Source organism: Phaseolus vulgaris, chromosome 9, assembly GCF_051622355.1.
Source record: "Phaseolus vulgaris cultivar YP4 chromosome 9, ASM5162235v1, whole genome shotgun sequence".
Taxonomy (NCBI): Eukaryota; Viridiplantae; Streptophyta; class Magnoliopsida; order Fabales; family Fabaceae; genus Phaseolus; species Phaseolus vulgaris.
This window is the reverse complement of record NC_143506.1, coordinates 29406911-29478999: the sequence shown is the minus strand read 5'-3', so window position 1 is coordinate 29478999 and position 72089 is coordinate 29406911. Positions and strand designations below refer to the sequence as shown.

At 30.9% G+C, this 72089-nt stretch overlaps 4 protein-coding genes and 1 non-coding gene across 7 annotated transcripts; 2 read left to right on the top strand and 3 right to left on the bottom strand.

The window, feature by feature from the left end:
- Positions 1–5564: 5564 nt before the first annotated feature.
- Positions 5565–10407, bottom strand: LOC137820038 (aminoaldehyde dehydrogenase 1, peroxisomal). The gene is made up of 15 exons (XM_068623816.1): positions 9907–10407; positions 9618–9760; positions 9110–9190; positions 8867–9015; positions 8602–8694; positions 8399–8522; positions 8205–8270; positions 7953–8019; positions 7693–7769; positions 7355–7468; positions 6834–6911; positions 6596–6747; positions 6424–6484; positions 6225–6331; positions 5565–5902 (listed from the first exon to the last, which is right to left on the bottom strand). The coding sequence occupies exons 1-15, from the start codon at positions 10013–10015 to the stop codon at positions 5812–5814; spliced, it is 1512 nt and encodes a 503-aa protein (XP_068479917.1). The 5' UTR covers positions 10016–10407; the 3' UTR covers positions 5565–5811.
- An 8672-nt stretch (positions 10408–19079) lies between these two features.
- On the bottom strand, positions 19080–19472 carry LOC150025249 (uncharacterized). The gene has a single exon (XM_090294829.1). It carries the CDS (start codon positions 19423–19425, stop codon positions 19213–19215), a length of 213 nt encoding a protein of 70 aa, XP_090150955.1. The 5' UTR covers positions 19426–19472; the 3' UTR covers positions 19080–19212.
- Positions 19473–23450: 3978 nt separating this feature from the next.
- Positions 23451–23522, top strand: TRNAD-GUC (transfer RNA aspartic acid (anticodon GUC)). Its single transcript has one exon. It is a non-coding gene; the product is annotated as a tRNA-Asp (tRNA).
- An 892-nt stretch (positions 23523–24414) lies between these two features.
- On the bottom strand, positions 24415–37932 carry LOC137821162 (alpha-N-acetylglucosaminidase). Of its 3 annotated transcripts, none has more exons than XR_016515377.1 (19): positions 37608–37932; positions 37404–37482; positions 36127–36341; positions 35914–36035; positions 35083–35171; positions 34706–34800; positions 34454–34535; positions 33576–33682; positions 33414–33444; positions 31661–31778; positions 31471–31518; positions 30983–31091; positions 30663–30766; positions 29788–30097; positions 28993–29103; positions 26554–26780; positions 26216–26453; positions 26056–26134; positions 24415–24948 (listed from the first exon to the last, which is right to left on the bottom strand). XR_016515377.1 is itself a non-coding variant. In XM_068625630.2 (19 exons), the coding sequence occupies exons 1-19, from the start codon at positions 37819–37821 to the stop codon at positions 24674–24676; spliced, it is 2442 nt and encodes an 813-aa protein (XP_068481731.1). In that variant the 5' UTR covers positions 37822–37929; the 3' UTR covers positions 24415–24673. The 3 variants fall into 3 exon arrangements, 2 of the variants coding, with proteins under 2 accessions (XP_068481731.1, XP_090150954.1); XM_068625630.2 differs by having other exon boundaries at positions 29999–30097; positions 37608–37929; XM_090294828.1 differs by lacking the exons at positions 34454–34535; positions 37608–37932 and having other exon boundaries at positions 29999–30097; positions 37404–37536.
- Positions 37933–48869: 10937 nt separating this feature from the next.
- On the top strand, positions 48870–50924 carry LOC137822814 (protein JINGUBANG). Its single transcript, XM_090295972.1, has 2 exons — positions 48870–48939; positions 49478–50924. Exon 2 carries the CDS (start codon positions 49488–49490, stop codon positions 50667–50669), a length of 1182 nt encoding a protein of 393 aa, XP_090152098.1. The 5' UTR covers positions 48870–48939; positions 49478–49487; the 3' UTR covers positions 50670–50924.
- Positions 50925–72089: the final 21165 nt, after the last annotated feature.

The following is a 72089-nucleotide window of genomic DNA, read 5'->3' as shown; positions in this document are numbered from 1 at the left end:
TAGTGTTTTTATCGGAGAATGTCTCGGCTCTTTCTTTATCTTCTTGTGCTACTGTTGAACTTGATTAATGATACCATGAGATCGTCGGTCTTCGATTGGTGCGGGTAGAGTACCTGTAAAAGGTATTTCGATATCTAAGTTGGAGCTTGGTATGAGGTACTTGAGAGTAATAAATATTGTTCAATGCATACCTTTCCCTTGATGTGCACATTTATAGGATCGTGATGAACTTTTGACAGTGGACCGAGATTAAGGTAGGTTATCGGGTTAATCTAAAAATTTAGGTAAAATTTTATACCGTGATTACGTTAATCATTTTGTGTTAAAAGACATTTATTGTGTCTACGAAAACTATGTCGACCACATTATCTAAGGATATTCGGTCAATGATCTTAACCAAGAATCTCTAACTCACAACAAGTATATTCTTATAAAGAAGTTTGCTTCTCCGAGAGATGACTATTTAGTGTTTGCAAATTGTGGAAGCCTAATTTGAGTTGTTATTGAGAAGTATCATAAAGAATGTGTAAGAGAAGAGAAGAAATCAATCAATAATACTGAAAAATTAATCAATCTTGTGATAAGTACAACAAGAAATAAAAAAAGGAGCGAAAAACAAAGAGCAAGTGGGCCAAAAGAAAAAAAGCCCTAAAACAGGAAAAACAAAGTTACAAAAAGAAAAAAGCCCAAAACCCAAAAACAAGAGTTTTATCAGACCTCCCTCGAGTTGGGAAGAGATGTTTTTCATTCCCAGCTTGGAATATAGTGTATTGAAGGCAGTAGGAAGGAGATGCTTGGTGAAGAAAACAACTTCTTAAAAGAGAAGAAGATATAGGAAGCTTTTCAGTAAGCCCATTGTTGATTTTTTTTCCTTATACGATGTAACAACTGATTTCAATGTGTTTGATTATCTCATAAAAGACTTGTTTGTTGGCAATCAAAATAGTTGAATAAGTATCATAATGCAAAAGTGCAGTTTGAAGATGATTGACTCGGAGATCTTGTAACATATGTGATCCATTGAATTTCACAGCTGGTGGTATCCAAGACACGATACTTAGCTTCAAATGAGTTTATTGATATAGTTTGTAGGTTTTTTTGACTTCCAACAAATAAGAGCCTCACCCAAGTAAATAGAAAAACTAATGATAGACTTTTTTATTTGAGGACAAATTTTCTAGTATGAATCGCTATATGATTTTATCGTATTGTGTTGCTACTGTGAAAGAAAATGCCAAAACCAGGAGTAGTCTTAAGATATATGTGAACACACATAACAACTTGATGAAGTTCATTGGTAGGACCAACAACAAACCGGTTGAGGTGATTGACAGAGAAATAAATATAAGGTCCAATGTTAGTTAAGTAGATTAGACGACCTATGAGTCTTCTATAGGCAAAGACTTCTTCTTCATTAAGTTTAGTACCCTTGTCAATAGATAGATGAGCAATGTGTAGCAAGATAGTATAGATAAGGGCCATCCTAGCATACATGTTTCTTCAAGCATATCTAGAGTATGTTTTCTCTAGCTTAAGTGAATATCGGTACTATTGCAAGCAACCTTAAGGCCAAAAAAAAAGTGAGATCCCTAAGATTTTTATGCAAAAAGTTTGATGAATGAAGAATAAGAATTATGTTATAGATTTCCTTAGGGTTATTCTCTGTCAAAACAATGTCTTCCACATAAACCAAAACAGAAGTGGCGACTTTTCCATCATGTTTCAAAAATAAAGAATGGTTAGCAAGCAGAGAAATTATAGTGATTTGAAATCAAGAGAGATTATTTTGCATACCACTGGTATTTCGCTTGTTTGAGACCATAAAGGGATCATTGTAGACGACAAACACAATTTTTATCATTAATATGAAGTCTTGAAGGAATCTTTGTATATATTTCTTCATTTAAATTGTCATGCAAAGAAGCGTTGTTAACATCCAGGCCAAGATTGTTAACTTTGAGATAGGAGCAAACACCAATTGTTACGACTCTAAGCGCAAAAAACAAAGTTGATTTATTCCATGACATTGTTTCCCAACCAACAACGATAAACCCTTCTTTCTCGACTCGAACTTGCTGCAATAATATAGTTGTATCTTGGCTGGTGCATTCTGTTTCGGTTCCCGTACGTCAAAGTATCATATGGATGGACAAAATATTGGATATTTGGAATGATTTTAAAGCACAATTCTTCCAAGGGGGTCTTTCCCGTATTTCTTACCTTCTAATGGAAGCTTCTTCCCTAAACCCAGGTGATCTTTCTATTACCGAATATTCCATCAAACTAAGAATTATTTGGGATGAACTTGAGAATTTTAGGCTCGATCCTTTCTGCACTTGTCACAATAAATGTTCTTGTAATGTTTATTTTGTCATCTATCAAAGAAAAAAAAGAATACCAGGCTATACAATTTCTTTGCGGTCTAAATGACCAGTATATCAATGTTAAGGCATATGTTCTCCTTATGGATCTCATTCCCTCTTAACCAAAATGGTTTCCTTTGTTGTTCAGCAAGAACGTTAGTTAACCAATAATTTTTTAGTTCCTAATATCAAAAACATGAATCCCACCATTAGCAAAACTACTATACAATCCTCAATTACTTGTTCTTTTTGTGGAAAAAATGGTCATATTGAGATCACCTGTTACTAGAAACATTATTTTCCCAATCAAGATAAGAAAATGTTTTAGGTTTGGTAACAATAATAAAAAAATTTATACTCATTGTGGAAAAATTGGTCACATTGTAGTAACCTATTATAAGAAGCATGATTATCCCATTCCAAAATGGTAAGTCTTTTCGGTTTAACAATGTGATTACTAAAGAAGAGAATTCTTCCAACAAGGATCAGACCAAATGGGACAATGAAGATGTTCCTCTGATAGAGATAAGAGTAAGATGATACCAAGATTTCGTAGAATAACCCTACAATTACAAAGCAGATCAAGATAAATTGTAACGATGGTAAAAAACCCTAAATGATAAAGAGAAGAAGGAAAAAGAGAAAACTATCTAGAAAAAGGTGCAAGAGAATAGAAGAAATCAACTAATAATACTGAAAAATTAATTAGGCTTGTGACAGATACAACAGAAAATAAAAAAGGAACCAAAAACAAAAAACAAGTGGACCAAAAGAAATAAAGTTATAAAAAGGAATAAAGCCCAAAACCTAAAAACAGGACTTTTACCACTAACTGTTGTTATATATATTTCTTTTAAAATCAAGCAATTAAAAGTTATATATATATATATATATATATATTTCTTTTAAAATCAAGCAATTAAAAAAATTAGTGAAAAAAATAATAATTTTATAATTAATTATAATTTGATTTTTTATTTATACATGTGAAATTAAAATTGTTTTTAACATTATGAAACAATTTATCTAAATTTATGCTTTTAGAAAAAGACTAATTTTATTTATAATAATATTTTTAAAGTGATTTCGTTTGAATTATATTTTAAAATTGATTTTTTATTTGAATTTATATTTTAAAAATGATTTCTAAATTTAAAATTAGTGCCTCCATAGATATTCACGGTACCGATCCTTGGTTTTCAAACACATACTTGATTCTTGGTTGAGAAGTAGCAAAAACAAGTAACTAAAATTCTCCAATCTTGGTGGTGGAAAGATCTCTATAAAGTGTGCAAGGAGGGAGGAGGAAAAGGATGGTTTCAAGAAGAACTAAGCTGGAAACTAGGGTGTGGAGACAAAGTTAAGTTTTGGGAGGAGGTGTGGGTTGGGAGCTCTGATATCAAATCCTTGTTCCCTAGACTGTTCTCCCTATCCTTAAACCAGGGGCAAACAGTGGGTGAAGTTGGCGTGTGGATTAATTCGGATTGGAGATGGAGGCTGACATGGAGGCGTGCCCGATTTGAGTGCGAATCATCACTAGAAGCAGACCTCTTTACACTGCTATCGGGGGCACTATTGAGAAGGAATGATGTGGATGTGCAGGTGTGGGGGAAGGAAGAATCAGGCCTTTTTTCTGTGAATTCTGCTTATGAGTGCCTTACCAAGCAGTCTCGTGGAACCCAATCTGATGCGTTTAATTTCCTTTGGAAGATTAAGGCATTCCCAAATGTGATCGTGACAGCTTGGAGAGTGCTGCTGTATAGAATCCCAACAAGGGTGAGTTTGAGTAGGAAAGGGGTGATGATGGAATCTACGTTATGTGCAATGTGTCAGCTTAAGGAGGAGTCTTGTCAACATATCTTCTTGGAGTGTAAATATGCACATTGGGTATGGTCCTTGTGCTTCAAATGGATAGGTATCTCTTCTGTTCAATAGAATGATTTAAATATGCACTTTATGAGTTTTTATCTGAGCAATGCTAGCAAGAAGCAAAACCTGGTATGGAAAGGTGTTTGGGCATCTGTTATTAGGTGTATATGGGACCAAAGGAACTTGATTGTATTAAAAAAAGGGCTAGTAGATGCGGAGGAGGTGTTTCAGAAGACTCAACTCAAATCCTGGATTTGGATGAAGCACAAGGTGCATTCCTTTACTTATTCTTTCGTAGACTGGATTCTTAATCCAATGTTTTGCATTAGAAGTTATAATTAGGACTCCCAAATGCCAAGAGTTTTAAGACTACGGCCTATACTAGATTTATAGTTGGTTGGAGGTGTTGGTGGGTTTGTCACGGCCTGCAACTGGTGCAAGATGGAAATGACATATGTGCTTGTATGCCAAGGAGTCAAAAGGAATGTTAAGGACATGATAGAGGATTCTGGTTTGATGTGTCTTTTAATAAGAACAATAGAGGCAGGGTGTTTTTGATGGTTTTGTAGCTGCAGTTTGCAGTGCTTATAGTATTCCAATACGAGCACGATGCTAGCTGAAATAGGGTGTCTAGCTTATGCAACAAACATTATCTATCTATTGCTTCTGGGGTGTTCGTTCATCTCTTTTTTCTTGGAGATTCTTAATGTGATTTGGTTTATGTAAAAGGGTTGGGATACCCCTTTTGTATCCCTCGTAATTTAATTTCATTCTTTGCTGATAAAAAAGAAGAAGTAACTAAACAAATTGTTTAATACTCTTTACATTGTGATTTCCAAATCAATCAAGAATGAATATAAACTATAATACATTGATACCTCAATCTGGGTTACATATTCGCAGTTGATATTATCCACATCTGATAGTCTAATATATTTTAGTGACATTAGATGAAATATTTAATCTATAAATCAATAATACTTCTTGTGTAATAATAATTTATATTTATTTTTTATTTTGATAATATCTAATAAATATGATTTTAATTTGGATTTGCACCATTACAATTATATATCTTTCTATTATTTTCAGAATAAGGAGTTTCCGATATAAGACAGACATTGTTTTAGCAAGGCAGCCACTGGGTTGTGGGTAATGGAAAAAGACTTAGTTTTGGAAAATGGCTCACAACAGGTATTGTTTTATCAGATTATGGCCTTCTTTGCAAATTATTTCACTTTTAGGAACATTTAATGTTGTTCTCTATCATAATTAGAACTTCACTTAACTAATGCATATAAAAAGTTTGCATTAAAGATAAATATAGATTACTTGGGTGAAGCTTCAATTTTAATTAAAAAGAAACTCATAAGTAAAAAACAATGTTTATCATGAAGCCATCCGAAAATTCAAACATTGGAGAGCGACCACTCAAACCAAATAGATAATCAACACAACCCATCAGCCATGAAACAATTTTATTGTACACATCATACAATGCTTTCTAAATATGATCATTATCACAACTGTGTGTCGCCCACGCCTTATTTCATGTCAGATTTTAGAACTCCAATTTACATCACAGCTTCGAAGGAGACTGATACCAGCCCCACTGTTCATCAGATATGTACTTGGTCACTTGCTTCACACTTAAATAGTTCTCTAGACCCCTGAAATAATAAAAAAAAAACATAGACTCAGATTCTTAGATGATAAAACAGCCTAAGATATAGCCTAATCAATATTTGTATTTGAGAAATTGCTCATAAGCAGTACACTAAATATACAACTCTCATTCCCCATTGGGCATGTCCTATTCACAAACTAGAGTAATCCAAGCAAATTCCAACTGACAAAGAAAGTGTATTGAAAAGAGTTTCAGAGAATATGCTATGAGCATTCTGTTTTGGTTTTTTCACATTTGAAAAATATAGTTTCGAAGGCACTAAAACTGACTTCCACATTTGCTGATTTAGGAAATAAGGGTCATACCATTCTCCTAATTCACGACCAAAACCACTACGTTTTATGCCTCCCCATGGGGCTTGAATGAAGCTTGGTTGAGCACAATTTATCCACACAATTCCAGCTTTAATAGCCTGCACCAAAGTAATATAAAGTATACAGCATTGAATTACAGAAAATTCATATGTTTTGTCTGTTTTATGATAACAAAGGACCAGTTTCTCACCTGAGATATCCGTTCACATCTTTCTAGATCTTTTGACATTACGGCAGACCCTAAGCCGTAGCTGTGAAATAACAAATTGTATACAACATTGATTAACATGTATGGACAAGTTAAGAAAAAGTAGTTTACAGGTGAAACTAATATAGAGTTTCCAGAAAAATAGTTCACTCACTGGGTGTCATTTGCTAGTTCAATAGCTTCTTCCTCGGTACTGAATGTTTTCACCGAGAGTACAGGTCCAAAAACTTCTTCTCTCCAAATTTCCATCGAGGTAGTCACATCAGTGATGATGGTTGGTTCAACAAAGTATCCCTTTTTCAAATGCTGCCATAAAATTTGACATTTCCATCATTTCTGAAGACAAATGAAGAAACACAAAACCTCACACAAATACAAGAGTATGATCATACCTCTGGACGAGACCCTCCCGTTAAAATTGTTGCACCTTCACTCTTAGCGGTTGAGATAAAATTCAATATCTTTTTGTACTGAATAATATAAACCAAATATTAGATATATCATCATCTTGGTTGGTTATAGACAAGTGCATTAACAATGTCAGGAAAAGCCTATTTTCTTCATATAAATAACCACTTAACTTTTTTTCATATAACCTTGATTACTATATACTACATGCGATGCGACTTTATCACAATCACTGATATTACGCTACGGTACATTTTCATTTTGGATAATAGAGAATGCATCTGAATAAACAATATCAGAAATTCAGAAGTATATGTTAGCAATAGATTTCAGGATTACTTAACTTCAAACACTATCTTAAACCCAAAACTACATTGTATTAGGGGATGAAATGGAACAAGGTGTAATAACCAAAAAATCACATATCTTTCTTAAAAGCATAAAGAGGAGGTCGTAACCGAAATTAAAATATAATAAATGCAGAATTTATAAATATTAAACATACCTGTCCTTCACTAATAATAGGGCCTAGCCTGCAACCTTCTTCCAAGGGATCTGAAATTTTGATGTTTTTGGCCCATTTCACAAGTCTATTCACAAACTCTGTTGCTATACTTTCCTGAAACAGTAAAAACATCTAACTTGACCAGTGTTCAAAACTCAGCTAATGCCATTGCTACAAAGTTTACAGACAAAATGCTATCACTATCAGAGTATATCTGATAGTAATATCTTCCCATTTATGAAGCAAAATAAGAAAAGTAAGCTACAAATACTTGTTTGTGAACAGGGAAATGTGTTACGGATGAAATGGACGAATCAAAATCTACCTATTACACTTACATGCACTATAAGGCGAGATGTTGCACTGCAAATCTGACCATTTGTAAAGAAGCAGCCAAAGACTGTCCATTCAGCAGCTGTTTGAATCAGGAAAAATAGAAAAATAAATGTTAGATGGTGTATGACTCACTTTGATTCTGTAATCGGTTCTAGGTACCCAAAGTTTACTCATCCACAAGTAAACAATCAGTTTCACAGGAAATATAATTCCACAATGCAAGAAACCATAGGCTGTCCATAACAAAATAAAAGGCACGTACTCTTGTCAAGGTCAACATCCTCAAAAACAATGATTGGGCTTTTTCCACCAAGCTCTAGAGAAACAGGCTGCCAACAACAAATTTTATATTTCATTATCTCACAAAGAAAAGAGAATATGAAAGGAACAATAGAGAAAAAAATGATCTTCTACCATTTCTTCTGTATGCATGTTCCTTAGTCTTCTCTAGCTTTTAAAACAGAAGGACAATATGAATTGCACATAATTTGAAGATAAAACTGCTCACAAATACCTTGGTTAGCTGTGCTGCAGCTGTCATAATCTTGCTCCCAGTTAAAGAGCTTCCAGTAAAGGCAACCTGTTGACAAATTAAATATCAGCCACAATTCCACAGTAGCTTTGTCAAAATCATAGACAACACTTAAACAATACTGGCAAGAAATAGAACTAGAATTTGATTCTACTAATAACTAAAAGCGGTTGAACCTTGTCTACATCAGGATGAGATGCCAAAGGAGCACCAGCTTCATTGCCTAATCCAGTAACAACATTCAATACTCCTGGAGGAAGGTTCACTTCTCGGCATATTTCAGCGAGCTCCAAACAGGTGCTAATATTGTAAATGGTATGACAGCATAAGAAACCAACATAACAAAAAATCAAATTTGCAATAGTTAATTTTAACATACATAGATGCCAATTCAGATGGCTTCAGTATTGCAGTACAACCAGCAGCCAGAGCAGGAGCAACTTTCCATGTAGCCATTAAGAGAGGATAGTTCCTAACACATAACATAAATCACATCATTCATTAGCTATTCAAGACATTCAATTAAACAACTGGATAATGTGAATGCATCAATTTCCTGTGCAGGTAAACTAAAAACAATCTAGGCCAATGTTGCATGGCCTCTCATAACTAGTTAAATGAAGAAAAAGAAGGTAATCAGATACCATGGAGTAATTAATGCAACAACCCCAATGGGCTCCTTGAGAATATAACTCTTGAAGGTCTCCATAGGGAGGGATACAGGGGCCTTTTGCTTTGCATCCAACCCTTCCGCGAGCTCAGCATAGTAGTTAAAACAACTAATAACATCATCCTACAAGATATTATCACAGACCCAAATAAGCAAAATAAACTCATGGAAACATCTGTTATTGTTTTTTTCAATGCAAATAAACGTCTCCACTTACCAGGTCTGCCAATGCTTCATCCAGTGGTTTTCCATTATCAATTGCTTCAAGTTTTCCTAGTTCATCCTTTTTCTCCGTTATCTTTGAGAAAGGCACACAGAGTAAGGTGTCAACACATGCACATCTAAGTCAATATCTACGATTTTTATTGATCAATTTACTTTTAAACCCCGAAGTCAGAGACATTTATTTCTCAAAATCTTGATTATATTGTATTAAATTTTGTGAAAATTAAACAAATATAATATATAATTATATGTTTTTTATATTAATATAACATTCTGTGTATATGATTTATCTAATAAAAACTGCAGCAAAAAGTTAATATGATTGTTGATGTAACTTGTAACTTTGATGTTTTCCTGTCGGTGTACATGTCTGACAAATAATGTTGGTTTATTATAGATAAATACATTTTATAGTTTTATAAGGTTAAGGTTAGCCTAAATACACTTCTTAATAAATAAAATACATATTTAATTGATTAAAGCAAAAACAGAATTACAACCTTTGAAGCAATGGCTCGAAGATAACCAGCACGAACAGAACCAGAAGCTGATGACCAATCTCTGCCTTTGTTCCGGGACAAGGCTCTTTTAGCAGCATCCACAGCAAGGTCAACATCTTCCTTGGTACCAGCAGGGATATCCCCTGAACACCAATTAAACACAAGTTCTCATTACTTACTAGTAGTACTATGTAACTATGCACGTGTCATAATCATAAACATTAAAAATTCCCATGATGTTGAAAAAGTTTAGACACAAGTTGTGAAAAGAGAAGAAAGAAGAAGGAACCTATGATGTCTTCAGTTGCGGGATTGATGATCGGAATCCGGTTGTTGAGGACGGGGACTTTCCACTCTCCATCAATGAAAAGTTGCCTACTGGGTACTGAGATCGCCATTTTGCTTTTTCTCTTCTCTCTTCTCACTTCTCACTTCTCACTCACTCTCTGCTATGTATTATGGGGCTGGAACAATGATATAGTGGAGCATTCCTCTATTATATAATATGATTGAAGCTGCATCTGTTCTCGATGATGAGATGAGTCACCAGAGATCCTTTTCATTTTTATTTTTTCTTCTTTGTCGGTACCAATATTGTTGTTGTCTTCCTACTTCCTTATGATGTTGGTTTGGTAGAGAAAATTGTTCTCTTAGGAGATCTCATTTATATTATAAATAAGAACTTTATAAGTAGACATAAATCTTTCAAACCGATTTTCTAAAGTTAGAATTAAAATATACTCTCATGTTTAAAATAATGCATAACCAGATGATTTTATGAGCTTGTAGTGGTTTTGTATATGGTAGTTTCAAGCTATAAATGGTGTTTTGTTAATTCTTTAATTTGGGCATACTTCTTTTTGTTTGATAATTGATAAAAGATGATAATAATAATAATAGTATAACAGCATAGAAATAAATTATAAATTTGATAATTTGTAATTAGTTTTCAATTAAAATAAAATAAAAAAAGAAATATTTAATTAAAAATAGTTAAGAATTAATAAGTGTGAATAGTTGGCATTATGATTGGGTTGAGGTGATAAGAGGGCCAATCATATCTGTGAGGCTGTCACAAAATAAGTGGAAGTTGCGTGTGTATAACATTTTTACTTAATATGCCATAACTTTTGTCCACGCACAGCTTCCAAAATAAAAACGGAACCTAAAATTGCAGTGCAAAAATCTTTATTAAAGTACCTTATTTTTAGTGTGCGTGTTCTATCGCTTTCGTTGCATATTTCTTCTTACATAATGATATTTTTAAGTTATAATAAATAGGTGATTCAGATTATTGAAAGAGATATTTTTTTTCTAGTTACCACAAATATTCCTTATATATTTTTTTAAAGAAAGACGAAACAGAAAGATAAAAAAAATTAAATGATGATGAAAGCGAAAAGACTGAAATCTCCACGTTTTAAATTGAGATAGATATTTAATTTATAGTTTGAAGTTAAAAAGAATGAAAAAGTTTTCCACACAGATAATACTACTATTCAACAACCTTTATAATAATATTATAGTATTTTAAATTAAAAAATAAAATGAAAATAGTTAAAATATTAATTTATTTATTTATTAAGAGTTTGTTTTTACTATGCAGTACCAAGATATCAAGGTAAAAAATAATTATTGTGCCACTGCACATGCATGGCATGTGATTTGATCTTACCACTTACCACGTAACTTTTTCTGTTTTAGTTTTTATAGGAAAAAAAACTTTGGTTTTAATTCTTTAAAAAATATAATTTTCTGTTATAAATTTTTGTTGTATGACTTTACTTCTGCACATGTGACTTTTATGCTGTGATTCTATCCGCATATTTATTTATAGTTGACATGTTCAACTATTGTCTATTATTTAAAAGTTTTCTCATGCTCTTAATATAATTATTTAGAAAAATTGTATTAATGACATGTATCTCGATCTATAATATATGATTTGGTTACCATCAATTAATCTAATAATCAAGAAATAATTAGGTGATATTTAGAAATTAAATTGCAACCTAATTATTATGACTAATTAGGTACTGATATGCATAATAAATGAATTTAAATATTTTAAAGCTAACAAATCTTCACACATAAATTTCACCCACTAATCTACAAATAAATAAAAAATAAAACTAATAAATTTCATGATCATCCATGATTCCTATAATTAACTCATAATAGTAGAAATTCTATTCATGTTATAATAAATTGTAATAAATAATATTTAGATATTGTTTCTGATTTCCAACACTCCTTATTATTATTGACTCATGTTTTTCGGATGCACAAAGATATTTGCCAATTAGTCTCCCATCTTGCAATATTCTAACCAATTGTAACTTCCAACATCCACCTTGTAATGATAATTCAATGTGACAATGTCCAGCAAATTTGTCATGATTAGAGAAAGAATGTGAATAAAAAAGATAAAGTGTGAAAAATTGTTTTTATAACACACTTTTAGTTGAATAACGTCTCGCTGATCCATTGTCGAAAGAGTTATGAACGATTTAAAAATAATAACTTAAAAAAACATAACTTAATTTAGTCTTATTAATTAATATATATATTCCAAAAGAGTTGAGAAAGACTTTGTTTGGGGTTGGTGTAGGGATGACAATGCAAGGTGGGCCAAGTGGGTCAGTCCGCAGCCCGCTACCAAAAAGTGCAGGGCGGGCTTATTAATCTAGCCCGCTGACCCGCTTAGGCCCATCTCACATAACTCGCAGCCCGCACGGGCCAACAGCAGGGTGGGGTGGGTTGGCCTGTTATCCCGCATAAATAAAAAATAATTATTTTATTTTTTGTAAAAAAATGTACTCCATTCATCAATTATTGCAGTGTAACATATATTTTTTTTTATTTTTAAAAATTGAATTTAATGTATTAAAAAAATAATGTTTTATTTTAATAATTTAAAGGAGTTAGTTTTTTTTTATCAGCAATAAAAGAATAAATAAATAAGAACCACTTTAGGGTGATCCAACCCATGTACAAAATCGCACAGAAACGAACAACCCTCTTCCCATAAGTTTGTCGCTAACTTCCTACTAAAACAAATACAGTCTGATCAACCTAAATAAATCACTTTTTTTTAATCGAATACATACAAATAAAGGGGATCTAGACACCCGTCAGAAAAGAAAAAACAAGCAGAACAGACTTTACTTTAGAGGTTACCCAGGACCAGACCTTTAGTTGGGCCATGGAGTAGTATGAAGAGTGACAGGGGATTTAGTTTTAAGTAAAGTTTTATATTTAAAATTTGTTAATAAAACAAATAATATAAAGAAGAGATCTCAATAGGATAGTTAAAAAATTAGTCATCTTCATTAAAATATTTTGTAGCAAAATTTTGATAAGATATTCTTATACATTAATACATATATAGGAAAAATAAATGTAAAGCAAAACTTTAACTATTTTTAATCAAGCCTTCTAACAACCCTCATACTTGAATTTATATTTTTATCTTAATTGAATAAATTGAAACAAGGATAAAATTTTAATTTTTCAATAGTAGAAATACGTATTTTTATAATTAATGAAATTTTAAATTTAAAAAAAAAAATATTTTTCTTATGCGGGCTGGCCCGCGGATTACCTCTTATGCGGGGCGGGTCAATGAAATGAGCCCGCATTCCTTGCGTGGGGCAGGCCAAATGCAGGGTGGGTCAACCCGCATTGCCACCCTTAGGTTGGGGTATGAGAACAACAAAGTCTGTGAAATGAAAAAAAATAGTAAATCATAATAAATGTACCTGACAACATTCAAAATGAAAAATCATTTACCTCTACGTAAACCTAATGTGGGTTCAACTATCAAGAAAGCAATGAATTAATACAACTTATACAATGCATTAAACAATAAAACTAATCAAATATCTATTAAGGTCATCATTACATGATACGAAAAATATTCAAGATATCTTCATGGGATACGAAATAAAGAATTGAAAAGACTTTAGTTGGAGTATAGGAACGACAAAGTCAAAGCAATTGTGAGAAATGACTAATGCAATTAAAAAAGCATTAAACATGGAAAATAAAAAACAATTTAACTCATACACAAATGTATTTTGCCTTCTTTGTTTCTTCTTCATTGTTTTTTCGTTTATTGTATTTTTTGTAGCAGAAAATGAGAGAATAAATGTTCATCAAATAGAAATGGAACAAAAATAAACAAAGAATAAAAGCTTTAATCTTCTACCTTCTTCTTTCACTCATTTCTCTCTTAAAGCCTTTCACTGTCGAAATTTCTTTGCTTAATGTTTTATCTTATGCTTCAGAAATCAATGGCCTAACATTCCCAAAAAGGACGAAGTTTTTCCCTTAAATCTAAGATCTACTATGAGAATTCAATAGAAAACAAATAACAGTGACCATAATACTTCAGATTTCAAATTGAAAATTGAAAATTTCAAAACAGAACAGATTTTTTGCATAAAAAAATACTGCATAGAACAAAAAAACATTTAAATCGCATGAACATCTATATGAAAAAAACATAACATTTAAAATGTATCAGTAAATTCAAAGAGAATCTTACCAAGAACTGTGGATGAGCTTTTGGAGTTTGTTTATTGAAATGGTGCATGCACATAACAAAACAAAACATTTAAATTGAATAAACATCAATATGAAAAAAAAATATTATAGATTGGAAATATGATGAAAAAACAAAATAAAACAAATGCTTGGCATAAAAAATTGCACATAACAAAACAAAAAAATTAAACCGGAATAACATCAGTATGAAATGTGGTAAAACCAAAATATAAGCTTACCAAGAATAGTTGATGACCTTTTAGGGGTTTTGAGAACAATAGGATTGAGGAATGTGTTGCATAATCCAATGATAAGAGGATGTGTAAATAGCCAAAAAAGGCTCCAAAATTTATCAGAAATTAAATTTGAAATTCAAAAACCATTACCTTATTTATGTAATATGTCTTTGTTATGCAAATTTTGTTGTAGGCAGACCACCCAAATGCGTGAGAGAAAAACAGAAACCTAGTTTCCCCGGTTCATAGTAGCTCTAGGGTAGGTTTAACAAAAAACGGAAATCTAACCACTAAGAAAAACCTAGAAAAGATGTAACACGGTTTAGGAAAAAGACCTATGAATACTAACATAAGCTAAACATAGTAGTGTCAGAAAAAAAAACATACAACAAAACCTATTTTGAGTTTTCAAATTTTGAAATACTCAGAAACCCTAACACTGGAATTGATTGTAACAAAACATAAAAGAAGTTTCCTTAATGACTCCGGAAACGATTAAAAACAAACATTAAGCATAAAAAAGAAATCTCTTTAAGAGAAACACATTGAAATACAGTTAAACAACTGATTAATTTACTATAAAACATGTCCATAACCAAAAAAACTCGAAAAATGAACGATCATGAAACTAAAAAGATCTTACCACAAAGAAAAACCTAGAAAAGATGTAACACGGTTTGCGAAGAAGACTGAGCAGACGATGCATTTTTGCTTTCCCAGACGTACAAAAAAAGGAAAAGATCTTTCCTCAGTGTGGTTGAGGATACAGTGGTTGTCGATATGGTGATTGAAGATACAATGCATTCATTTCCACAAAGAAAGAAATGCACAAAGTGAGGTTGTGAGAGAGGGAAACAGGTGGTCGTGACGGAAACGAAAAAAAGAAGGAAATGTAGGTAGTGAGACAGAGCAGGTGAGAGAAGAAATGAGAAACTCGTGACACAATATGAGAGGAAAGAAAAAAGAGACACGTGTCCTCCTCACAATGAACCACGTGGCGTTTCCACTTCTGGTTAAAAAAAATTGTTATTTTTTTGTGTGAATTTACCGTATGTTGGCACGTGTAAAAACTTTCCCTATAATAGTGCTCCATTTGTAGTATAGATAAATTTGTAGTATAGATGATGTATAAGAGTAGTTTCTTTGTATAGATGTAGGATTTTTTCCTACATTATCAAGGCACATTTGGGCCTTAATTGGGCCATCATTTTAGGATATTGACTCTTGTTATAATTATTGTAGTTTTAATGGGCAAGCTAGCTCTAACTAGTACATCTTAGCCCAAACCTTATAAACTTTAGTAGATAAAAAATGATGAAGGGATAATAGTTAGTCAACAAGTAAATATTATAATTTCTATACACAATTATCAAGAAAAAAGTTTTATAGGATATAATACCTATGAAAGCTAGAGATATTTTACTTGGCAAGTCATGACAATTTGACAAACACTCAATCCATGATGGTTCACCAAAAAAATAAGTTTCACTCACAAGAGCAAAAAGATTGTCCTTTGTCCACTCACTTCAACAAGTGAATGAGAACCAACTAATTAAAAAATAAGATAAAAAGAAAGAAAAAAAACTAAGTCAATTTTTTTCTCTTACACCTAAAAAAAAAATAAGGAGGGAAAGAGTTTGGAGGTTTGTGTCCTCTCCAATAAAGTTGTTCAATAAAAAGTTTTGAAAAAAAAATATTTCTTTTAACTTAAGCAAATTTTTTTCTTCTTTACAGCAAAAGAGTCACTTTTTACCACAAGTCATGAATTTGAGTCTTTACCATTTTTGTCAAAAAGTTTGTCAATAAATTTGATGATTGATTTTCCAAAGAAGATCCTCATGAAGTTTCACCTTTGAGGGAATAGAACATAATATAGATCTAGTCCTTATGGTCAGCCTACCCAATACGCTAACCTCTAGGATTAACATCCAAGAAACCAAAGAAATAAAGAATCAAGTGAGTGACTTATCGAAGAAAGGATGGGTACAAAAGATTCTCAATTCTTATGTTATCCCAATGTTGTTGGTCCCTAAGAAAGATGAGACTTGGAGAATGTGTACAAACTATAAGGTAATCAACAACATCATTATAAAACATAGATACCTAATTCCTAGGTTAGATGATATGTTAGATGACTTGCATGGAACCAATATGTTTTTCAAAAATTGATCTTAAACGTAGTTATCACCAAATATAAAATTAAAAAAGAAGATGAATTGAAAACTACTTTTAAGACCAAATTTGGACGGTATGAATGATTAATCATGCCTTTTTTTGGCTTTACTAATGCTTTTAACACTTTCATGAAATTAATGAATCATGTACTTATGGATTGCATAGGTAGGTTTTTTTTACCATACTTTGATGGTATTTTAATCTATAGTAGGCTTCTAGTAATTATTATAAGTAACTACCATCTCTTTGCCAACCTTGAAAAATGTACTTTTTGTTAGAAAATGTGATTTTTCTTGGATTCATTGTTGGGAAAGATGATGTCCATGTAGACCCTGAGAAAATAAAGACTATCAAAAAATGACCCACCCCCAAGAATGTAGGAAAAGTTTGTAGCTTCCATGGGTAACTAGTTTTTATAGAAGATTTGTTAAGGACTTCTCTACAATAGTTGTTCCTCTTAATGAGCTTGTTAAGAATGATGTTTCCTTTGTGTAGAGTGAAAAGTAAGAAAAAGTCATTTTAAAACTTAAAATATAACTTAACCCATGTATCCATTTTGGATCTCCTAGATTTTTCCAAAACTTTTAAACTAGAGTGTGATGTTTCTGGGATTGACATAAATGCAACGTTAGTTCACGATGGTCATCCTATTACATATTTAAGTGAAAAATTTTATGAACCCACCTTGAACTATCTCATCTATGACAAAGAGTTTTATGCTATTGTTTCCCTCAAGGATTCATTGATAAGCTTCTTGTTCAAAACAGTCATTAGAAAGGTCTCCTGGGTCATTTCAAAGTTGATAAAACTCTTATTATTTAAAGAACAAATTTTATTTAACATAAGAAAAAGTAATAATGTACATGATTATCACCTGATTTATTACAAATGTTGTATACAAATTGGGTTCAATATGATTGGTTGATTCAATTGTTCTTCTTTGTTGTCTTTGGGAGCTTCCCTTTAGAAAAAAAATCTTTTGTTTGCTTTATTTCTTCTCATTTTTTTGTTTAAACTCTCAATATAGTTGCTTAGCTTTTTCTTGGGATATCTTTCTTTTTCTTTGCATGAGTTTGGTCTAGTCCCTATGTTTGATTATTTTCTTTTCCCTTTTTTAGTTTTATTTTTTATGTGATGGTACATGTTCCCAACATGAGTTTAATAAAAAAAAAATATTTACCATACATGAGAGTAGAGGTCCAAAGATTTTGTTCTAGATGTATATCCTATCTTCAATATAAGTCTATAATATGTCTCATAGACTTTACACCCTTGAATTGACATAAGTATGGACTTTGTGCTTGATTGATATGCCAAGGACTCAAAAGACTATGACTCTTTCTTTATCATAATAGATTATTTTAACAAATGACTCATTTTATAATTTTATTCAAATTGCAGAGTCTATTCAAAATTATAATATTTGATGAAGATGAGATATGATCTATTCACAAGAAGAAAAAAGGCCACAAAATGATTATTTCTCCTTAGTTTTTAGGAGGTTGGTACTTAATTATCTATGCGAAATTACATGTGATAAAGTTTGTTTCCTTTCGTTGATTAGGTTGTCTTCTAGAAATTACAAAAATAGCGATAGTATTCTCGAAACCAACTTAGGTATTATACCCTATTCAGTCATAAACTAAGACACCTAATTGAAGAATTTGGAAATTGATTTGACATTATCATAAGAAAGTGTCGATTATATCCAATGCAAGACCAACAGATACATCGCTATTGCCATGAGGTTTAGGGTCCACATCCATATCCCATACTAATTCACCAATTAACTCCCAATGATTTGAATAATTTTCAACAAACTTTGTTTCCAAAATTCAACGGAACCATGGTACGATGACTTCGAGATAGAAACTATAAGCCATAATTTTCATTACATATAATAGTAAACCCAACATAAATCACGCCACATTAGTCCTTATCTAAATTATCTTACAACCTTCATTAGATGAACAATACAAAGAGGTAATCTCGTTTTGCACTCAAAATTACACAAGAGGAAATTTCCAGATTTATAATACTTCCTTTACAAGTATTAAGCTATTTAGAGTATTCGCACGTTATCTTCCATGAACAATACCAAATACGAATTTCTAATGAATGTAAAATTGTACTTTTAAAAACAGCAGTACATTTTATTTAAAAGTCAAGCGTAACGTGACACTAAAATGTATAGATGACGTTTTTATTACAATTAACTAAAGAATTAAAAATGCATAATTAGTTGGATTCTATTAGGATAAAATTTCAAACCGATTTGTTTGATTTAGATTATGAATCAATGGAAAACAGTTTTGTGGTAAAATGAAGTACGAGAGGATTGGGAAAAGAGGATGTTTGATCTCAAGTCCCAAACCTCGAACTCAATCAAAACAAGAAAAGGCAGGAATTTGAAGATTGGAAACAATCGCAGAGTGTAGTTTTTCTGACCATGTATGATTTTTGAGCTGTTAGGAGTGGAATTGAAGAGAAAGGAGAAACAGTATTAACATAAAAAAGAATAAAAGATTGATTATTTAAAAGAGTATACAATCCAACTAATCCACCAAACCCAAAACAGAAGAAAGACTATATCCATGAATGGTAGAAAGTAAAGAAACATGTAGAAGGCATGAAAGCTAATGTTTCTGAGTGGTTTTCTGATACTTTGTCTTTATCCATTGGAGGCCAACGGAGGTGCCCTCCTTCAACTTCTTAACGCCATTCGATGCCACATGCTTCGTCTTCTCGAGAGCCTTGTTGTTGCTTTTCTTCTTGGATTCGTCGGAGCCACTGACTGGATCAGGCCCGTTATCCCACTGGTCAGCCCAAGATGTTCCATTGGATGCCATTTATGAGGTGTATGGTTGAGTTTTGGAAATGATGGAGAATTTGTGAAGCCTTGAATGCGTTTTTATAGGAGCAGCTGTAGTTGTAGAAGTTGGAAAGAAGAATCGACCAAATCCTTAAGGTGGATTATGCTTACGTTCTGACGTGGACTTTGGCACGCGTAACCGCTTCCGCAAGGAAACTCGTATTCCCATTGCTTCTCCGTTGGAACCTTCTACACCACCGTGAATTTGTCTAATTGTTTGCATTACGACGCGTGCGCTTACGTACGTTCACTTTTCTTAATCTCTTTAAAGTTTAAACAGAACCATTAAGATTTATAATTTTTTTAATAAGTTTGAATTGATAACGATGGTGACGTGATATTAGAAGGATCCAGGACCCCATCCTAGTGATGTCTTCCTTCAAATATTCCACTTCGTTATGAAAAGGAGAATGGAAAAAAATGTCCAAATAAAGGAGCCAGACATATTGTAGAATATAAAATAAAAAAAAGTTGAGATTTCTTGGCGTGTGGTTGAGTTGGTTTTTCACTTGGATTGATTCCGCGGTTTATGAATAGGAGCTGATGAGAAGGATTTATAAGAAAAAGTTAGGTGCTTCTTACACTTTATGCTTTTCAGCTTTTCTTTTTTATTCCTCCACTTCTACCTCAATATTCTATTATACACATGTTATGTTATGTTCTTAAAAAAAGAGTGTTTCAACTATGGTTTACTAATCTAGTTTTTACTTTCTAAATTTCGTTATCTGAAATTTGACAGTTCAATTCGAAATATGTTTTGTTGTTTAAAATTATATGTTCTTTTATGAAAGGAAAATATGCATTTGGGATAGTAAAATATGTAGTATCAAGTTTGAAATTTTCAAAGAACTTATTTGATAATAGCTTCATTGCTATGATTCTAGATTACATCGAAAGATTTTTTATCCCAATTTTAGATTAGATTATTCGTAAGCTACGTCTAGATCACCTAATTTCAAAAGTTAATTGGTCTATTTTGGACTATTTAACCAATCTAAATGGTGGCATGTTAATTTTAATTGAGCCTATTTGGGTAGATGTTTCTTATTTGGGATGACTACTTTAATGGATATATAAAGGATTGTTTTTAAGTTTGAATTTATCATTGTGTTATATTGTGGTAGATATAACAAACAAATAATAAAAAAAAAACATCTATTGTTAGATTGTCAAAGAGAACTGACAAATAGTACATGTATTACAAAAATAATTTTTAACTTGTTATTGGAATAAGGAAATATAATTATTTCTTTAAACAACTTGGAAGATTTGTGACCAATGATGGATGATGGATTGTGAAGTTGCTTTCTGAATATCATAATCAGAAATAGAAGTTCATTCATATATTAGAATATAATTAATATATCATTAGTATGTTTAATTATTTACCCTAAATCAACCTATCATAAATTATTTATCATGAAATCATATCTTAATTATAAATAATTCATGATAAATATTTAATTGAATCTAAAATAAATAATATTGTGTGATTGTGTCTAAATGTTTCTTTAACTTTTTTTTTCCTATTGACCTAATAATAAGTTCAAACATTGTAAGAGAAATCCTCTCCGTACCATAAATTTTTGATATTTTTATCTTTAAAAATTTGAAGCTAAAGGATTCTCATATCCTCTCGATGGTGAAGATCTTAATACCTTTTCAATAATATATTTTTAACAAACATATTTAAAAAAAAAGAAAATTCTTAAACAACACATCATGTCTTTGCATCTTCTTCATCCATATTCTCTTCATTTTCATTAATAACTGTACCGTCCCGATAAATGGGTAGGAATTAAGTCGACCAACCTAACTATCAGATATGACGTTAGCCTTTGTGTCTAGCAGGCTTGGCTCAAGGTTGGGGGACTGTGTACCGTTCCGATAAATGACTAGGAATTAAGCTGAGCTACCCAGGTCTTCATATCGACTGAGAGGCTCATCAGAGTCCGTCCAGATCACGCTATAAATGCTAAACGCAGTATTCCTGATTACACTATAAATGCTGACGCAATATTCATGATTACACTATAATATTTCCTGATTATATCACATAAATACCCTAATTTATTTGCCTAATATCCCTTATTATATTACATAAATACTCTGATTATATTACATAAATGCTCCGATTATATTACATGATATTCAGATTTGATGTAAAGTTATCATAATATGACACATTGATGCCTCGAGGAGGAACCAGAGTCAAAAAGCCCATGAAGCTTATAAATAGACAACCACCCATAGGGAGTATCTAAACTTGCATCTTTGCAATATATTTCACCATATACACTATATTTCGCAGGTGAAGCCTTCCTCGTTCCCAGAAGATCGGTTTGCTAAATCTTGTAGGCAATTACTAGCATCTCATCCAGTTGGTCGGTCAAGCACAAGAAGAAAATCCGAAAAGAGCACATCCATAATCCGACCGATTTCGAGCTGACAAGAACAATAACATTATTGGGTCCTCCTCTGCTACCTATTGAGATAATAAGTATTTGACATTCATAAGTTGATAACCACTGCCCCTTTCGTAACCATAACAATCTACACAAATGAATAACTCTTATGAACAAAAGAATACACAAGAATGCATTTTTGAATTAAACAAGCTAATAATACATTTCAAAAATAAATTGAAACTTACTCCATGGAATTGTTTAATCCAAAAATAAATTCTAACTTACTCAATTTAGATAATTATAACATTGAAAATTAAATACTTATGAAATGTTCCTAATCGAAACATGTTTCGGGAGTACTTAATTCTGAACATGTCTCCATAACCTTAAATCTACTAAAATTTGTTTATATACTTCACAATCTGAATCATATATAGAACACCCCATCCAAAATGTTTTTTTTTTTTTCTAAATTCGAAAATGCAGTGCCACGTAAAAGTGCAAAAACTTACCTCTTCCGCGATAGAGGAGAAAGCAGGGCGACAACAGTGACACTATCAAAATAAAACACAATGACAATGGCAATGAGAGAAACATTATATATTCATAATTGATTATGGATGTTTTCTTTTATTTATTTTTATTACAACAATATTAAATAATTAAAATATTAAAAATAGTAAATAAAATTATTAATAACAAATATCTTTTTTATTACGAAGTGGACACAGGAAGGATCACACCTTATACAAAAGGATTATAGTAGTTCCTTATTCCACTCGCGACTTACAAGAATACAATCACTGACCATTTTGGTATTTAACCGACCTCAACTATACCCTCTTGACCAGAACACAAGTTAATTGAGAAATTTACAAATTATTTACGAAGTCAGTAGTTATATTAAGCATAATTTTTTAAAAAGATTATTTTTAAAATAAAATAGTGTATTATACAACTAGATGAGTGGGACTGATTACACAACATTCACTAGGATAGGCTCAAAATAACTCTGATATCATATTATGAGGTGAGGTTTGCACCCACTTATATACTATGGAAGACTCTAATCTCTAGTCGTGGCCAAGACGATTACAAAAAGTGCAGACTTGTCTAGTAGAAGAAAACTTTTAGAATTTCCAAAACATACCATTATTCATCTACTAATCATATAAATGTCTAATTAAATAGATTTTCAATTAAATATACATGAAATAAAAGTCTATATAATTCATAACTATACAGAAAGAAATAAACCAACCTTTTAAAAACAAATATATATATATATATAGAAAACAAAATTCAGATTTTTTTTAGAGAGTCTAGCTTAAGCTAGAATTTGCTAGCTTGAGTTACTAACGTCTCTCGGCCTTTCTTGGACTTGTGGGAAGACCTGGCCGGTCCCTTGGACTTCTCGGTCCTGTCATCCCTCGGCAGCAACACCTCTAGGCTGCGGTGGCCCTTGCGCTCGGTCGCCTTCTGCCGATGCTTGTCAAGGACACTGACGATGATCGGTCATTCGTTAACCATGATTTCTGCAAAACAACAAAAATATGTTTATATTAAAAACACAGAATTTTGTAAACAAAAAGTTGTCGTTGTAGTATAGTGGTAAGTATTCCCGCCTGTCACGCGGGTGACCCGGGTTCGATCCCCGGCAACGGCGTCCTTTTATTTTTACTTTTTGTCTCCATTAGTCCCGCAAGGAGCCAGAGTGAGCAATCAAGAAATACTCTGCTTTTTGCTGGTTGCGCAAAACAGGTGACCACTAATGCTCGGGTCAATCAAGTGATGTCAGACAAGGTTTTCGTAAAACAGCTGGAAAAGGAACTGGCTAGATTGGATATTGAATTAAGGAACTCCACCCCAAATACCATCTTACTCAGGGAGAGAGAACTCCAGATTCAAAAGGTATATCTCAATTAATTAAAAGATAGTTTTGGAAAAACATTATTAAGTAATACAAAAATGGTTAAAATGTCCTTATAAGAAATAGCAACTCAATTAATTATAAAATATCTTAGTAAGTTAAATAATATAAAATAGTTAAAATTTGTTTACAATTAATTCATCAAACATTACTTTTCTCATAATTTAGTTATGAAAAAATATATACTTTAACACCTTTGAAAATAATACACCCACTTTATAACCCATTACAATAATATATTTCAAAATTTGAAGTTAAAAATAAATAAATAAATAAAATTAAAATATTATCATTTTGAGTTGTTAAGTGATTACATCTTATTTGATGAATGCCAAAATATCACCACCCGTCATGAAAGACTATTAAAAATATTACCACCCGTTATAATACAAAAATTGATTAGCACTATGATGGTAAAAAAATCATGCAATAACTTTTGTTAAGGATAAACGTGCAATTGATATGCTGATGTGCTTAATTAGATCTTCTAAAATTTAATTTATATAAAATAGAAGTACCTGAAAAGTATTTCAAATGTTAATTTAGAATCTAAAACTTGATTCAATAACATGACATCAACCTAATTATCAGGTTCAGAGTTTAAACAAATCCATCAATAAGACATGGCTGTCTTCAAAACTTCAAATCCATTGGTTATTCTCGAGACAATACAGCAATAACTGCCACACTTGCCTTATGTTTTGCAATTTGCACGAACTGGAAAACTATAGTTTCCTTAACACATTGACAAAGTAAATTCTAAAGAAATTTGGCAACGGATTATGGGAATTGAAAATGTGGAGATAAGGGAACCAGATGAACCAAATAGTCTTGGTTTCTTATAGGTGTATGTAAGAATAGTTTATTGAAATTTCAGTGATTTGTGTTCATCTCTGTACTTCTATAAGCTTTGTTTCAGTATTTGTGAGGTTCAGGTATTTGTTAAAGAGCCACCGAGAAGTGTTTAGAGCATCTCCCTTACTTTCCACTGGAAAAGTATTCCTACTCTTTTGCCATTCATTAGTAAGCTTTATCCACTCCCTTCTCCATTCAATTAGCTTGAAATCTTCACCTCTCTCTAAGCTTTCTCTTAAATATTTAAAATAAATAGCAGCTCTGGGGCCATAGTAATCATGCAGAAGCCCGCTCCAGTACTTGTTTCCTGAGTGAACAAGTTAAGTAACATTACTAAACATCACAGAGCTGTTAACTCATTCCTTTTCTCTGTTGGTTACCAAAGCAAAAGATAAACAAACCTGAACTTTATAAATCCTATCTGTAAGTGTAATCCTTTGTAGAAGTAATTATATGAAGACAAAAAAAATTATAAGTTCAAATAGTTCATGTATAAGTTAAAAATCAACTTTTGAATAAATAAATGACAATTCTATAAAATAAACTCACTTTAATTTAAGAAAGAGATTGTTCATGTTCTTTTTCTCTTACCTTGTACAATTTCTCAATTTCTAGGACATTTAAATACATTAAATTTGAATTGATAAAATTTTAAAATTGTTTTACTTTTTAAATGCTTTGTTTGATAAGCCAATTCAAATTTATTGAATTTTAATTTCCTTTAAAATTATTTAAATGTCAAACAATCTTAGTTAATGTTGGCTGAAAATTTTCTGTCAACATTTAAAAAAATTCAAACAAATTATTGGGTAAGAATAACATTCATTGATAATAATTATAAATATTGCCAGAAAAAATAATTATGTCAGATTTCAATCGAAAAATATTTAGTTCAAATATGTAAAAAGATATCCTCCCTATAAAATCTTAGTTAATATGGAACAAGAGATAATAATGATTTACAATAACAAAAATATTTCTAATAGCTTAAATAAAAAAAATCATTGTTATTAACATCAATAAAAAAATCCCTTGTTATGCTAACAATATGTCCATTTTAGTCACCTTCTCAAGCAAAATCAATTTGAGGAGAGAAAAAGAACACATAAATTTGAAAATATGAAAAATTTCAAATTTATAGGTGGAATTTGAAATTCTTTATTTTTAAGTAATTCAATTACTCAAATAATTCTAGAATTACAATTTTTGTTTTGAAATTTCTTACTCAAAACATATTTTGTTGTAAAGCATTTCAAATTCTCCATATAAATGAACTATCCTTTTAAAAATTTCCATCCAAACACATTGTTAAGTTTATTCAAAGATGGCATAATGTTGCTGCAGAAAAGGCTAACACATCCTCCCTAGTGAAACCAAGTTAAATATATAGCAAGTAATTAACTGTTATTCATACCATAGTCACGAAGCAGACTGGCTTCCTCCTTTGTGTTGTCAAACCACATGGTGATTTGCGTTCTAGCATTCCACTCAAACTATAAACATTTAGGTCACATCAATAGAAGAATAGAACAAGTGGATTTTCAATTTTTTGTGCCATTTAGACTAAATCAAACCTGTCTCTCCTGTTCTTCGTTCTGAGCTAGTTGTTTTGCACTTTCCAACCAAGGTCCCAGAAGAAACCCATCATGGCAAGCCAAGAGTGTGTCCAAATCTTCAACTAGGTCCAGAAATCTCTGGCTGAGAAGGGTCATTCCATGGACATCATGTGATTTATATGCCTCTATGACCTTAAAGAACAATTCATTTGCATATTTTGCCAAGACTTGTCTTGTCAGATCAACTAGGTCATACCTGGGTAAAGAATAAACATCATGGATCTGGATAATAAACCTCAGCTAAGGGCTGAAACAAGAGAAAGAATCCTAATACAACCCACTACTCTCTGTCTCACCTGTAAGTTTTACTTCTTGAAAGTTCATCTCCAATAGTTATAAATAACTCCAATGCATAAATTACTTCAGAAGTTGAATACCATAAATGTGGTCGATCAAATGGATCGGTTATTTCCTTGATAACTGTTCCTGAGGGCCTGTAATAGTGGTGAGACTGATCATACTGTACTGAAATTAAGGAAGGATCAACATCTGGGAATGCTACGATGACATCTCTGTTTTTGTCCTGTTCCCGTACACAAGAATATCTGGTCAAACTTTAATATGATCTATGCATGACTGTGTAGGACTAGAACTTATCATAAGTTGTACAATTAAGGTTGTCATTTATGAGCCAGTTGTTGGAATTATAAAAGAGCAAATAAACAAGCGAAAAATGTGACGTAGCATTTGTTTTCCTTCCTTATGAAGTGAACAAAAGACATTGTTCGGACACAATGACACTTATAATCAACAAAATGTGGGACACGGATGGATATATATATATATATATATATATATATATAATATAATATAATATAATATAATATAAATAAAAGATTTAAATTATTCATACAAAAATAGATCTAATTCATTAATTTAAAATTCAAAAAGTAAAAAGAGGAATAATTTAGTAAAAACATTCCGCCCACTTGTTGATCATTATCATTGAAGAGGACACCCTCTAACTCAAGTTCCTCTAAAGATAAATTTAAATAGAGAAGGAACAGCTCAAGAGTCGCGATGAAGAGAAAATGTAAACGAAAAATAGACGGATTGTTTGTGTAAAGGGAAAAATAGAAACTTACACAATAAGTTTCTGATTTTATAACTTCTAAAATGAAATAATCACTGTGTCTAACCTCATAACATTGTGTCAGAGAATGTTAGAGGAGAGGAGTGTTGAAGCCGAAAAAAAATTGTTAGAGAAAAATCCATCAGACCCTATCTATTTTGATTAAGTTCTATTAAATAATAAAGTATAAGACATGACTATGTTTTGTCTGTAAGATGCAAGTTTTACAATAGATCATGCAAGACACAGGTCCTTTGTCAGACAGAAGATACAACACATTTTCTCTTTGCTTTGTTTGATGAGCAAGTCTCATACGTCGATATGCATGCACACAGTGTTTCAAGCTAGCATTGTGCCTAATGAAAGTTTTATGAGCTTATTATGAGTTGCAGAGATGTTCTCATCTTCATGTCTACCAAGATCTCACAAACCCGAGTTAATATCAAAGATTTCTTGAAAGATGTGTGATAACACTTGATTTGTTCATGTTTTTATGGGGCTATTATATTTCCTCAGCATTTTTATCTTTCTTATTTTTTATATTTAGTGTAGATTTGTATTTTCTGTAGTAAATAAGAGATGTAACAAATCTTGTATAAAAACTGTATTTTCAGCTTGTATAGATTGTCTGATCAATCGATTCAATGATGATAACTATTTGAGTTGATATTTGTTGCAGTAGATTCCTGAACTTTGGAGCTTTAATGAAGATAATTGGACCATGAAGATTGGAAGTGTTGAACTAAAAGGAACAAATCTGCCGAAGCTGCTAAACAGAGGAAGCATTAGACGGTCTAAGAGGTGGAAGACAGTCTAGTGTAAGATTTCTATGTAATACAGATTTTCTTGGGCCCACTTTGGTGTAGTTGCTTAGGCCAATCCATTCAGGTTTTAGACAGGATTGTGTTCAAATAATACTTGGGTTGTTTTAGCTGAGTGGTTGAGGTCCAAATAATACTTGTTTTTTCACAGCATTAGTTTGCTTAGTGAAACTCAATTAGATGATTGGGAACCGGATGTAATATGTTGTTTACAGACGAACCAGTATAAAAATACCTTGCCTAAATCTTTCTCATCTCTTGTCTTCTTAAATTGCTTGTTATTAATCTTTATCAAAATTAAGAAGGAGAGTCTTGCCAAAGGACAAGTTTTGAAAAGAATTTTTGACAATGTCTGTCACACTTAAAGGTGCGTCAGATGATCTTCATCAAGTGATATCCTTAAGAAAGCTATACTATAAAGTCTGTTACTTATCAAACGAAGCTTTACGAAAAAGTTTCAAAATGTTTTGAAACACAATTGAACCCTCTCTTATTGTGTTTTGACCTATTTCACAAAAATGATATTAAATTTGATACTTTAGTCAAGTGTCTGAAACGTATTACACAAGTGTCATACATGTATCAATGTCTAACACGTATTAGACACGGGGACACCTCATTTAAGAGCCGTGCTTCATATAATGACAAACTGAAATGCAACACCATTGTTTTTGGTTAACCTATGTACATCATAAAAGGAAGAATGCATAAAGGGGAAGACAATATATGAAGATCGGTAGAAGTTGGAACAATCACTTAGAATGTCTTCTATTCCAAGATTAACTGGAAGAAAATATTAATCCAAGGGAGGTTATAATTATAAGTTTTGATCAAGTACTTACATAGGCTCCATCTGTGCAATTGTAAATGGTGTGATACAACACATTCCATCCCTCTTGTATTAAAGGAAGTGACTTCCCATATCGTCTAGTTGAATACATGTCAACCCATGCCTGAAAAAGAAACGATCATCACGTATTTCAATCTAAAAGCATTACCAAGTTCGTGAACACTGAAGATAGATATGAAATAAAAGAAGCTTTTTTCTATGTACCAGATGCATGGTTATAGGGAACAAAAGTAGATAGTTAATAATGGAAAAGAAAACATTTATAATATTGTAAACACAGAAGTCATATAATGCTTGTTTATTAGTATTTATTTATTGTCCCTCAACATCTTATAAAACAAATAGAAGAAAGTATGGCTTCAGTGGAAGGTGTGCAGTGTTTACAACTTCAGATATTAACAGAAGAGACCAAACACACTAGTAAAGGAGAAATGACAGAAATATGGTAAGCTAAATGGGTTCCTACCATTGTTGTATCAGAGCTCTAATGAACAACACATACATATAAGCATACTATACTGCTAGAACCAAATACCCCTATCACGTATGTCAAATAAAATTACCAAAAGGAATTGGACAAATATTGCCAAAGGAATATACTACATTTCTATATTGTTTCCTTGGTTACGCAGATTTTACTCATGGTTAAGGAAAAGATATAGCTATAGATCAAAATTATCTGCAACATGGGGTTCATAAATATTATGTTGTTCTGTAAACATGGAATTGCAGCATGGGAGGGGAGATAGAAGACAAGTTGGAATTACATATGAAGTCCAAAAATTACCTAGTAGAGGTGGATAATGAAATTGGTTTGGGAAAAAGTGTCTCCAGAATGAAACTTGGCAAACAATAAAAGTACATTTCACATTCAACAGAACTGGTCACCCACATTATGGGGAGTTCCTCAGGTTACATGGGATACTCCTAGCAGAATATAGGAAAACCATGAGTAAAATAAAGGCAACCTCTTTGCACCAAAGATTCTCTCATTTTACCTTAACATCAATTTTCTTTTGCTGAAATGCCATTTCAGACATCAAATCATAGACAATGGGATTCTGTTCAATACCTTCCATAGACATTCCAACTCCAACCTTCATTAAATCAAATAGGTAATGATAAGTATAAAAAGTTATCAGCAGAGTGACTTGTGAAAATAATTATAACATGTAATGCCTTGTTCAAATTCTGATGGGAGTTGGAAAGATAAGAGATGGAGAAGATATTTCTCATGCAGACTAAATTGAACGAGAAATGATTCAAATGACACTTTTCAACTCAAACCAAGTCTGAACAGTAAATTACACAGTAGATAGTAGATCTCAAAGAGATTATATTTGTGCATAGATACACCAACTTCAAAGTTCGAAAACGTAACACTAATTTTAAATGAAAAAGCTTAATTTTTTTTTCAAAATATGCTAAGAGTTTAGTGTTTATTACTTAGACTAAATTGAAAGATAAATAGAAATTGGTTTTTTTATTTTATATAAAATCGTAATCATATATACTACACCAAATTAATTTAACATTTTATTGTTGAGAAATATTCATATTAGTTATTGTTTTCTTTATCAATTTATCATCACTTCATTCATATAATTCACTAGTGAGAAACTAAATATAAAATTGAGTTGCCAATAAAAATGAATAACTTGCCATTGTTGAGTTAATACTTGTGCGTGCATCAATTGGCCCAGATGCTATCGCGTCTAATATCCCATACATCTCAATGTTTCCTGCAAAATTGTGCAGCATACACCTGTCATGCATAACACACCAAGTCAGTAATAAGAACATTACATAAATTTATTTATATATCAAATCAATAAGCAAATAAATATATCTATCTATCAAATAAATGGATTTCAAAGTTTTAATATCCTCATGCATAGTTATAGACAAAAGTTAGAACATGCCACAGTCAGAAATGACATTATTATTTTTATTTATAAATATAAAATGGAAAATGACTTTCCAGATGTAGGGAACTCCATAAAACTGTTCTGAGGTAACCCAAATGGGTTTTACTTCAGCAAATAGGTCAAGAACCACCAGCTTTCCAAGAGGAACAGAATGTAAAAGGGCCTGAAAACAAGAATCATATATGAATCCTAATTAAGTTAGAAGAATCAACCAGCGTGAACACGTAAATTCTAGAAAGCATTTATACTGACCAACAAATACATTTGTCCACATATATCTATGGATTATTCAGGCCGTTGTCTTATACAGGCACAGATGGAATGGAAGAAAAAGGAAAGTAGTTATAGTCTCTATGCATAATGGGGATTCAAGCAAATTTTAGTTGAGAAAACGAAGATAATTAAAATTCTTGCAAACGAAAAAAATAAACTAAGTCGGAAAAAATAGTTTGCATAGACAGATCTAGGACAGCTTTGTTTGTTTTAAGACTTGCAGTGAACACAAGCAATACAGTTCAGAGGTCAAATATTATGAATATAACCTTCATTTGAGGAGGTCTCCAAAAGGGATCATATGAAAACAGCCACCCCTGTATAAAAGAAGTAGGATCCATTAAAGAGTGTGATGGATGCATAAGTCTACTTGCATGAAAATCTAAGCTTATAAAAGTTAGCACTTAGCTGCATCAAATCAAGGCTAAACAATAACAAAAAAAAACTAATTTCTATTACCTGCATCAGCCAAACAGCGTCATCATCACCACTCTGCATTCCTTTAAAAGTTGCTGCACCTAATGATGAAATGTACTCTGGATCATCAATTGGTGGGGTGTTCTCGTCAAAAGTATCACTGTGATTAGTCCAAAATACTTTGTTAATGAATGAGGGTTTTCTTTATGAACAGCTTATAGTAAGATGGTGCATATGCATATAAATCACAATTCAAATACACTGGTAATTTTTAACTGACTAAATAGATATTTTAATGATAAAATCATGTCTTTAGAATTCTGTGTATTGAATCTGATTGTCTTCAACAAAAATATAAAAATAAACTTTTCCTGTAAAAAGTGTAAATAAGTTCCAAAAGTTGTTAATTGTGAGGGTTATAGTAATCGCATGGCCTCCTAGTAAAACTCAACCATTTAATGGTAAGAGTTTACATATTTCAAAATGTCATGTAAAAACCAACTAGCTATTCAAACATAACTTGATAGCATATTTATAATTATATTACACATTCTAACATTTATCAATGACAACTTCAGTTTGACATTTATCACAAACCCTCTTTTTCGAGATCTAAGTGTCTCCCAATTCCTTTGCAAATTCCCACACAAAGAATGACCCTCCTCTCAATCCCTTTGTCTATTTAGACACATCTTCAACTACTTGACCACTAACTGGACAATACCCAAACTGATTGATATGATCCTAAAAAGGAGACGAAATGTATTTTTGACTGTTACAATTTGAGTTTTAAAAATAATTGTTCGAAAATAGGAATAACTTGTTTTAGCTTGTTTTTCATATGGCCTTAGTGTTTATATAAGGAGCTAAGGGCCCTCATGTAATTCAACTTAGTTCATAATGTGAATTCATTGGAGAATTCTTCTCTTAGGTGGGCATATCCTAAGTGGTTTTCTTTTTCCTTCATTTAACTTATCCTTGGTGATACTCATTAGCTTATTCTTGGTGGTGCTTGAAGGTTGTCATCATTGCTTATCCTTTGTGGTGCTCTTTAGCTTATCATTGGTGGTGCTTTGGAGTGATTCAAAGTTCGAGAAGTATAGAGTGTTTTCTTTTCTCTACTTGTCTTGGGTTGAAACTCCTTATTTTGTGAGTTAGGTGACAAGTGGCTATTTTCCATAATGGAGTTGAATGACACAAGTTTTTTCCTAAATTTTAGCATTCTTGAGCTAGGTCACAAGTGACGAATCATTTCTTGTTTATATCATGGAGTTTGAGTGACGCAAGGAGTTCTACAATTCCTAGCATGTTCTTGAAGGTATTTTCTTGTAGTACTTTAATTTCATAGCTTCTGCAACACAAATCAAGATCACATTATTCAAGATTTTCTTCTAAGATTTATTCAAGAGACAAGGCTTGAGTTAGTTGGTCCGCAATCAACATAAACCCCTCAACTAACAGACCTGTCATATATCAATGCAAGAACTTGAGAATCAAGAACAGGGAAGTTCTGATAGCCATATGGTAGGATATAAGCTTGAAACTTCATGATATGCATAATTATCTAATAAGGATGCTACATAGACCTATGTTAGATCACTTAACTAATACCATTGCATGCCAGGAAGGACACATGCACAATATGTCAAGCTAAAAGAATGATGTTTCATAAATATTCCTTGTACCAAAATAAGCAATTGGAGCAAACATTTCAGCAATAAAAAGTTAATATACATATATATATATATATATATATATATATATATATTAAAATGTCAAGTAAAGAAAAAATTACCAGTTATATATGTGGCCGGTTCTTCCATACTCTGGGTGAAAAGAGAATCAAATATCACAAACAATTAAATTTGTATCTGGATATTTATTACAAAACAATTTTCCTTAACATTTTACTGTGCCAACAACTCTGCCCACAGTAAAAAATAAGCATTTAGACCACCTTGTAGTTGTTTCTCGATGAATGCTTTCCCAATCTCAATGAACAAAGGATCAGTTGCGTCAAGAAGATAGGTGCAGCACCATTTTAGGTCATTCTTTACAGAAAACCTATGGCACAACGAAAAAAGGTCAATAAATCTGAATGATTGATGCTTATGGATGTAGATATGATAGAAAATTAGATACAGTTGCAGGCTAAGATGACATTTTGTTATGCTTTATCATTAGCTCTAGGCCATGACATCTTTGTTATCACTTCAGGGTTCAGGCTTCATAAAAGTTCTTGAGTTTAATGTTCTAGATTAAGTTGCACGTATATATGTGATTGTGTGCCTCATTCTACAAAGCTCGGTTCCCTGTTTTTCTTCAGTTTGTTTACTGAGATTGGGGGTTGTTCAACATCACATTTGTGCTGCACTTTGCATCAACTATGGTTGCTGTACAAGACCGGGTATCAACAATATTGGGTAAAGAAAAATCATAGTCTGCTAGGATTTTAATACATTCATGATTCGTCTAAGCGATGGACAGTGAGTGTTAAAGCAATAGATATCTTTAATATTAGGCATTACCATTACCAACCTAGGAAAGTTGTCTATTATTTAGGGTGAAAGATGATATTTTTACATTTTGTAGGTTGGTTAATGTGCACAGGTGATAAACATACATTTTATCTGATTTTCATATTTTTTTGCAAAAGGACCTTTCCAGGGCCTTTTCCATGACACTTATCAACTTCCCAATATTCTTACAGAAATATCCTAATTCTATACTGAGAATTGAAAACATTGTCACTTAAATTCTTAGACCAGTGTGATTATTTCATAAATAGACTAATTACATTCAAGTTTAACTCAACACATACATAGTTGTACTCACCAATTTCCTAAGCGTGTTATTTTTGCTGATGGAAATATATATTTCAGCGCAGCAGGGACATTTCCAGAAAAAGCTGGCAGCACTGAAAATTAATTTTTCAGTATTTATAAATTTTACTTCCAGAGAAGAACTTAAACCAAAAGAACAATATTAATTTTCAATCCAGGGACATTCTGTGGTATGCATAAAGATCGACAATAATTTATTTCTGTTAGGTGGAGGAGTCAATAATAATAATGAGCTAATGGGTACCTGGTGTCATTCCAAGTTCATACATTCTGGCGAGAATTTTCTTCTGTAAGATTAATTGTTTATCAAACCAGCTCTGTGGCAGTGGTCCACCCCATCTGGAATTGCAATATCACTCAAAATAGTTACACATTTCAGTAAAACTATGACATCCTGATCCAGGAAAAATGACAATGAAAGTCAAGGCATAGAGAAAGGTTTTGCCAAAACCCTCAAACTTGAGAATTTTGCAATGAAACTGAAAGGTTTAAGCAATTACATATGCTTTATTCTAGTTTAACCTAAATTATTCCAATATTGAAAATTCACTTATCAACATTAAGCTACAAACATGTGAATTATTAAAGTGGAACAATAGGCTCGTGAATCCTTCTACTCACCCATGTAAATTCCCCATGCGTGACCATGCAAGAAATGCCGGACCTCCAAAGAAATCATCCAAATCAGACATGCTCATGTTAAATTTCTCCTGGAGGTTAAATATAAAGTCAGTTAGCTATCTAAGCAATACTTCAGGGATGATATGATAATTTCAATAAACAAATTACATAATTAAGGCCTAAATCAAGGTGTTCGTCTATATTTCATCATTAGCATCAAATGGTCAAAGAAGCTGACATCAATTTAGATGAAAAAGGTGATTATTTAGTCTTTTTTATGAGTTATGGCATCATTTTTAGTCCCTAAAAGTGTGTGCTTCAGTACAACGCCAATCCATCAAGCCCCTTCCTTCTAAGTTTCATGCATTGGAAAGTGGGATTCTCCTTCTAAAAGGCAGTGAACGAATTTACAAACACGATCTAAGCGTTTGGATTAAAGTTTGCAAACTAAGATTTGAATGAACTTTATATTGCAAACTGAATTTTCAAAAACAACCTTGACTGACATTATGTTGTTTTCACTAGAAACTTGGTTTCAAGTCAAATATAGGAGAAAACAAACTTTTGAGGGAAACCAAACACATTACTAAACTAAGTTTACTGGACAAAAACATAAGTTGAACAAGGCCAAACGGCAAACCAACCACAGCATATTGATCAACATTTTTAAAAATGGTAATTTCCATTTTTCAAAAACTAATGAAAGCAACCTCAAATCCTTAATGGCATATAACTCTGGTTTTTTCAAACTATAAACAATCCTTACAAAGACGCTAGAATGCGAAACCCATACAACGAACTGGTTTTAATGCAAATTGGTAAGAAAGCGACCTGGAACACTTTCTGCCAGATAGCCTCTTGTCCCGTAAACGCAAGCGGCAAGTTGACACCTTGCAGAGCCATCCAGTCAATTTCCTTTTCCCATCTTTCCCAGTCCCACCAAGCGAAGGAATCTTCCACACCCAGATAAAGAAATAACATGAGACCACATGAAAACGAAACAAAATCCTGTGACATCAAATTCCACACAAAGAAGTAGCTTACAGCTAGAAGTAACTGCATTTTGGTAATAGCTCCACGGAATAGGCCTCTGAACAGAGATCCCTGCGGAGTGGGGAATGCGCGGGAGAAAGCCCACATTGGGTAGGGAAAATAGCTGCGAGCCACCGGTTTTGTCCCATGATATGTGTGAACCGCACCAATGCTTCAGATACCAGTGCAGACCCGACACTATGTCCACTCCAGTTGTGCCTTCAATCCTATTTGGGGATTCAAAATCATCACAACAAGTTCCACTCCATCACTGTTAGCAGAAAAGCATTGCTGTTTTCAACGTTCTCTCGGAAAAATTCACGTTCACCACTCTTGAGAGAATAAATATTTTCAATCTAAATAAAAATCAATTGAAATTGAAATTATCTCTAATTTTCCAATTTTTTTCTCTGACAACAATTTTAATAATTTCATTTTTTGAGAAGACTATTTTATTAAGTATTAAGACTCGACCTTTTTAGTATAAAGACTTAGTTAAAAATTCGGTTGAAATTAAAAATTCTTCCCTTTAGTTATATTTTTATTTCAGTTTATTTTTTAAATTTTAAAGATTTTATTTTAATCTTTCACAGTGTACCTATTAAATCAACTTCATTTTTCTATTTGTTTTTCATTAACAGTGTCAAATCATAGTCATGATATGCGTCTTTGTGATGGACACCACTCACAATTTATCACACATTTTCACATTTGATAAATTTAATACAATAAATTGATAAAATTATTAATTTAATTTAATAAAATTATTTTGAATGATCAAAATTAAACTTTTTAAAGTGTGGGAACTAAACTAAAACAAACAAAATAAAAATAATTAGCCACATTTCTTTATTTCTCTAATTATCGAATACCTTTAGACACCAAGTATATTAGTCTATATTAATAAAATCTATATATGGATCTAAAGAAAGCATTTTCATATACATATTTTCTAACTTCAAAATAAAATCTATATATATAGTTTCTTAACTATATTTTTTCCATCTATATAATGCATAAGAAATTTTCATATTTTACTAATTTTTTGAAAAGTTAAAAAAAAAATAAAAAATAGTACTTTAAAAGAGAAAAGAGAATTAAGTTATGATTGTCCAGTGAGTAAGTTAGGCTATCTAACTACATGACCCATGTTTGCTCACAAGACATGGCGCCACCGATGATTTCAGACAACATAATAATTTGAAGTGTTCAAAAGAACAATGTAACACACAAAATTGTTCCAACCGACACCCTTGCTCACTTTGTTAAGAAAAACACAATAAACATACAGAATTTGAGGATCCCCTGGTGTCGCGAAAGAAGGATGGTTTTTGATAACGAAGCAATATTCACCACCGCATTGCTTCTGTTAATAACAAAACAGTAGAAAAAATAAATCAATAACTACTTCGGTTCGGTTAAGAATCAACGATAAGCTACAGCAGCAAGAAAATAATAGATATATATATATATATAATATAATATATTTTCCTTGGAGACGATCCGAAATTGGAAGCTAGAGGACTGAGAAGGCAACAAACGGAGGAGGACGCCGCGTGCGGCGGCTTCCTGGACGGAAGGAGGAGCCCTTTCGCGGTCTTGGATCTCAATAAGGCGGGAAATGGCGTTGACGCCGGTGGCTGCTGTGGATGAAGAAGGGATGGAGAAAATGAAGATGAGAAAAATGGCGGGAAATGGAAGGTTCATGATGGACTTGTGGGATTGAGAAGTGGTAACAGAGAAAGAAGAAAAGAAGAGACTCTGTACGGTGGAAGGAACTTCTTCCGTAACAGACAAGTTTTTAGTGTTTTTTTTTTTTTTAAGGCCGGCCTACACAGAAGTAGCTCATGTTTTGCCATGAAACGACAAGTTTTACGGTGGCAATTTTGTTTAGATAAGGATGCTTTTTTATTTTTATTGATTAAAATATTTAAATTTGAGTGAAGCAATGATAGAGCCCAAAAGATAATTAGGCTTGCATTTTCATTGATTGACATTTATTGAAAACATAACAAAATTTTAAACAATGATAAACAAATATTGAAAAAGTTAGAAAAGTGTTTAATAATTTTGACTACAAATAAAAATGTTAAAAAATTGTCATTAGTGCTCTTCTTCTTTGTGTCTTTTCCTTTTATCCCATTTTGGAGGTATGTAATAAAATAGTAATGTACATAAATTTGTGAGTTTAAATTTGGAATTGAAGGAGAGTGGTTGATTAGTCCAAGTCAGGGTTTTATCCCAACAACCTTAATGCAATAACGACTAATATAAAAAAAATCACAGGTGCTAAAAACTGAGTTTAGTCTATGACACGAAGTATCTTTTTAATTTAATATCCAAATACCAACATCCAATCATTATCAAGCTTAAGCGACAAAACATTAATTTCTAATTTTAAATAGGGTTTTATATTTAATTCCATCGGAAAAAAAAATAAAGGAGTTGGTTCACTCGGTTCTCTTTGTTGGTTTGTGCAGTGGTAGCGTTGGTGAATGAGGCCAGTGCTGGACTGTTTCTTCCTGCATAACAAATGTCCTTTTGCACCCTATCATTTTTGAAGAATATTGTTTTACTCTTTTTAAAACTGATTTTCGAATTTTTTTTCTATAATATTTTTTGAACATATTTTCCGAAACACATTTTATTAATTCAAAATATTATGAAAAAGATATTTTGAAATGATTTTTTATATTCTTTATTCTGAAAACACTTTTTCCTTATAGAACTTCTATTTCATAAATAATTTTTTTCTTACAGAACCCCTATTTCAGAATCACCCAAAACTGTGAAAGGATAATTTTAGTATTTCAAAAAAAATGTAAAGGTGCAGAAAGAAAAATGTAGAGGTGCTGGGAGAAACTCCCTTAATTCTACTACTACTTTTACCGTGAGCTTTGTAACGCGCTTTGCGAGGGATTCCTTTTTGCACCCCTTTAGTTTCTTCATCATGTAGTCTAAAAAAAAATAAAAGTGAATTTAAAACCTAATTGTATTTCATTTTCTCAGTTTTTTTCTTTCAATCGAGACTTTATATTACCTGCACTCTCTTTTGTTGTGTCTATGTTACCTCTATTACTGTTATCATTATTAATGTTGTTGTCATCGATTATCGTCATTAACTATATTGTCATTTCTGATGTGAAAGGTGTAAGATTTTCATTGATGATTTTGTTTTCAAGTTTTGCACACACTATGAATGACTTGATTTAGGATTTTTTTGAATTGTAGAATCCAAAAGTACTTCTAGATTTTGTAATCCAAAAATGTTTTTCGTTTAGTTAGCTTTCTATCATAATCCAAAACTTTTTTTTCATAACAAATTATACTCTTCATCAATATGCATCAATGAATATTTATTAATCATAAATAACAAAGTCATACAAAAATATTTATTACTTATTGTATTTCTTAAATGCATAACCTTATTTATCCAAGTCTTTCTAAACTTTTTCTTATATGGAATCAGTTATATGCATTGAAATATTCAATCAATAATGGTCATGACAAATAAACAACTTCAAAATGTTTGACACACATCACAAATGCATCACAATCCATTACACATCTCCATGCATCCATAATCACTTTCCAACTTTGCATAGAATTCATTAACATTTTACATTTACCTTAACATTTATACTGATGTAAAATCAACATAGAAGGTTTGAAGTTTTAGGAAAAACTATTAATTGCATTTATGTAAGGGAAGACATCTGCACTAAAAAATAACCTTATAAGTATTTCTAGAGCCTAAATAAAGTTGTTTTCTCGTTCACTTGGTAACATCACAAAAGTCACAAAGAAAACCAACCTTGTATACATATATGAACAATCTCAAGTAAAGACAACCTATATTTTATTGGTTTTGTATAAGTTCTCCATCAACAATAAAATTCTTAATGCATTCATTAATTTCATTGAATTAAGGTGTATTAAAAAAAACATTTGTAACAATTTGTGAGGGCTTATAAAACTTATTCTAGTGAATATATATGTCACACCTTAACAACATCATTAACCAATGCATTTCAGTTCTCCATCCTTTTTATAATTCATATATGCATACCTGACATTGTACACTTGCTTTAAAGTAGTTGTCCCATTGTCCCCATTGTTCTCCTCCAAAGTAAGTAAAATTTTGGTCTACTTCACTAAAATTTTAGTCATATCAACCACCATGGCATGCTCATTAGATTTTAATATTTCAGCATAAGAATAACCTACTAATATATTAGTCATCTCATGATTATGATTCTCAGATGTTACCTTCACAATCGACCATCCTCCATTGTGTACTAATTTACCCTACAATTTAAATGGATAGTCACATTTCCTTTTTCTAGTTGTAGTGAGTTCTAACTTTTTTGGTGTCTCCTATATTTATCACATTTTTCACATCCTAATAACACATATGTCTTTATTCCTTATTATCCATTTGTTGTATCAAACCTCAATAACACAATTACAAATTCACGTTTAAATGTTACTCCACATATCCATTCAAGTAAGTCAACTCGTGTTCCAAATACCTGCAAAAATATATTATAACATAATTATATGTCCCTTGTCACATTTTTTACACAAATATTAGCATATTTTACTTATTTAGTCCATTATAAAAGTTTCAACTCAATCCTCTTCAACCAATTTATCTTTTGATGGTTCAAGTTTCATAATATTAGACATTTCATTCATGTTGAAGTAAAATATCTACTTCATTTGATATTTTGCTCAAAAAATTGGATTACATCTCTGTACAAAACAATCAACCATGAAATAGTGAAAATGATTATCACAAAGGAATTAACACTTTAATATTGTGTTGCAACTAAACGTATTTAAGTATGAAAAAAGAGACAAATACAACACAAATTTGACTTTTGGATTATGTGTAATTTGAAAGTCAAATTTGTGTTTTGGATTACCAAATTTGGAGTGCAAATTTGAATTTTGGGTTTTGTGATCCAAAAGTCAATGTTGACTTCCAGAATGCAACTTTGACTTTCAAACTATACGATTTGGAAGTTCAAATTGTAGTTAAGATTACACAATCTAGATCATTAATTTGGTGTTAATAATTGACTTCCAGATTGTGTAATTTGAAATACATTTTTTGACTCTTGTATTCAAAATTGTTAATCCAAAGTACTTTTTTACAAGTTATGGATTACACAATCCAAAAACAATCACTTCTCGCTTACATAATACATAATCCAGATAACTTATGGATTGCACAATCTGAGGAGTTTTTGGATTACATAATCCAGAAAGAACTCCAAACTAGAAACCAAAAACCAAAGATGTAAAACTCAAACAACTATCCACCTTTAAGCTTAACAATCTTCACTTCAAGCTTCATTAGTTAAATCAAATGACATATTTGCTAGCATAATAAATTTAAGATAATAATATGAAAATGTACCAAATTGTTATAATGTAAACAACTCAGTCATTGGGTAGTCAAAAGGAAAGGGACCAAGTTGAGATTCCAAAAGCGCTTTGTCAAATATGTATAGGGTCGAATTGTAGAAAGACGTTGAAGCATTTGAAATCAAAACATGACATCTTTTTCAAAATTAATTGCAGTGAATTCACTCTCTCAACATCAGGCATATTGTGAGAGTTAAAGATTTTTTCTACTTAAATATCCACTCTTGCACCAATTATTATCTATCAAAATGTGAAAATCCTAGCGATATGTCCTTAACATGTAAAGCAACACATAATTGATTCACCCTCAAAGAGTCACCATGGAAATAAGATTGTAATTGCACTAGTAAAGTTAGGGATTGTTGGAACTGATTCATTCGAGTGTTGCTTAATATGAACACATCACAATCACGGAGTTCCAGTATATCCATTAATTTGCAGAGTTCATTGGAATGACCATGTACTTCAACCTGTAATTCCTTCAAATGTGCTCTCAGTCATGATATCAATGAAAGCACCAATAATACAAATATCATTGAAAACAAAATAAACTAGAAATATATTTGATAAAATTGGTATGAAAAGTAAAATATGACTGTTTACAAGTATGCTATAAACATAAATGAATACCAATATACTAGAGTCTCAATCCAGTACAAGAAAAAAGAAAATAATAATATTACCAACCATGACACAATCAAGATGACCTTCATGATAAAAAAAACTTGATTCAATAACATATAAGATTCAAAATAAAAAGATACATGAGGAAAATAAAAAAAGAATAATGAAAAGATACATGGGGAAAAGAAAAGATGAATAGAGAAATTTTTAAATAGAAACATATCATACCAGTAAAAAAAATTAGAGTACATATTGTCCTTGAGAATACATTTTCCTCTTATGACACATGTTTTTCCTTCGCTCCTTTCTTTACTGATCACATGTCATGTGGTTAGGGTGGGCAAAAAATCTAGTTTTGTCAAATTGCTCTATTTTTGCACTGCTCTAATCCATTAAAAATCTATTTATTTAAATCCAGTTTTTAGTTTGATCCACGTTTTATTATATTATTAGATCATATCTCCATTTTGTTTATAAAGATCTTAAAAATTGGAAAATCAAGATTTCCATTCTAAAATATTGGAAGTAGTTATCTTTAATTTTTTTTAGTTTTATTAAATAATAATTTTATTATATTTTCTTAATATTTATATAAAATTCAATTTTTTTTACATATTATTATATTAATATTATGTTAATTTTTTTAAGAAAACATAAATTTTGATTTAAAATACAATTTATTTATTTTTATAAAAATATGAATTTAGATTTAAAATTCAGTCCAAATATTTGAATTTAAATATCTAAATTATTTTTATAAAAAATATGAATTAGATTATAAATTTAGATTTGGATTTGGATTGAAGTTGAATTGGATTACCAAAATTCAATGAATGACCACCTTACATGTGGTCTTGTGGTATAACTAATTTTCCCTCGATATTGAGCTTAACATTTCTTATGCTCTCATTTTTCTTGCAAGTTACATAATTAATAAAAAATAATAATATAAATGTTGTATGGGGGTGTTTGGGGAATCCACAACCACCCTCTTTTTTGGGAGTAAAAATATTCCGTAGATGGATGATGCACTGAAAAAACAGAAATTGTGTATGCTCTCAATGATTAATCCACTAAGAAGTTAGAATGCACCATGTGACTTTCGAAAGTAAAATGACAGTGATAAAACTAGCAAGTGAAACCACAACCTACATGTTCAACTATTATACCAGAAAACACACGGACCATCTTTCTCGTGACCAACATAATGGTTAAGCATTCCCTAAAGATGAAGTCCAGCTACATGCAATTCACAAGATCACATGACAAAAGAATTGAATGTTTCTTTGTTTGTTCACCAAGACAAAAACCATAAAAGATGACACTAAATTCAGGCACTTCAACTGATATTGCTAGTTAAATTCCAAGAATAACATTAAGATCAACCTCAATATTATTACAGGCCTGTGCTGATCCTATCTTCCAAGTGCCATAAATTGTAACCTACTTAGACAGATGTGTCTAATGGTTGTTGTTTGATAGTATGGAAAAGTAGGGAATCACTTTTTTGACAGTGAAATCTACTATATCTCTATTTGGTTTATATATGCATATAATATATGAATATAGGTAAAGGTTTTCTTTGGGTATCACTGTATTGTGGAAGGTAAGATTGGCTTTGTCCATGGTTGCCAAAGAAATGGGCTATCTAGAATCTACACGCATGAGGACAAAATTGTTCTGAGATTGCTGCTATTTAATATAGTGATGTCAGAAAAATTTATAGTGATTCAACCATTGATGGGAAGTATTTAATGATATTTAGGCACCCAATACTTTAATAATCTATATTAGTAACGCTTATTCTAATATCAAGTTTTTCGTGTCTAAATATGTTAGGTCATGCTTTAGTACTATGGATATGGACCATGAATACACTTAAAAGTTTAAATGTACCAAACAAACAATGATTCGAATCTTTAAAAAATTCTGAATTAGAGACAAGCCTGTTAGGAAGATCTGCAAGTATATAGCAACACATGAACATTTACAAATATCCCACACTTTGAATCCTTCAATTTCCTTTGACTACCAAAGTGCATGTCAGTGTCCATGTCTGTTCTCCAACTTATAAATCTAATTAAAGATAATAAGATTCAATACCAAAAAGTCAGTAGCGCAATATTTTTGACCAAAAGCACAAGAATTAGTTTGAACAAAAATGTAATATAAGAAATGAAAGCTTAAATATACCTAAATATATGTATGAAGATGACTCATTCATTACCAACTATACCTACATTTATTTAACCAATAACAAAAGAAAAAAATGTTACATATCCCTTATTCATATTGTTGGAAATGATTTTATAAAACTCAACAAATATTTCTTTACATTAATGAAATTTAGAGTAATGTGACAAGTATATAACCAAAAATAAGGAGTTTGAAATACTTGAAATTGAAAGATTGAAATATTTGAGGGACCTATGACATAGAATAAAGATATAAGGAAAGCAGAAGACGTTTTATAACAGGTGTTGTTGGCAACTCTTACTAAAATAAAACAAGTCTTGAAAAATCACAGTTCTCATTGATCAATTGTATTATAATCAAAGCGGAGGTTGATAACATCTTTTATTTATTTGGTTGAGTTTCAAATTTAATTTGAATTATTACGAATATTAAAAATGTAACCAATTTGGGAAAGAATTGTAGGCTCAACATTAATGATTGTGGGATAGTTACATTTTACCAATTATTGGATTAATTTTGGGACAGTTACACTTCTTCTAATCATTGACTTTTACGTTGTTATATATTTACTTGTAATTTTTTAAAATACAAAAAGGCTATATGTAGTATCCAACCAAGGCAAATAAATGGGCAAATTTTGATGATAAGAAAACAGACTCAGTTTTTATAGCTAATTCTTTATGGGTTTTTTTCATCCAAAAAAAATTGAGATTTATCAAGGTTTTTCATCTGTCTTTGTGTGTGCAATCTTCAATACATATCTTCCATCGTTAGAAGTGTGATGTCATATTATTTCGTTTTCTTATATTCAATAATTCTGACTCCTTAATTCTCATATAATTTTCTGATTTTTATTTAATTTTCAACAATTCTGACTCTTTGTGTATGAAATTAAATGTTTAGGTTTTATTTATTTTTATTTCATTTATGAGAAGTTGCAACGTTATTTTCTAGATGTCTTAATCCTAACAAACAAGATGAATATTATCATTTGGTATGCATGAGCTTCATTTCCTCAATGAAATTATCAAACATTTTGTTGCCCACCTCCCCCCTACTAATATCTGCTATTTCACGTGACCACCTTATCTTATTAAATCACCATACACATCATACATTACTAGATATTATTAAATAAAAATTATTTTTTTTAAAAAAATAATTAATTACTATATTAATTAAATTAAATATTATTTAAAAAATAAAAAAAATTATTACGATTTAAATTAATTTTCATTAATAATAAATAATTTTAAAATTGATATTTAATTGGTTGTCAAGATTTTAGCTACCAACCTGAAAAAATTTAATTAATTGATAGCAAAAATATTGATAGTTGATTATATATCAATTTAAAAATAATTTAAAAATTATTTATGAATAACATAAATTAATTTAAATATTAATAATTTTACAATATTACCTAATTTAGAAATATAATAATTAATGTTTTTTAAATTTTTATTTAATTATTATTTTATGTTGTATCTCACTATAAGAAAATCATGAAATAGAAACTAATTTTAGAGACAAAAAATAATTAGTTTCTATATTGACTAAATTAGAAACCATTTTAGGGATTAAATAATGTTTTGGTTTCTAAATTAGTTTCTATTATTGCTAAATGGTTTCTAAATTGGTATTTAATTAGCAATAAAGATTTTTGCTACCAAATTTATAAACTAAATAATTGGTAGTTAAAACCTTGGTAGCTAATTAGATACCATTTTAGAAACTATTTAACAATAATAGAAACTAATTTAGAAACTTTTTTTTTTGAAACTAATTTAGAAACTTTTTTTTTTAGTTTTTAAAATGATTTCTAATTTAGTTTATTTTGATCACTTGATGATTTTCTTGTGATAATTTTCTTGTAGTGTCTATTTTAAATGACTCTACCAACAACTCTTGATTTTCTTCTAGTGTCTATTTCAAATTGCTCTCCCAACAACTCTTTCATTGGAGCTTTCCCCAACATACTATGTAGAGCTTGCCACTTAAACAAATTGACTTCCTCCTCAACATGCACCCACTTCTCATTACATTCTTCCTTATGCAATTAAGAGACACATCCATTCATGATATCATTTTAAGATATCATGTTTCAAAAATATTTTTTGTAAATTTTAATACAAAATAACCAATTTCAATGCCCCCATATGAAAAGAAAAAATGTTATTTTTTTAAAAAAAAACTTTTTACTTCTTCCAACCTTAATTCAAACATTCATAGATACTTTATTTAAAATAGTTTATTTATTTTCTGAAAATAAAACCTTTGCTTCTTGAACTCTTCCCCTCTACAGTTCATTAAAACCTCTGTGAGCCTTATCTTCTTATAGAGAAAAAAAATCATATCATCACATCCAACACTTACTTTAGAATCTATTGGCATGACTAGCACTATATAGTGAATGATCAAATGTTTGGCAAAAATGAGTTCATATAGAGTGAGGTTCAACTATATCATCATTTTCATTCTTGTATGGTCCATCTCCCCTCCGCATTGTCGTTTGTAATCAAGCACGCTGCCACAAGTATGACCCTACATCAGTAATTCATGTCTGTAATAAGTTATGCTAAATCACTCTTACAGTTTCCTCAGTTAGAAGAAACGTAACATGTCAGATGCAAAATCGATCATAATGTGTAAATGGCATGGTAGAACATATTGAAGTGTATAAATGATTTGGACATGTCAACTGATATTGAGATTTCGATTTGGAACTATTCTGATATATAGGACTATAGGGGCATGAAGAAGATGTAAATTGAAAATTCTTTGGATGGTCCAAATTGAATATGAAATGGGTAAGAAACAAACTAGTGTTCAGGTAGATATGAGTCCAGAAAACTCAATAAAAGCAAATATTGGAACAGCTGGGGTCCACTCAGTCATATCACTTAGAAGTACGTTTTAGTTATTAGGACATGATAGTACGTTAGTGAAGCACATTTGTAAAGCATGAAGGCTTTTAGATGAACACAAGCAGAGTGGATGCTTCTTTTACTTTTTGATTCTGCTCTTTGCATAGTATGAGTGCTTAATTGGTTAATCCAACTACTACAAATGGTGAATGCAAGAGTCACTTTCTTCGACTCCTAGGTTATCTAAATAATTTGTCTCAACCATTCCTAAGAAAATAAAATAAGATGATTTAACATATCAAAGAATAAATTCAATCTTTCATTTATTATTTATTTAATTTCCTTAATTTGTTTAACCTTAAAATATGCGTTGAGAAGAAGCTAGTATCTTCATGGTGCTATTTGTGGTAGTTGAATATAAAAAGAATAGAGCAAGTTACCGAGGCAACTACACCTAGTAGAAACTCAATCATAAAAATAACTAGGAACAAGCTCATTAAAAAAAATGTAGCATTCATCTTTTAAGTGAAAGTTTTATGTATGAAGATATGACTCTCTACCGAAATGTAGCCTTAGGCATCCAAAAAAGAGAGGGATTTGAATTGTCCACCACCACTGGTGCAGCCACTAGACCCTAATGCCTATGTTGTATTTTTGCACTTTATGCGACAACCATACTTCATTCCCTAATAAGCTACATCACTAAGTCAAGTCCTCTGGATAATGCTAGGTAATGTCCTCTTCCAACTGTGAAAAGCCATCTAAGATATTGCTACAGTAGTAAAATTAGCATATCCATGAAATCAACTCTTCATTGTAAAAAGTAATAACAACTTGCACACTGCTTTTAAATGTGAGATATTTGTATTCTTTTATGGCCCTTAGATAACTTGCATTCAAAAACAATTGATGACAAGTCTCTATCAATGACCTAAACCTTCAATTATTTATCTATTTACTTTGTATACATCACTTAATTACAAATTCTGTGTCCCTCATTTGTCTTTCTTTTATTCAAAGTGACTGATCCTAGTAATTATTTACCAGATTGTTCTCACCAGCATCAGCTGCTCCTAAAACACTGACATGACACTCAGTTAGTGGGTAACAGCCATCTGATGCTGCTGCATCATACTTTGTTTACTAGGTTTTAGGAAGAATTGATTAAAAACCGTGACCTTTGAATTGAATCACTTCATAATACTTTTGTCATTTATGTATACTTGCTTCTGAAATCTAATTATTCTAAGAAGAATCCTTAGATTAGTTAATTCTTTCATGGTGCGTTTTCTTGCAAGTGGCATGAACCAAATTTGTGAGATAATGGAAGTAGACGAGGATATAAGTTGCGCTCAACTTGGTACGGATTTCTGTCAAACTCAACTTTAGAAAGGTCGAATGGGAAATAGATCCCAGCTTAATTTGATTAAGAATTAATTAATTGCCATGATTACCCTTTCAATTAGGATGCGTAAATCAGTTCAAATCACACCTCAATTTAATTCAGGTCTAATCTTGCTCCTTACATGTCCCCTGCAGACCCCACAGGAGCAGCATAACTATAAATAACTAGCTACTAATTATTCTCTGCCCTCCACGTCTATATATATATATGTGTGTGTTTTTTTTATCAGCATATATGTGTGTTTGGTTTCATACTGGGACGTCTACAATGGTGATGGAATACGAGTTAACTTAATTTTAGGTAAAACTTTATAATTCTATTGCTGTTGTGTTGAATCATAAAGTGAGTTTAGAATTCATTTTGAACTGAAATAATTTTAACTAGTTTATATTACAAAAGCTTATATTTAATGTATGTAGATACGAAGTATTAGGTTACATGAGACAGAAAGATACAGAAGAAAGAATCATAAAAGTGTCAAATAGGTATTTACATAATTGATGTATTCGTGTATCATTATTAAAATAACAATTGAAATCCACCTTTTTTTTCTATTAGTTTTACTTTACAATTTTTTTAATAATTTTTTTCTTCCTTTTTTCTTCTTTATTAATTGTCATATAAAAGTATTAATAACATTTATTCCGCACTAGTTTTATAAAAATAAATTATTAAAACCTATTATATTTGTTCTATTAAAGGTATCACTTTCACTCTTAACCTTTTTTGTTCTTATTTTCTCTCGTCTTCTATGGTGTAGATTTATGATGACTATATATAATAATATATGATTTCGCTTTCTGCCACACCATTTTCACACTCACTCATCTTACCTTAGCATGTGAATCATGGAATACCCTCCATCATATAGCGTCTCTTCCTCTTCAAACTCCTCCCACCATCAACAAGGCTCAACATCTCTCTCTTCACAACGCAGCCTTATCTCAGTTCCATCCCTCAACTCTTCCACCACCGCCACTACCACCTTCCACCACTGCCTCACAACGCTCAAGGGCCACACCTCCTACATCTCCTCCCTCACCCTCTCCGGCAAATTCCTTTACACAGGCTCCTCCGACAGAGAAATCAGGTCCTGGAATCGTACCCCTCTCATCTCTCACCCTCAAAGCACCGTTCTCGCCGGAAACGGCGCCGTTAAGTCCTTAATAATCCAATCCAACAAACTCTTCAGCGCCCACCAAGACCACAAAATCCGCGTCTGGAAAATCAGCAGCAGCAACAAAAGTAACCAGGAACATGATGAGGACCATGAAAAATGCACGCACGTGGCCACACTCCCCACCCTCGGAGACCGCGCCTCGAAGGTTCTGATCCCGAAGAACCATGTCCAAATCCGAAGGCACAAGAAGTGCACGTGGGTTCATCACGTGGACACTGTGTCCGCGCTCGCACTGTCGAAAGACGGGACCTTGCTGTACTCCGTTTCGTGGGACAGAAGCATAAAAATCTGGAGAACCAAGGACTTTGCATGTCTGGAGTCTGTCACCAACGCACACGACGACGCCATAAACGCCATCGCAGTTTCTTACGATGGACTTGTGATCACGGGATCAGCAGACAAGAGAATCAAGGTGTGGAGGAAGGAAGAAGGGGAAAAAAGACACAGGCTGGTGGAGACTTTGGAGAAGCACAACTCTGGGGTGAATGCGTTGGCTCTGAGCAATGACGAGAGCCATTTGTATTCGGGTGCATGCGATAGATCTGTTTTAGTTTGGGAGAAAAAGGGAGGGAGAATGGGGTTGGTGGGTGCGTTGAGGGGCCACACGAAATCCATTTTGTGTTTGGCTGTTGTTGCTGATTTGGTTTGTAGCGGCTCTGCTGATAAAACGATTAGAATTTGGCGACGCCTTCATGCACAATATTCTTGTTTAGCTGTTTTAGAAGGACACGGTGGTTCAATCAAGTGCTTAACTGCAGTGCTTGACCACTGTAACCCATCTTTTCTACTCTACAGTGCCGCTTTGGACTGCGACATTAAGGTTTGGCAGATTTCAGTTCCTTCTATCTGAATCATAGGACCCATGATCATGTTCCTTCTGGTTTTGCCAAGGGCAATTTAGCCTTTTTCTTCACCCTAATATTTTTTTCTTCTTCATTATATCATATTTTATTGAGGTGGCCATTGTTCGGCCAACAATACTTTTATATCTGTCTCAGTTTTGACTTCGTAGTAAACTATCACTATGATTGTGAAATGATGTAATTAAGTTGTCTAATGTGTTAAGCAAATATTACTATATATCAATTTCGGTTATACCCTAAAACACCACAAATTATCAACTGCCATCACATTTTTATTATCTCTACTAACTTACATAGTTTTTTGTTTACACATATCTTACACTCTTTATATTTTTATTCTTAATATATTTTCATTTTTTTCTTTATCTCAAACTTTAAATAAGTAACTAATTTATATATTAATTTTATCATTTAATCTCGTGCTTTTCACTTCCCTTTTTAGTCAACTATTTTGATACTTCTCATTATTTGACTCTTCAAATCTTCCCTTATTGTTTTCCACTCATACTACACTTCTTCCCTGTCTTTTGTTTTTCTCTCCTTTACATCCAATAATTCCTTACTAATTTTATTAATATTAAATATTATAAATATATATATGCTAATATTTTTCTCATATAATATTAATTATTACAATAATACATTTACTGAATTTGAGAGATGTAATGATAATATATATATATATATTAATTAGATGTATAGTCAATTGAATTTATAAATACTAAGAAATTATTATTAAATAAAAAACTTATAATATTTTTAATAATTAATAGAAAAATAGTACCAAAATCTTGGATTTCACTGCTAAGCATAGAGTTTTTAAAGTCACTTGGATTAAATGAGTTGGGTTCATTTAGCTGGGAATAGTTAAATAATCAGTTTAGAGAACTTAGATCTTGGATTTGGCTACTATAATTATTGTGAAAAATTACACTTGGTACCAAATACAACCATTAATAAAATATTATATTCATCAAGCTAAAAATTTTAAATAAGTTCACCTGAAAAAATTAATGAAACTGAAGTGATGAATTGTTTTATAGTGTATAGCCCAAAATTGAAGAACATAAGCCTAAGGTTTGAAAGTTTTTGGTTTTAACATACTCGGGGTGGGTGCAATAGGCACCTGACCCAATTCCCGCAAGATCTCAGCTTACATAAAATAAGAAACAAAAGTTTAGATGAATCTTGAAAATTTTGATAACATAATATTTTTTTCCTTTTTACTGCACGAATAAGACAAACTGTATATAACAAAAGAATAATATATATTGAGTTGATCTTTGATCTCTACTAACAAGTGACAAGCAAGCACGTACACAATTACTAAATTACTTATACACTATCCTACACACAAGTCAATACCTAATCAACAGTTAAAGACATGTTTAATTTATAAATTACAAAATCAAAATCCAATATCTCACGTCTAAGAACAGAATTACACCTGTTAAATTCATATATAATCAACAAAACAAATTCATGTATACAATCACTAAATTATATATATATATATATATATATATATATATATATATATATAATCTAACTCATTCAGAATCTATAGTGGCAGTTTGACTGCAACATTAAGATTTGGAAGATTTTAGTTCCCTGGATCTAATATAGCTATAGGACCAAATTTTTTTATTCTTTTAAATATTTTTGTCTTCTTTTCATCATATCATCAGTGGTCACATCATACCAATGAAGATCTTACGGTGGACTCTCATGTCATGGAAGATAGAGGATGTAGAGGCTATGGGAAAATTCATAAGAAAAATGATTATTAGAGAACCACTTTTGGATTGGGCCAAATTACATTTTATGAGAAAATTTATAAGAAAAATAATTATTTGACAACTACCTTTTGATTATGGCAAATTACACAATGAGGTGCAGAGAGATACTTATATGTAACAGAGAGTTTTGTCAAGTGATTGAGAAAGAGAGAAACGAGAGAAATAAAATTCAGTAATATGACAGAAAATTAATGTAATCAAAGATAAAATTAAAAATTTATTATTTATTATTTCACGTTTTAAAAAAATAATTTCAACAATTTATTTCACGTTTTAAAAAAAATCTCATATTTGCATAACATTTTCAAAAAACTAACGTTTTCAAACAAAATTATATGATTAAAAAAATCATTTATATAAAGTATATGAAAATCTATTTTCTAAAGCACAATTTTAGTTAAAAAAAATATTAAAAAATCAGAAATTGTGCACGACTTTAGTTATAAAAATAAATAAAAAATTGAAAATCTTGTTTTAAAGCACGACTTTCGTCGAAATGGAAGTCATGCATCGACTTCTTTAAATTAAATGACTTATTTAAACTCAATCATTCTGTCTGACTTAATTACTTTTGTAATTTTTGAAAAACTTACCAGTCTTTGTAAAAGGGAAAAAAAATTATATTACATTTTTAAATTAAGGATGGTTGAAGGGGAAAGATAATGTGAATGATGTATTAATCAAATTTGATGAAAGGTAAGGGTGAGGAAGATGGAGTTGGAAGGAATTTAGTGTGGTGAAGGGTACATAGAAAAAAGTTTGGAAGACCTTCCTAAAGACACTGGAAGTAACCATTTCAGTGGTTTCAACTTCCAACACATGATCTCAATAGAATAAAAAAGAAAACATGTTCTTCTCTCAAGTAATGGAGGACAAATTCTTTTCTTCGTAGATATGAAGACTCAATCTTCATAATGGCCATGTGAGTTTGGGTTAAATTTCAAAGGACAAATTATTAATCTAATAGTTTCATTTTATAGGTCTATATATTTTTTTAGCTTCATTTAATTTTAAAAAATTCTATTTTAATATAGAAATCATTAACTACTTAATAATATATTACTTAAATACTTTTATTTATAAAAATATACAATTTTTTTGTAATTCTTTTAGTAAAACTAATTTTATTTGAAAAAATATCATTATAACTTATATGATTAATAGTAAAATATGTAAACTATTTAAAATATAATATAAAATATAAATTAATTATGTTTTAAGAAAAGGAACTACATTTGAAACCAAAATGTAGTTTGACAGATATCTTTAGACATGTAGAAAGTGAATTTTGCTTGTATATGTTACAAGTGGAAGAAAAAGGTTACGCTAGATTTAATTATAGTACTACTCTTTTGTTTATGCTAAATTTCAAATTGTGATTTATAGATTATAAGGTCCCTTTTCTTGCAATAGACTATTTGAATTATATGCTACTTTCAATTTATGATTAAGATAGCAATTAGTTTGTTTTTTAAAGAAGATTCTGTGACTTTCTACAGATTTTGTTTGGAAAACAACTTTAGGATACTATAAAGCAAAACATCTTATTTCCTACAAATTTTCTAATGTTGTCATCTTTTAACCTAACATAACTTATTTTCTGTTAAGTGATAAACATGAATCAGAATTTTGACTTGTAATGTAAATGAGGCACAAAGCTAGTAAAGTTGTAAGTGTGAGATCACCAACTAACCTCATTAAATTAAACTCAGGACTTTTAGTGTAAGTTAGCAAATGAATTTATTTACGCGTGTCTTACTAGGCGACAAGGTAAACTAAAAGCATTTGACATTTGTATCTACCAACTTACATTAATTACAGACGTATACGTGTCAACACTCACCCTAATTTTATATACAATCATAAGTAATCAATGTATCTATAGCAGATTGGCTCAAAATAAATAAATTTAGTTTTTATCATTTTTAAGGAATAAGATACTATCATAAAAGAGTAATCACTAAAAAGAAATTTGTGTTAATAGCCGATGGTTGTAATATGAGGATCTAAAAACCTGTTATAGTTATTTTATAATACAATATATTTATAGTTCTCATATATTTGAAAAAAATATTTATAAGTTTATTTGATAAATAGATTTTTTTTTTCATGTTTTTCATTCCTTACATCTCAGTTTTCTCTTCTAATTAAAAGAGAAACATGTTAAGGAATATTTAAAAAAAAATATATTTTACTCAAAGACTTATTTTCAAATCCTCAATATCTTCCCATCGCTATACCATTTTCTGTAGTAACATTTTCATAATTATATTTATTTTAAAAAAATGTTACAATATATATCAACTTTAATTACTAAAAAGTAACATTTTTTTACATAAATCTCACTATAAATAAAATAAAAATAATTTTTAATTATTATATATAGACAAAATAAAACAAAATAAACCGTAACATTTTATAAATAAATATTATAATTAGTCAATTTAAACTGTTATTATTTTTAAAAAATTAATTTAATAAAAATTTTAAATATTATAGATAACTTTAAATTCATACAAATTATTCTCTCAATTTCAACTCACTCTCTCAAACTCGTTTTTCTTTCTCAATCTCTATCGTGCTTTTTCTAAGTTACAAACTCTCGTCTTGTTTTGTCTAAGTCTTTGATTCTGGCTGTTTTGCTCTTATTGCTTACTCTCTCAATCTCATTCTCTCATGATCTTCTTTCTCACTTTCACAGTTTCGTTCCTCTTCCTCACGTTTCACTCTCTTCTTCATGCTTCGTCTCTGTCTTGCTCGTTACTTGGTCAAACGACTACTGCTACGTGCACGTGTGACTGTCATTGCCATTGCTACTGCTACGTGCATCTCACTGTCTCGTTCTCTCGTCCAAACGGAAGTAAGATTTTCTCGCTCTCTCATACACTATTGTTCAAACACACGCTTCAATTTTTTCTTGTTTCCATTTTCACTTTGTTTTTATTTCTCACAAACCCTTGGATTAGTGCTTTTTAGTAGGTGATTATTGTTCTTTAATTTTTAAGAGAAAATTGTATATAAGAAGATGGTAAGAAAAATGAAGATTTTTTTATTCTATTGTATGTATTTACATCACTCCATATATAGGAAATATAAGTGTATGAAGACTTTATCTCTCCAAATTACAAGTTAATTATGTAGGGATTCACTAATCATGAATTCTATCATATCATTTTTTTATGATTAATCTACGTTTGATTCTAGTATTAAAATGCCAATAATTTTGTTCAGAGTAACTCTCTCCTTGATTTGGTATAGACATGTTGATTTTGATTTGGTAGTGTGTTAAATTATTTTTATTTGATAGATCTACTCGTTCAACTTCACATCCTGCTCCATGACCAAGTGTAAATAAATATGATAGTATACTTGGTTAAGTTTCGATGCCTTCATAATATAGAATGTATTTTTTGAAAGCATATGTAGTTATTTAATTTTTATCTTTTAAGTTTCTTTTCATCCAGTAATAATTGGACATTTCAATTATTTTGTTAATTTGCGTTTTATGTAGTTAACCCTGCTCCACCTCCAGCTCTTGCTCAAGTGATAATCGTAGATATCTATTTGGAGCTATAACGGAAGGTATATTTTTTTTTATCAACAATAAAAAATAAATAAATGGGAACCACTTCAGGGATGGTTCAACCCTTATGCAAAATACACAAAACCAACTTCTAACAAATACCACCAACTTACTACCAAAAGCCCTACCCCTATTAAAGAAGCAAGAAAAAAATTTCAAGAAACCATCCTCATACACACCAAAGGTTCCAAACACCAATTTGAATAGGAAAACCAAGTAGAGCGAGATTTTACCGAAATCCAAGACCAAACATTTACTTGCACCAAAGCAAACACTTCTGACGCGTCCGCGCCACCCCTATTGAATATGATCGAATTCTTATGAATCCAGAAGGCATACATCAGAAGGCATATATCGAAACTATAACTGTTCCAACTGCTATGTATAACCTTTCTCCATGTTTTCCCTACTTTTTCAATGATTTTCAATATTAGGATATCTTTGTGGAAAACTAAAAATAATGTTTTGTTCATAGTTTATTCTTTCTTTAAAATTCTCTCTTTTGGAATATCGATTTATGCAAACTTTTTATTTTATTTTTCTTTGAACCTTCATTATTAGTGATCACTACAAACTCTCACAATTAACCCTCACCGTTAGCCCTCAACACAAATCCTCACCTTAAACCCTCGCACCGAATCCTCATCATAAATTCTCTCAGCTCACAATATCGATCACACATTAATTCATAAAGGTCGTTGATAGAAAGAAGAAAATAGTAACTTTTACTCTCTTTTTTTCAAACAATTTATGTGTAAATATCATTTTAGAAATTGATTGGAATTGACTCATTCCTAAAAATTATAATTTGTGAATTGTGTTTTCAATTCTGCTAACCTCATGTTGTTGGATTGTGATCTTGATCCTCTGTTACACAATAAGAAGCCGACACCTCTTCTTTTGCACTAGCTTAGTCGGTCACGTCTCGTGTGTTTTGCTTCCTTTGGATTTTCGAAATAAGTTAGTTAGCTTTCTTTTAGTTGTTCCTAGGCCATTGTCTTCTGTAGGAATTTTTGTCTTTTTAAGTGCTGATTGTGATTTCAAAATTCGTGTAAGTTATAACATTTCAAAATTCATGTATTTTATTGCTCCTTTTTTTCTTTAATAACCAGGTCCATATCGCAGGTTACTTGTAACATGTATCATTGTATGTCGTGATTTTCCAAACTGAATTTAAAACCTAAGTGAAAGTAAAACCAATAATGATTCCATCAATAAAATCAAGTTTGTTTTTAAAAATGAGACTTATACAGAATGATCGATCCATCAAAACATAAAAAACAAAAACAGATGAGAAGTTTTCTCATAAATGAAGATAGTATTATAAAATAAGATCTAATACCATATAAAACAAGAGCATAACGAACGCAATATGAAAAACATATGACGATATTTTTGTGTTAGAGAAATACACGACACCCATAATATATACAGACATTGATTCCTTTGTACGGATCTGGTATGTTCAATCAAAATGTTGATGTCAAGTTTTGACTTACACATACACTTTAAGATGCGTAGGATAAACGAAAGAGAAAAAGGATTTTTTTGAATGCATTAAGGAACTTTTTTCAAAAGCTTCAAGCGTAAGGGTCATCAAATTCAGTGGAGAACAGCTCATAATTTCAGTATCATTACCCACACTCAAGCAGATTGCATGAATGCTGTACAAATTGCAGAACCAATAAAGAAATCTACCAAAAAAGGAAATCTAGCAAAGTTATATAGGTAAACAAATTATGACACTTTATCCAAAGATGAAAAATCTGATTATGGCCACACAAAAAGTCACTCACTTTCGATATAAAGGAGGAGGGAATGAATTTAATGCAAAAAATTACATCTTATTTGGTTTATAATGGAAGGGGAGAGAAGAAGGAGAATTAAATATATTCTAATCATATAATTAAAAAAATATTAAATATCCGTGTAAAAGCTTATGTTCCTTTCAAGTTTTCTTATTTTGGGAGCTAAAATTAAGTGAGAAAGAATCTTATTCCTTTTCTCTACAAAAATTGAACAAATATATAAAGTTTATGGAATATTCTTTACTAATTATATTTACATTTGCGCTTTATTTTAAAGCTTGATTAATAGATTTTAAGTTTAGAGAATTAATCACTAAAATAATTAGAAAATAAATTAAAATTAAAATTTAAAATAATTAAAATTTTGATAGCTAATATTAATTTAGTAATCAATTTAAAACTCTATTCAATAATCATAAATATAATTTAAAGATTAAAAAAATTCAATTTCTAGATTAGTCTTCAATAAAATTGAGAATTACTGTTAACTAAATGTGGACGCAAAAAAAAAATCAACACTAAGTAACAAATAGTTACATCAGTAATGATGTTAGAAATATAAAAGTTAACGAATATAACGTTGACTTTTGAAAATAATATATTAATATTATCAAGTCAACACTACAAATGACATTAATGTTAAATAAATAAATAAATTTAATATTAATTTATGGTAACATGCTTAATACACAATCGTCTTTAAAATTATTTGTTTATTTAAGTGTAGTGTTGCTAAGGCAACAACATAGCATAAATATAGCTTATTTCTAAACCAAAGAATTCAATACTACATATAGTTCTTGTCTCATGAATGCCAGTTTTCCCACCTTTGTGTTGAACATACACAACTAAAAAAATATACACATCGATGCACTGTTAACTCTATATGTATGTTGCATTTAATGTCTAATTAGTCAATACTAATAGAATTTATAATAATAAAAAAAAAGAATGGCAGTTTGTATATATTTCTTGCAGTTATGACTACTAGAAGGAATTTTTGGACTTATTTGAAGAAATGTTCTTTACTTTATATTTTTTAATTGAAAATTAATTGAAACCCCATAATAGAACGCATGTAATATAAACATCAAGTAAAATCTAGATAGTAAAATTGAAAAAAATTTAACATGGTCAACTGCCTAAACCATATAATAGCGAGTATTTAGTACCTATTGTTACATGTATAAGAAAAAAATGCAATTTAATTGTTCAAGTAATCCCAACTGCACCAACCCTAAATCTTTGATTCTGAAACTTGTGAATTATGCACACAAGTTTCACTCATAAAAGTACATTTCAGCATTATATAACAAACACCCATTTATTCATCCTTGCAATCTACACCTCCAAAATTGAAATTAAGCATTTTCCAAATTGTTTACACAAACATTTTTTTTATTAAAAAACTCTTATCACTATAAATTTGACATCTCAGTTAGGCTAACACATCAAGTAACAACAATCATCTACCACCACATGAAAAAAATATTATTAAAGAAAAGGAAAAAAAGAAAGAAAGAAAGGAAAGAAATAAAAGCAAATATGGGGAGACTGGATCAAATCCATATATAAAAAACCTAAGAAAAGTGATACTTAGATAATCTATACCTATTAATAAAGAATTCTAAGAAAAGACTTGATGGAAGCCTATTAAACCAATTAAATTGTTCCAGATGAATAATCCTAAGTTAGCAAGCTTATCAACACATGCATTTCATTCATGAAAAATGTGAGAAATCCTAAACTTAATTTTTCCACAGTAATCAAGGCAAGTGTTCTACCTATTACAAAGAATCCAATGAACCTTAGTCCTAGCGGTAAATGCAAAAAAAAAAAATCACATTTAAGCCATAAACTAATAAGATCCATCTTTTTTTATAACATGTTTATTAAACCTTAAATCAGTGTAACTATCCAACATTCCAAAACATAATACATTAAAGTTTGGACAAGATTCAAATAACCCTAATATATTGAATATAAAAACATTTTCACATTAGAAACACATTATGTGTTTGGATAACTTGAACACCAAATCAGAGCAATAACCATTATGAATGACATTATGTCAAAACAATAAATAAAATTATATAGCAATTTATTTACCTAACAATGATGGTTAAGTTCAATAGGGTTGGTAGTCAAAATCCTGATCATAATGTGGGTGCACCTCACTACTACATGTGGAATTGTCTATAGTTTGTCATTCCAAGTTGACAACTAATTGTTCCTTCATCAACCTCATCCTCTTCACCAACTATCCATACCTTTAATTTTCTTCTGTAAGCCTATAATTTATTGTTCAACTTTTTCACAAAGTCTTTCAGTTTGAGCTAATTGTTGTTGTGTTTTATCAGTAGTAGGAGCTAAAATTGGTGTTGAGTCAAGGATGTCACATCATGCTGGATGTTCGAAACCAAATCTCTAGTTCTATAACATCTACCATTACTCTTTCCTTTAACAACATCCTTCCAACATTGAATCTTTATTGTACCATGTAACTATTTAAGGTTTCCATTGTATGAATATGGACTATTTGATTGGATTTCACTTAAAAGCTCATGATAGGTTTCCTAGTCAATTAAAAATGCTATAGATAGTAATAAATGTATGCTAAAATATAAATAAATTGAAAAGTATCATATTGGGCCCTTACCTCGGTGTCATAATCTACCCAAGAACCATCATTCTTAATGTGAGTGAAGAGAAATAACTCATCTAATTGCACAAGATGACCATATTTTCGCTCCTTATACAATTACAACCATTATATTTACCATTACACAATTTTAGAACATGTAAAGAAATTTACAGAATTCATAATGTGAATGTTAGGATCTTGATCAACTTAAGAGGTGTTGAAGAAGGGAACTCCATGGAAATACAAAAAAAATGGCGCAAGCAAGAAGCAACCCAAGGAGAAACCCATGCAATTTTGATTAATATTCAAAGGAAAAACAAGAACAAGTAAAGAAATAAAAGTAAAAATGGATTGAGACAAGAAAATGGAGAAGAACATACCATGTTTAATCTAAGAACTAAAGGATATGAGTGAGGAGATTCACCACTTGAGAAAATATTTCAAGATAAAAACAAAAACAAGAGAAAATAATAACTCAAACTATCACAAAGAGGAAGTGAACACATTTGGACCGAAATTAATAAGGGTACCATACTCTATTGTATAATCTATTTTGAAGGTGCACTTGAAATCCAAAAGTTGTAGTACTTAGACAATGCTTGTTCAAGCATATGATTGGAGATGTTGAAAAATTTGTGAATACGGAAGATAAAAGGTTATGTCACCTATGATGACGATAACAAAGGAAGAATCCTTAGATGTGGTGATATAGGAAATGGTTCCTCCATTACCATATAAAATGTGATTTTAGTTGATGGTCTCAAACACAATATGCCTAGTATTAGTTAGTTGCATGACAAATGTCATAAGATGATATTTGAACCTAATTACTGCTTGATTTGTGAGTAAAAAAAATGATAAAATAATGTTGGTTTTATGCTATATATTCATCATGCATCATCTTTTAAGAAGCTTGCCAATCTTTTATAAAATGAAAAATGTTGTATAATATTAGGGGTGGGGGATTTTTAGAATGATAAATTCAATTTTTTTGTATGATATTAGGCACAATTTCTCTACACCTAGGACTCCATAGCAGAATGTAGTTGTAGAAAGGAAAAATAGGTCTTTGGAGGAATTAGCTAGAAGCATGTTAAATGAAACTTTTGTTTCTAGGTTACTCATCAAATAGTCATGCACATATAATATATAAAAGAGGCTTATGATTGTTGAGGAATTTGTTGATGTTGTGCTTATTGAATCTAATAAAGAACTGCAAATGCTACCTAAGAATGATGCAAATGATGATGAACTATTGGAAATCTTCCCCTAAATTAAACCTAAACACATCAAGCAATCAAAATGGTTTAGGTGAAACTACTGATGAACAAGAGCTTCATAAAAATATTTCCAAAGAATGGCGAATTCCTAAAGATCTCTCACTTGACAACGTAATTGGTTAGATTGAAAATAGAGTATTTACCAGACATTCTTTAAATAATTTCGACAATACAATGACTTTTGTTTCACGAGTTGTACCTAATAATATATATGACATGTTACAGGATGAACATTGGATTTATGCATGCATGAGAAGCTTAATTAGTTTTTTAGAAATGATGTTTTGATGCTTGTACCTAGGATAAAAAATATGAATGGAATAGGTACAAAATGAGTTTTTAGAAATAAAAAGGATGAGCTAACTATTATAATTAAAAGTAAAGCTAGACTTGTAGCTAAAGCATACAATCAAGAAGAATGATTCACTTTGATGAAATTTATACATATATATCTAGATTAGAGGTTCTAAGGTTAGTACTTGTATATGCTTGTATGAGTGGTTTAAAACTTTTTTAGATGGATGTCAGTAATGCCTTTCTAAACAGATTCATAATGAGAAAGTTTATGTATCTCAACCACTTTCCTTTGAGATTCATCAAAATCCACACCATGTATACAAATTGAAGAAAGCTATATACCCAAGACAGTGGTATGAGAGGCTTAAAAAATTTCTTATATCTCAAAATTATGAGAGAGGAAAAGTTGACAAGACTCTTTTCGTCGGAACATTTTATAATGACATTATCCTTGCACAAATCTATAGGGATAAAATAATTTTTGGTGCCACTAATGGTTGCTTTTGTGAAGAGTTTGTATTAGTTATGTAGGATGAATTTGAGATGTGTCTAATGGGTGAGCTAAATTACTTCTTGGGACTTCAACTAAAGCAAATAAAGCATATAACTTTCTTAAGTTAGTCAAAATACTCCATATACTTGTTGAAGAGGTTTGAAATCGAAAATTGCAAAGAAGTTGCAACACCCATGCCTACAAACTGCTACTTGGTTTCAAAGGAAAAGGAATTGCAGTTGACACATGTCTCATTGGATCACTGTTGTATTTGATAGCTAGCAGGCCCAACATCATGTTCAGTGTTTGTATGTGTGCTAGATACCAATCAAATCCCAAGGAATCACACTACAATGATGTAAAGAGAATTCTGAAATATCTGAAAGGAACTATCAATATTAGAATGTTGTATCCAAGTGATGCTTCTCTAAATTTGGCTGGATTCTCTAACTTCTTCTTTGTAGGTTTCAATCTATATTGGAAAAAGTACAAGTGGTACGTGTCATCTTCTTGGATCCTCAGTGTCTTGACATATTAAAAAAAAATCCTATGTTGCTATTTCAACAACTGAGGTTGAATATATTGTTGTTGAAAGTTATGGTGTACAAACTTTATGGTTAAAACATAAGTTGTTGGATTTCAAACTTTAATTGGATAACTTACCTCTTATGTTTGAAAATACAAGTGCTATAAACTTAACTAAAAACCCAATTTGGCACTCATGAGTTGAACATAAAGTGATATAGACTTTCTTGCCATTATTAACTATAAGTATCAATTATCCTGGTGTCATGACAGAAGTTTTCTTACTTGGATTAAGCACATCTACAAGGAGAATTATTTTTGTTTTGGGTACGCATACTTGTTTGGGTCCTTTTCTGTTTGGTTTCTTCCACAATTCCCTTTTTAGAACACTAGTGGATAATGTACCTACAAACAGTTTAGAGGATGAAACAATAGATTATGTTTTAATTTTATGATTTTTGTTCTCATACCACAATCATGATTTATCATGAAAGCTCCTTGAGTTCTTTATCAAAATATCTAGAGATTTTTCAATGATATTGGAATTTGATAGTCTTAAAGCAACATTTCTTTTTATGAAATCGTCTATTGTTTGGTAAGTTTCCATGTGTCTCTTCCTATACTTTATCTAACTAAAATCAATTTCCTTTCACCCTTTTGTAGATTTGAGTTTTGGATTTCAAGGTACTTTTACATATGATACCCTGGTTTCTTGGTGAGAAAGAACACCTCATTATCCTTTGTGTTTGAATTGTTTGAAGTATCTTATACAAATTCATAGACTTTAACAGATGTTGTCTTCTTCTCTTTATGTGAAGTATTGAAGGCAATATCTCTCCCTTTAACCATCTTGACATCACCTTGCAAAACTTGTTCATGACTAAGAAAAATACCTATAAGTTCTTCCATGGGCATGGCTCCAAGGTCCTTAGACTCCCTTAGAGCAATTTCTTGGGTTTTCCATTTAGGGGGAAGGGTCCTTGATACTTATAATTAATGTATACTGACTGATAATGTTTCCAAGAAATCTAAGACTATGAAAAATATTTTGCGACTTAACAATTCTTACAAATTGTTGAATCTTTTTTGTTTTCGCTCAATTCATCTAGTTTTTTGGGTTTTAATTGAATAAACAAATCACAGATTGAGCACTCTCATTATCGTCCATGGTGAACATCTCGTATTGGTGTCTAAGTAGTGTCAACTTGTTTCTCTTGACCTCTTTGGATCCTTCATGTTGTGAAGCTAGAGTCTCTCACATCTCCTTTGCAGTTGGCATGGCATAGACTCTTGCAATCTTCTCTTCAGGTAAACCACATATTAGAATGTTCCTAGCTTTGACATTCAAATATTTATACTTTTATTCTTCAAACCAAGTATTTATTGGTAGTAGTTTAACAACGACATCAATTTCAATGATCTCTAGCACATCAACATTGCATTACTTAAGAAATTCATTCATCTTGAGTTTCCACAATTCAAACTTTCCTTCCTTAAAAAGGGGTGGATTAATAGCTTAACCTTTAAAGTCGATAGAGACTATTAGGATTGTTTCCTCCTGTCCTTTTAAAAACTAACCCCACAAGTAAGCTCTGAAACCAACTGAAGGTGTAGTTTGCTCCATAAGGGGGCGGGGTAAATGGACCCTTAAACTCTTTTTCACAATGCACGAAGATATATTCTCTAATAAACCATCTAATAAGAATAAATGATAGCGCCTGGTATAATCATCTAAGCAGACCGTCTAATTGATCGTCTAATAAATTGTCTACTAAAAATAATACAATAAATAAGAAAACACGAGCAACAACAAGAGTAACGAGAGATCAACATAATAAAATTTATATAGTTCACCCAAATTACAACTACATTCAGTCCCTTTAAGCAATTGCTTAAGAGTTTCTACTAACCAACTGATTGTAATAAGTTTGCTCACATTTACAGGTTATAACGAGTATTCACACCTTTCCAGGTTACATTTCTTAACCTTATGAGATTAATAACTCTTTAGAAAACAAAGAAACACTATTAAAGAGAGCACAAAGAAATCTCACACGGGTATAACTTCAAAATATGAAAAATTACAATTGTTCAACACTCAACCCAACGCTCACAACAACTCTTGTATTTTTAGGAAGATCACTTGCATAACTTGAATTGCTTGACTTATTTTTTTTCATTCTACCCTTCAGTCTCTTTATACATCATTTTGAAATTTTCCTTTGCTACATGAATTGGTTAAGTTTGGATATTAAAAAATCTTCATATCTTCATCTTTTTTGCCTTGGATGTTAAAAATAGAAAGTTTAGATTTGCAATTTTCCCTTTTTGTTTTTAATTTGAATCTATTTAAGAAAATAATTTGAAAGTATTTTCAATATGGGTTAGTAAAAACAAAATCAAAACATAATCAAAAAACCGTTCTATCCTAAATAACGCGTGATACTAAAACAGAGTATTTGATATTTTCAATTTATTAAAAAAAAATTGTTTAAAGAAGATTGGTGCTCTAAAACACTATTAGATCAATCACGATACAAGTAAACCATCCAATTAGTTATCATTAAAACATAAGAACATAAACTTTAGATATGATACCCTAGTCTCTAGACTGTGCCTTAACAAACCATCTAGTTGGTCATGAGATTGTCTAGGGGTTTATCGGACCATCCAAGGGCATGCCATTAGATTGTGTAATGAATATATGTTATAGATGCTCAAACTTTTTATCAGTCCGTCTAATATGAACTTATGTTGTATATAAAGATTGTCTATCAAACCATCTAATGGATACTACACTTGTAGAAACATTGTTTAAATCTTTCAATATACAATTAAGTCATTCAAACAATTTTTGTAATCATCAAAACATAAGGACATGACTCATAGACCGTCTAATGTTCATCAAATTGTCTAGAGGCTTAACAGACCATCTAGACATATAATTCAGTGTCTCGACAATTCTATGCCTAGATTGATTAGATGATTTTGTTATTACAGGAATTTAATTTGGTGATAAAGACAAGAAAGACAGGCTTAATGATATCTCGACGGACAAGTAGACTGAGGGACAAGTAGACTCATACATGGGGTAGTGACAAAAGGTGGGGACATATAACTACCAATCTAATTGAGTCTATCAACTCAGTGTTGAAGAAAACGATAAACCTTTCAATCTCTTCTATGATGATGACAACATAAATCTACTGCAACAAGCTTTTTACAAATAGAGGCATATGGCAACCATGATGGTTGTTAGTCATGTCTACTCTATAGTCATTTGTTCTAACCTTGTGTAATAAAACAACTTGTATACTCTGTTCTTGCTTTTTCGCAAAATCTTGTTAATGCTGTAAGAAAATATTGAAGAATGAAATTTAAGACTAAATAATCATGCTACCATGCTTACTCTATGTTGTGAAAAATTTGGTAACAACAAGCATTTGAGTAGAGTAGTTCATCTTTAAAATACTTCAGTTACTAGATACGTTCAACGACTGATTTTAAAGCAGTTATTGAATTTCAATTTCTTGAATGAATATAGTTTTTTCTATACAACTTAGTTTGGTTATAGTCTAATTAAATTCAGAATAAATAATTTTGTCCACCTTTAGTTGGAATTAATCCATCTTAGCCGTCGAAATAATTTTCTTTAAAATCGATGACTCCCTTTCTAGCTCATGCTCCACCTATTTCTTTGGGTTTACTCTCTGGTTTTATGACAAATTGAATTGATCCTCGCAAATAGATTCTAGTACTCCACTTTTTCAATCAGACTACAATATTTTTGACTCATTTCCTCTACTCATAATGCTAGAAAATGAAAGAAAAAGGATGAGTCATAAGTGACTTCACTTCTTCAGGGTCAAACACAAATGAATATTATTAGCTAGCAACAGAATTTCTTTTTGCACCTCCCTATTTTTTTCTTCTGCGTCCTATATTTACTTCTAGATTACATTGTAAATTTAGAAATTATTTTTTATGAAAAATATATTATGGATTACATAATCTCTGAAAGTCATTTTCAATTTTCGGGTTGTACAATAAAAAAATTACTTCTAAATTGTGTAATTTGAAAATATTTTTTACATGAAAAAAATATACAATCTGAAAGCCATTTTCTAAAAAAAAAAAAACAAAAAAAAAACTTTTAAATTTAGAAATCTAAGAGTCTCTCATATAACACAATCCAAAAGTCATTTTTTATTTTTAAATTACATAATCCGAAAATGTCTTCTAAATTACATAATTCAAAATATTTTTTTATGTAAAAAAGACATCTGAATTTATCCATGACCACAATACATAGACAATGAAATGGTAATGGAAAGATACACATGAAAACTGTTTGTGGGGGACTGTTTCTTCCTACACCTCCATACCTTCTTCTAACACCTCCGTAAATTTTTTAATTTCCAAAAATACCCCTCTATAATATTTCAGATTATGTAATCCGGAAGTCATTTTTTAAATTTGTAATTAGCTTTCAGATTACATAATCTAAAAGCCTTTTTTCAGATGCATGATTACTTTCCAAATTACATAATCCGAAAGTCTTATTTAGCTTCCGGATTATGTAATCCGAAAGTCTTTTTTCAAATGAATTTCTGGATTACATAATCCGAAAGCTACTCTATGGGGGTAACACAAGAAGAATAAAAATGTATTTTCATATTATGTATGAAGGTGGTAGAAGAAGATATGGAAGTGCGGAAAGAAACAACCCTGTTTGTGGGGATGCAAAAGGAAATGGACAGCTAGCCAATGCTAGACAGAGTATCGTTTCCAAAGCCCAGTGACGGTTGCGAAGACAAATGTCTCAAATTACTCGAGATAACCATAATCCATTTGGTGAAACAATATATGACTACTAAAATAAACTCTAATATAATTTTATAATTTTAATTTAAGTATAGTTTAATTCTATAAACCTGATTTTTAAGAATAAAGTTGAATTTTACACATTAGAATTTGATCACATCTAATCCCACTATATATAAAATTATATAATGAAATTTAATATTATTTAACATTATTTTTATAAATCAATCATTTCATTTCATTTTAAAATTAAAATATAGTATATGATTATAATTTATTGTGTTGATTATTAATTTTATTTACGTGTGTCATTAAAAAGATAATACATAGTAAAAGAGTTTTCAATTTATCCTAACATATAATGTATATACTATGAGATATTCTTTTTTTAGTTGATGTGGGATAAAATAAAACTGTGGGATGAGATAAAACCGTGGAAAAGCCAGCAATAAAGAGGGAGATATAAAAGAAAAAAATATTATGTAAAAGATGTTGCAGAGAGAAAAATATTGATATATGAGATGGGGTATGGTGAGAGAATCAACAAGTATCACAAGAGGCAGTATATGGTAGAGGACAAACCTTCAAAATATGCTTATCTCCGAATCTTTTCTTCTGTCTCTCTCTGCAAACTGAGTTATTGCTTTCAAACTTCAAAATGCTGGGAATATTATTGCATTATATGTGAACAGTTACTAACAGTTTTGTCGCCATTATTTCAATTCACTATTCTTGCTTTTGCAGAAGGACAACCATTACATTCAGAAGGCTGCAACTTCTTTAACTTTCTCTGTTTTTTTTCTTCTTTTTTCTACTCTATTCCTCTTCACTTAACTCTTTCCATCACATTCTCATTCTTTATTCTCAATGCTCTTTTTCTGTCTCTCTTCACCCTGCTAACTTTCATCTCTATCCTATAACCACAACCTACAAAACTCTTCACCATTACATCCCTCCATATGCAGCCACATATAGCTTTTACTTTTAACAACATATATAAACAAAGGCTTGAGTGATTAAAGAAATTATACTTTAAGTTTTGTTTGAAGAAAAAATAAAAGTGTAATAAAATAAAACTTAATCTCCATACATTGTCAAGTATATAAATATAATTTTTAAAGTATATAAAAATTGTAAATACTTAACTATAAGTAAAAAAAATATGTAATTGGGTTAAATATGTTTTTTTTATGTACTTTGACGCAAAATTAGTTTTTATCCATAGTTTAAATTTTAAACTTTTTGGGTACTTGTAGTAAGAAAATTATTAAAATGAATCATTACTAGTTTTTTTACCTGACAAACGAATTTTCACTTTATTATATGATGTTAAAATATTTTATATTGACTATTTTTTATATAAATGTTATAATATAGTTCATGCTGAAAATTCGCTTGTGTTATATCTATAAAAAAAACCAGTAAAAATAAATTTAAATAGTTTTCTTACTACGTATCCAAAAGATAAAAAAATCTAAAGTTTAGATAGAAGAAAAAATCAATAAAGTTTAGATGGAAGAAAAAATCAATTTTACTTAGTAAGAATGAAAAACATATTTAAAGATATGTAATTACAATGACATAAAATGTGTGTTTCATATTTAAAGATATGTAATTCAACAATTACATAAAATGTGTGTACTCAAAGTCATTAAAATCTTGTTTTTTTCTTATATAAATTGATAACACAAGGAAAGAACAGAAAAACCTATTTTTATATTGGTCTGTTCCTCGCTGTCCCTGTAATTTCAGATACGTTTGCACAGTCATTAAAATATGTACTTTTATAAGTTTTTTAGTGCCAACTAGTTCTATTATTTTAGATCAACACTTTTGTACGAAAGAATAACATCTCAATAAAAATATATTTATGAACAGAAGAGTGTGTATTAGATTTTAAAAAGGAAGTAATTTTAAATACCTGTTTTTTTTTATTTATTTAAAAGGGTGAGAAGGAGGACTAAAGAAAAATGTAAGAGGAAAGAGTATAACTATCTTCAATTCAAAACAAATATTTATAATTTTTTTCAAAAAAATGTTAATTTGACAATTTCATATTCAAAAGCATCAATTTATAACTATGATCTCTAATCAATATAATTTCAAAATTATTTTATATCAACAGATATTTCTTTCTTTACTTGTAATATGGCACAGATTAGTTAAGTTATGGGCACTCTTTTTTCAAGGGCTCAGTTTGAAAATATAGCAGCCATTTGTTGTAATTACTGGGGAACAAAATCATCCCAGATGGAGTAAATTTGTTTGGACTGTACTGTGGAGGAGGGAACAGTGGCAGGTAATAATTTGTGCAAAGAAAACGAAATGCGATCATATTTCCTTTTCTTTGGCAACAAGAGTTGGAGGGGCATGAAAAAGTTGGCACTGTGATATTCCTCATAACTTTCTCCCTGCGAGACACATACCAATTAGTCTCTTTCTCTTCCAAATCAGAGAGGGATGCCACAAACTACCTTGGATTTTTCTCCAACCTTTCAACGACATCACACAACACCAATAATCATCATGCTCTCCTCCTTCCCACTCTCTCTCACCCTTCTTCACCATCACCATCACCATCATTACCTTCTCAAATCCACCACCTATTCCTTTATCACCAACATCATCATCATCATCCACCACCCCCTTCTTCTATTTCATGATCATCTCCTTCACCATCACCACCACGAGCCATCTTTACACACCAAACATGGTCACAAGCAAACGCAAGAGGAAGTTGACAAGGTGAAAAAACAGTGTTTGCTTATCATGCTTATGAGTAAACCCTAGCTACTTTAATAAGCGTCTTCCGACAACAACTCATCAACTCGGGGGAATCAAGCATCTTGGTCCGATTCGTTTTAGCTTTGGCTATGATTCAGTGTTACTAAGTAGCCCTTTTTCTTTCATATTCAACTTTTGATTCGCAAGACAATTAGCTAAATACCAGTTTCGTTTTCTATTATCTTGTTCTGCATCCCTCTCCTCATTTCCCACTTTCTGCGTGTGTATTTGTTTGTGATTAATAGAACTGCATGAAAAATTGATTGAAAGTGAAATTTTATTTCAACCTTGCTTTTCCTTACTACCGATGTACTGAAGAAAAATTTACTTCATCATTTATTTATATTGCAAGTAATAATGAAGAAGCTAGCACAGATGTAGTTTGTTCTAATTAATTATGATTCTTACTAGATATAGTAAATTTGTTTTCGATCTGTCGAGGTAGCAGATATCATATTCCTACTAATTGCTTTGTTAGTCTTACTAGGGTTAACTCGTAGAGCATAGTCGTGCTCCTATAATTCCGTGTAGATATAGTAAAGAATCGGAATTATGGCATGGGAATCTGAAAAGGATAAACATGATCATACTTAAGACCAGAATAGGCTCATGTCAAAAATCAACTTAAGATTAGCTAGCTATATAGAGACGTGCGCGTATTTGCCTAACTAAAAAGGAAATATAAAGCAAAAAGTCCTAAAGAACTGAATTCACATTGATTAGCTTGACACAAGTTTACATTGAAATCTTAATTTATATATGATATATATTGAAATATTAATTCTGTCTTTTCCATAAGAGAACTAACATTCTGTGTATCTTATCTAAACTTGAATTGTTCCAGAGTTTACAAAATATGGTGAATATTTGGTTCCAGCACCTTCTTTCTCACATGAACAACGACGAGGCTAGAATGTTTTCCCCAAATAACACAACCTGAACAGTTTGTAAATGATTCCGCATGCTTCACATGGAAGACAATTATAGAGAAAAGAGTCCATTATATATATATATATATATCTTTAAAGGAGGAGTGATTGATCATCCTGAATTTTTTTTTTAGTTTAACTAAAGGTTTGGTCCTGGATTATATTTAAATTTGCTTCTGCTTGTTTTTTTTTCTGACTGGTGTCTTGATCGGTGACTTGTTTGTTCTTGATCAAGAACTTTTGTTAGTTTGAGTAGGTCGATTTTGTGGTGTCTTTCTATTAGTTGCCCATGTTGGTTTGAGTTAACAATTTTTGATAAGCTTATAAAGTCTCTCTTGAAAGGAGTGTTTGTAAAAGGATTTTATCACCCTTGAAGTGATTCTTATTTATTTATTTATTTTATGTTGCTGATAAAAAAAAATTGTTTGTGGTTCATCTCAA

Bases quoted from the DNA above. Each gene is read 5' to 3' on its own strand.
- LOC137820038 (XM_068623816.1), bottom strand. From the start codon at position 10,015: ATGGCGATCTCAGTACCCAGTAGGCAACTTTTCATTGATGGAGAGTGG. The intron at 8,695-8,866 runs GTATCTGATTAC...GTTATGTGTTAG, and splicing joins GTTGCATTAATTACTCCATG to GAACTATCCTCTCTTAATGG. The intron at 8,020-8,204 runs GTATTTGTGAGC...TGTTGTTGGCAG, and splicing joins CTGCAGCACAGCTAACCAAG to CCTGTTTCTCTAGAGCTTGG.
- LOC150025249 (XM_090294829.1), bottom strand. From the start codon at position 19,425: ATGGCATCCAATGGAACATCTTGGGCTGACCAGTGGGATAACGGGCCT.
- LOC137821162 (XM_068625630.2), bottom strand. From the start codon at position 37,821: ATGAACCTTCCATTTCCCGCCATTTTTCTCATCTTCATTTTCTCCATC. The intron at 26,135-26,215 runs GTTTGATTTAGT...AAATGTTTATAG, and splicing joins ACGAAGAACAGGAGAGACAG to TTTGAGTGGAATGCTAGAAC. The intron at 24,949-26,055 runs GTATGAATAACA...TTGTTCACTCAG, and splicing joins CAGTCTGCTTCGTGACTATG to GAAACAAGTACTGGAGCGGG.
- LOC137822814 (XM_090295972.1), top strand. From the start codon at position 49,488: ATGGAATACCCTCCATCATATAGCGTCTCTTCCTCTTCAAACTCCTCC.